Raw genomic sequence first — 71,323 nt, 5'->3', positions numbered from 1 at the left:
CAACAAAAGCTGCTGACTAACTGTAGTGGTGTGTGGCGAGGTGGGGACGCCCTGTCATTTGGGCTCTTGCCTGCACAGGGAGGCCTCCTTCTCGCCTAAACATGCCGCCTTTGTCTGGATAACGCAGGATCTTGGCTCTAAATGCAGTTCGACGTTCAGTTTTTAGAGTATTTAGGCTCTGCTACTGAGTAGTATCCTCCTTTGAAATAAGTAAGAAAAGTAACAATCTGATCAGTAAATATAATAAGTCAGGCCAGTCTGCCACAATAAAGGCTGATATTTATATGAGGCACAAGTTATAGTTCAGATTGTTTTAAGTGGGTTGTATAAAGCACTTAGTCAGCAGTTTGACCAGCATTTTTCAAGTTCTGCGAGGTTAAATTACCGTTTTTGTCAAAGGAGTCTGGTGGCTTCAAGACGAGCCTCGATAGCTGCTTCAGTCCTCCCTGGGTTTAACCCTTTATCAGGCGAAGAACTATATTTGGTAACTTCGGTGGATATCAAAATGGGGTCGAGAAAAAAGTTGCAAATTTACTAGATTAAAGTGGCAAATCTGAGTGAAAAAAGTCGCAGATTTATGAGATTTAAAATGGCAAATCTACAAGAAAAAAAGTCGCAGATTTAAGAGATTTAAAGTGGCAAATCTGCGTGAAAAAAGTCACAGATTTACAAGATTTAAAGTGGTGAATCTGCGAGAAAATAAGTTGCTTTTTTTTCCACTTCTTTCTCTTAAATCTGCGACTTTTTTTCTTGTAGATCTGCCACTTTAATCTAGTAAATTTGCAACTTTTTTCTCTAAATGTTTTTATTTTTTATTTTGGATATCCGCTGAAGTTACCAAATACGGTTCTTTGCCTGATAAAGGGTTAAATTAAACAGGGCTACTGTGCTGCTGCAAAGGTAAAGTGGAGAAAATATTTAAACACGTGTATCACACGCTTAAACTGATTTTTTTTTCAGGTGGCTAAAATAAATGTTGCAGTTGTCCCCACAGCAGCACATTGCTGAGCTTCTGTGTCAGTGAGCTGTGTGCTGACAACCACCTACTACTGGTACATCCTCTGACTATGGATAAGTTCCTCATATATAACTTCAATAAATCCAAACGAACCCTTCAAAAGGCACAAATGGTGAATGATGGTTATAATTTAGTAAATAGGAGGAAGTATAGAATGTATTTTATCTGTAAGATTTTAAATGCCTCAATGAAAATATGGAGAGTACATCTCAGCATGTAAAAATGTCCTTTTTTAAAGTTAGCCGTTTACCAGGCAAAGAGGGAGTAATGAAAGATGCTATCAAGATGCACTATGGGAATCGTAGGACCCAATGGAGCTTAGCCTATATTCTTAACTAAAAGTCAGGATTTTATCATCTCATGGAAGTGTACCTCTAAATCCCTGGAGTAGCTTCTTTAACACTCCACAGCACGTTCCATTTAAAAATAAAATATCAACACAAGGTGCATTTTATATTCAGCCAGTATACTGTCTGGGTGTAGTAACTGTTGTAGTTTTAATAGTCAGCAGTCAGTCTTGTTTTTTATTTATTTATTTGCAAAGTAATTGGTTCAGGCATAAAAATAATCATAATTAAAATAGTCAGAAAAGTTTTTAAAAATCGAAATTATAACAAATGAGTGATCCGTTTGTTCTCCTCTTTGAGTCCATGGACAGCCACGTCCTGGTTCTTGTGTCCGTTTGTTTTCTGTAAAGACACTCACTCTCCATTGACGACAGATTTGTTGTCCTCCTTGCCACACTTCTTGTTTTGTCCGCTGAAATACTTCTCTCTGAAGGCGTTGTGTCCCTGGTAGACGCTGAAGTGCGGGTCTGCTAGATGAGACAGACTGTCCAATTCCTGTAAAGAGAGAAATGTAGAAGTTATTGCTCTCAACTGACTAAAAGGGCAATAAGAAAAAACACAGAGAAGTTATAATATTTATTGTTATTAACCACATTATACGTAGTGGAATAACAACTTTGATACATGTATTTAATTATAATAGTACAAGACTTTATTCAGCTTCCTGTCACATCTTTTAATTTACAGCTTGTTCAGGAATGTTATGAGAAGAAAAAAAATTTAAATAAATACCGACAGCTACCGGTAATGCTTACGCCCCGAAAAGGAACACATATTTAGACAAAAAAAAAAAAAGATAAAACTATATTAATACACAGATAATTTGGATGTAAAAGGTTAAACAGCTCTTTTTTCCCCCAGTCAATAAAGCAACTCTCCCACTACATGTCAGAATAATATTGGCATTACAAGGCTTGCATACTTTTTCCATGTTTGCATCAAGGAACAGCGCTGTTCTCGTGTATATTAACAATGTATATGAACTGTTATGAATCCCTTCAGTTAAACAGTTTGTCTTGGCTGTAAGGTAGCCCCTGGTCAGCGGAGGGATGAGGGGAGCAAGAGAGATGCTGGGAAGAGGAATAATGAGGTGAGTCGAGTTTGAAGTGATGACTCCAACGCTGGGCCTGTAATTTGTCAGCAACACCTCTCTTTTGCTTGCTGATGCTGCCAGGCAACCTGGAAACAGTTTCCATGACCACTCAGAGGAAAAACTGCGGGTAACACGACTGACAACGTAACCATGACCCCAAATTAATAAGGACAGCGCGACTGCAAACGCTGGAAATAACCACATAGTCTTTATACAGGTGGATGTTACTTGTATTTACTGTTAATTTGGGTAAACAAGTCATTTATTGCCACCAAACACATTTTGTCACACCCTTTAAATGAGAAAATGTGAGGTTTCAGAGATGTTTTTCTGCACTAGTTTAACAGGAAACGTTTACAGCAATTAGGCTAGCCCCATTATTGTCAAAGCACAGAAACAGTGTGGATACATGCACATGTATCACAGGCATAGAAACACATTAAGGTGTTCACACACACACACACCTAGCTGTGAACCCTGACAAACGAGTGCAGATTGAGGCCTATTTGGAAAGGAAAAACTCCGCGACCTGAGATAGATAGCAGTCAGATAAGATCAAACAGCTGTGTGTTTGTGTGTGCGTGTCATACAGGGCTCTTTATGGGAGCAATTTGGGGTTTTGAAGTGGAATGGATGTCAGATCCAAAGATGGATTGTTTTCCATACGATGTGTGATTAAGCCATTTAGAGTTCCAGTATAAAAGAAATGAGCCAATCACAGCCAGATGGTGAGGATTTACCCCAGACAGACAGAGAGACACCATCACTTCCACTGGGATGACATGTAAAAAACATACACATGTGTACGTACTATATACATGTACATGACACATACTTAAGCGGTTACATATACAAACAGCACATAAAACACATGAAAGAACAGGCAGGCACCCACATGCTCTCATTTTCCATAAACCAAGTCATATCTGTGATGCTGTTCATGCTCACACATACAAAAACAGTAAACAAACTGTGCAGCACACACAGGTTGGTACTGTCCAGATATGTACTGAGGTTGCTACATCTTTTAAAACAATACATTGGAGATGTTTTGCTTCCAATCAAAGGACGGATAAAATTAGATTATATGGTCAAGTTTACACTCATAAACACAGAAAGAAAATGGATGTTTTAAATCCTGTAAAATAACTTGTTATTCCTGCACATTAACCAAACAGCACTGCATTTATACAGCTGTGCTACTGTGTGTACAGAACCATGACATAACAGTTATTTTAAAAAACAAAAAACCTAAGACAGAATTGAACGGTGTTTGTTAAAGAGACAGCTCACCCCCAAAATCCAAAATCCAGTCATAGAAAAAATTATTAGACCACCTTTTTTCTTCAATTTCTTGTTCATTTTAATGCCTGGTACAACTAAAGGTACATCACAATGGTTTTCTTGATGATAACCAAAATCATTATCAAGAAAACCATAGAAAATATATATCAATGTAGATTGTTTTGGGGTGAGTTGTGAGTGTTGGAGATATTAACCATAGAGACGTCAGCCTTCTAAAATTAAAAAAATTAAAAATTCCTACATGAACCTTAGTTTTTCAATTGTGAACAATTTTGACACATTTTGAGCACAACACATTGACCATTTAGTTCCATTTTTTCCCAGAGTAGACAGACATCTCTACAGCAGATATCTCCAACACTCACACAGATCAAAACAATCTAAAACTGATAAACAGCCCTAAAAGTGAGAGGAAAAATATGAATATTTTGATTTTGGGTTAAGATGTTTCATTAATGAAGCACCCAATATTGTATTTCTTTTTAAAATAAGCATGCATCTCCAGACATTCTAAAGCAAAGGCCTTCATAAAAACTAACAACTGGCAACTAACAATTATTTTATTATTTTATTACTTTCATTATTGATTATTCTGACAGATTTTTTTTTATTTTAAGTAGTCATTTTGTCTGTAATATTTTGGAAAATAGCAGTTTTATATTTCTAAGTCTAAGTCTTTCTAAAGTGACTTTTGTAAATTGTCTGTTTTATCCAACTGACGGAGCAAAACCAAGTCTGTTCTAAAGTATTCAGTTTAATAACATGACAAAGAAAAGCAACAAACTCTTATATGGGATAGAAACTGGGAACAGATAACGAGTGCCCTTTTTTCTTTTAAAAGTTGCCAATGAACTGACTAACATTTTCAGCTCTAATGCAACACATTCAACAGCATATGCACACACCTCGGGCTGCTTGATCTTCTCCATGGTGATCAGCCGCCGTGACGTGTGACTGGAGAGCGTCTGCTCACAGTTACTGATGAGCCGGAGACACGGGTGAAGAGGCACCATCTCCTCACAGTACCTGAGAAGGGGACACACTTACAGTTACACACAGCAGAAAGACAAAAAAACAGAGGTAGAGCAATTCCAGCTACACCTACAGAGCTAAATGAGAGGAATGTTTAAGGCCCTTGTGAAAACAATGCACTTCCTTTTCTGTCTCCAGGCCAATAAAAGTCTGCTGGGATACAGACAGACTAATCCTGTCAAAATTACTACCTAACTTTTGCCAACTCTCCCTGCCACCCATTCCACATACTTTCCCTTTCTCCCTCCACACTTCTTTTTGTTTCTCTCTCATTTACCGAATCACTAAACTTTGACCATTGCTCGGTGAAACTAAGGTAACTTGTTTTAAGAAGCTGAAGGTGGAAAAGGTGAGTGTGACCCGACAGGTCGACTGCTGCCTCTATCATCACCAGCAAGGCCAGGTTAGGGCCTATTAACCCTTTATCAGGTAAAGAACTATATTAGGTAACTTCAGGTAATATTTTGAGAAAAAAGTTGGAAATTTACTAGATTAAAGTGGCAAATCTACAAGAAAAAAAGTTGCAGATTTAAGAGATTTAAAGTAGCAAATCTGCGTGACAAAAGTCGCAGATTTAAGAGATTTAAAGTGGCAAATCTGCGCGAAAAAAGTCGCAGATTTACGAGAAAAAAGTGGGAAAAAAAGCAACTTTTTTCTCCCAGATTCACCACTTTAACCCTTAATAGGGCACTCATTGAAATACTTGCAAATTTAAAAATGTAAAAAAAAACATACGAAAATAATATTTTGAGAAAAAGTTGACGAGATTAAGGGGGCAAATCTACGAGAAAAAATGTGTAGATTTATGAGATTTAAAGTGGTGAATCTGCGAGAAAAAAGTTGTTTTTTTCCCCAATTTTTTCTCGTTAATCAGCTACTTTTTTTCGTGCAGATTTGCCACTTTAAGTTTCTTAAATCTGCAACTTTTTTTCTTGTAGATTTGCCACTTTAATCTAGTAAATTTGCAACCTTTTTCTCGAAATATTACCTGAAGTTACCAAATATAGTTCTTTGCCTGATAAAGGGTTAACAGCGGATGATGTATGTGTTTGCATATTTGTGTCAGTAGCACTTTCTCCTCACCGCCATCGCAGGAGCAACAGTCCCGACTCAACGCCAGATTTGCACATTACAGTTTGTCTGTGCTGTTGCCATGGCCACATGTAGGCCTGTTTGGGTGACTAAAGATGAATTCTCTCCTGCCAATCAGGAGTCATTAGTGGAGAACCCGACCTGTTGAACTAGTGTTCACATCTACGTGCAGGCAGAAGTTGTCTTTCTATGTCTAGTCTACTATGTTCAATGGTGGAATATTCAGATCCCTCCCTTAACCCATTTAGGCCTAAAACGCCTGTAAAAAATGCCTGTAAAACCTCTGGGCGAATTTAAAATAACCCCCTAAAACCTGAAGTTTTTCTGGAAATTCAACAGAAGTGTCAACGCTTCTACTAAATAATAGATTTTTCAGCCTCTGTAGCAGATAGAAATGAAATTCAAAAAGTATTTGAGAGCTTATACAAATACTACAAAACGACGTATCTGCTTTCCCGGCTTTAATGGGTTAAGTAAAAGTCCTGCATTCAAAACTTCCTTAGGTGGAGGTACAAAAGTATCAGCATCAAAATGTACTTAATAATAATTATAATCTTATTTATAGAGCACTTTTCAGAATACTCAAAGACACTTTACAAATTAGTAAGCACAATTTTATTTAAAAAAAAAAAAAAAAAGCCATTCTGAATAAGTGAGTTTTTGTGTTTTTTGAAGGTAGGCAGGTCAGTACAGTCACAGATGAGTTTAGGCAAGGACTTAAAAGTGTCAAAATTAAAATTACTCAGTATGCAGAACAACCCCATTTATTGTTATTTATATTCCAAAAATATATTTGGTTTACTATTATTGATGCATTTACGTCAGCAACATTTACATTTTTTTCATGACTAAATATACTGTTGAGGTTTAATCTAAAATAAAATAAAAAATGACATATCACTTTAAATTTATCAAGTTTTGTTAAATATCGACCTGAAAAGTAACTAAAGTTGGCAGCTAAATGTAGTGCAGTAAAAAGTACAATGAAGTATAAATTTACATAAATTGGAAATACCTAAGTAAAGTACAAGTACCTCAAAATTGTACTTAAGTATGGTACTTGAGAAAAAGTACTGGAAGTTACATTCCACCACTGACTACATTAAACTGAAAAAGACACTTTCACAAAGAAACACTGCTGCTCACAGACTTTACCTGTCAGACTACATTTCAATAAAGTTTAGACGCTGTGAAAAAATATTTTAAAAAACAGAATGCAAGTTGTGAATCCTTTGCTACCTACATTCAATTGAGCATCCCAACTTTTTTGGAATCCAGGTTGCAATTTAAAACATTTGTTTCCATTTTTGCCATTAGGATGCTTTTTATTCGGTTAAGAATTTAAGGTTGGAAAAGTTGGAAACATAAATATCTTTTCTTCTCCGATTATTACACAGGACACAAAATGTTGTGATGTAAACTGTATTGACACAAAATATGTGACTTAAAATTACTCAGACATTTTGAAATTGTATTGCACAGCCTCATTAAACTCAGTTCTGAACTACAGCATTTTACAGTCTGTAATTTCTGAATAACATACTGTTGCTATGGACACAGTTCTGATCAACCATATAATCTTTTTTTATAGAGAAGTATATTTTGGCACTTTTTTCAATATTTTGTGCCAAAGTATTGATTTCTTTAGTAGTTCTTAAGTAACCTTGTAATAATTTGGATAATTTAAAGTGAATGGGTCACTATTTGGCCATAATGACTTGCTCTCTGTACATTATTGCTTACATATTGTTTGTCCCATAGTATTTTTCAATCCATCTTAATTATGCTCTCACATTCACGGCATGTAAAATGTGATGCTGAAGCAGAGGAGGGTGGCCTCTCATAGATGAGCCTGTCACTAAATGACAGATTTGCCAAAATGTCTAGAAATTTACACTGAAGTTAAAAAATGATGCCCTGAAAATATAAACATAGCTCATTTATAGTCATTTTACACATATCCCATTACTTCTGACAACACAGCCACTTTTTATCTTCTCTTCACTTGTTTATGTTGTAATTAGGTCACTTTATGGCCGTGATGACTGATATTCCATCATCTGTCTTGATACTTTTTCGTCTTTCATTTATTTTTTAAGGAGGGAGAACGGGAAGAGAGTTTAAGGGGTCTGACCTGGTCTAGACGTCGTCTTTTGCTGACAGGACTTTGTGTCACCTGTCATCACACACACACACACACACACACACACACACACACACACAGACACACACACACACACACACACAGGCTCCCCATTCTCATGAATCAGACACACACAATCCCCAGTGTTTCTACCACAGACATGGATGCAGATACACACATATGTGGGGGTGACAGAAACACGATATCTCTCTGTAGAGCCCCAGATTAGGCCCAGGAGACAGGCTACGTCTGGGCTTACACACACAGACACACATATCCAAAAACACACGTGGTATTGTACACAGAAACACACACACATACACACAGGTCAGACTGCAGAGACAGATAGTTCACATATCTGACTCGCCTGACCTCAGACGTTTATTTTGGCATGGCGCTCTGACAGGCACAGAGTCAAGCAGCGCTAGATGAGGAGCAAAGACAAATGTGTGAACATGATGACACACGTGTATGCATGGGCTCAAACACTGGACCACACACATTAATGCGTCTGTACTGATGCACACACACACAGAGACAAACGCACTGGGATGCGAGCTGCTTATTTTTTTTCTTTTGCACACATTTACAGACACTTAAAAGCAAAAAGGATGCAAGGTTATCTCATCTCCTGGTTCCAGCCCTGCAGGGGGTTTCTTCCCCAAATGTGCATTTCTGCGGCTGTCTGTTGTGGTTCATACCTTTACAGTCAAACACCTGCACTTGGAGTCAGCACTTCACTTTCTGCTAGTGCACAGAAAAGTTAACAATGCACAACTTTGTTTCAGAGGAGCCGTCTTACAGAGCCGACGTATAAAAGGAGCTGACAGTTGTGGTTAACTGTGGCCCAGCTGTTAACCTCAACACACCTGTATACTACTCTGTATAAAGGCTGTCATTCACGCAAGTGGTTACACACACAGGGCCATGTTTTATAGGAGCGGGAATGGAATAGTGCTACAGGGAAATGCAGGAAAGTAGAAAATCCAAGTGGAAAAGTGTGGTGGAAAAGTCCTTTGTGTGCCAGTCGACTGGACGCAGACTGAAAGAGCTAAAAACACACCCCGGGGTTTTAAAGGCATTTAGCAGCCCATTAACTAATTTGTCATTAGTCAGCTGATTAATAAACAGACATTCACTACTGAATGTGTTACACTTCCACTTCCACACAATTCATTTACAAATTTCAAAGGCATACTATGAAGGACTTGTTGCTTAAATACTTTCTAGGAAAAGCCTGCATAGCAGAACTTTATTATATTTCATACAATAAAAAGTAATCATGTTTAGAATATAATTTTTTTTTACTTTATGTTGTTTGGCTATTCTTTAGTGCATATTTAAACGTAGGTTGTCATGACAAGCCTGTACTGTGCAGTTCTGGTGTCTGGTCTGATTCTGCCCCCTAGTGATAGAAAATTATTATTATTTGGAGCAAAGCAACAGCAAGAGGAGCTCCCAACTTAGCCTCTAAAGACAAAGTGCTCATCAAATGTTGTATCAAAATATAAATCTCTGTGCACAGAAACCTGTTTTTTTAACAACAACAATAAAATTTGGTCACTGACTGAATTTGACGGCTCAAATAACAAAAACCAGTGAGCTGTAAAGTGTTGGATGTGACTGTGAAAGGCTAAAGTTTATTGAATTAGTGATTATAGCCGCAGGCTCATTATTATTAAAAGACCTGAAACATATCAGATTTTCAATACATAACCATTGTGGCCAAAATAATTAACAATAACCATATTGTCGCAATATGTAAAGAAAATGTTTTAAATAATAATATTGCTGATTTCAATGTCGTTTATTGTACAATTTGTGGATTATTTTTGGCAAATTAATTACACTCTATTACAAGGATAGTAAGGTGGAAAGCCTGTAACCAGAACTTTACAAAAGAAAAATTCCATCTAATGGATAGTGAGAAAATGACTAGATGAACTGATGAACAAAAGGGAGGGAGAGGCCAGAGCGTACAGGACCAGAAAGGATTTAAGAGGTGCTGGATTATTTACATGATATTATCATATGTGTGTAATTTTTTTCAAATTTTTTTTTATTGTTGTTTGCACTTAAAAAGCATAAGGAAATAACACTACAAGAAACAGTAAAAGAAAATGCAGGAAAGATAAAAAAACCCAAAGGGCTTATACGTGACCCTCCCCCTTAAACCTGTAAGTAACTATACTTTACTTAAATTACATAGCTAAATGAAAAAAAAAATAAATAAACAAAACAAATACAAAAGTGTAGAACATCTATAGGGATTTTTTTTGAGCTTGGTCTTAAAGTATTTAAAGAGGAACATGATTCTGTTAGATTTTTTATGTCATTCCACAGCACTGCACCTTGATAAACAAATGAGAATTTGGCAACAGAGGTCCTACAGAAAGGAATATGTAAATCATTCTTTCTTCTTGTAAGATGTGCATGATAATGAGAATTAAACTCAAAGTAACTATGAAAAAAGTTAGGTAAAGATGCAGGAAGGCAAATTACTTTATACATAAGAACCCCTGTTTGATACTTATTGACCTCATAAATTGTAAGTAGTAGATAGTAAGTTTAAATAATGGTTTAGTTATTTAGATAATTAACATGACATCAATATATTTGTTTTATCACAATTATCATTAATACCAGTGTATCCCAACACCCTGGACAAAACGTCTGTGTACTCACTCTGGTCTGTAGACAGGCAGCCAGTAGACGAGCCTCCCGCCCAGCACCAGGTGGTGGGCTGAGAAGTTTAACAGATCTGTGAAGATGTCACTCAGGTGGTACGCCTGTGAAACGGGGACGTGAGACTCTACAAAGCTGAAAGAAGAATCAAATAAATACAAACAAATTTAGACCACAGCAACATACATAATATAAAACATAAAGAAAGAAAGATTTTAAATGATTTCCCCTAAAAAGAATTTCCATTTTTAGGCAGCAGTACTGAGAACAAATAACAAGAACCTGATGCCATATGCCATGGAACAAATTAAGGTGCATTTTATCATTTAGTCATAGAGTATCAGGTGAACTTACATGCCATCAGGGGGTTTAGTAATGTCTTTGTGGGAGCCCGTTTTCCTTGTGGACTCACGGATACCGTACGGAGCTGACATCCGAAGAAATCAGTAGAAACCACAAACAAGAAAAAAAGTTGATCCCATCATGAGAGAAACGCACAGACATAGCTGGAGCTAATGCTTACAGCAATACTGCCCTACAAAGCAAAAAGGCAGTAACTGCATTTTTGGTCAAAAATTAGTTATTATCATTTTCATGACATTCAAGGCATCCTTTGTTATGTGACAAAACATCTTATCTTAAATGAGTGCCGTTTTGGAGAAAAATGGTAGTCGTTTGTACAGTAACTGCAAAAAGCCCTCGTGAAGTACAGCTTAGCAATGTGAGACTTTAAGCAGCTGTTACAGCACCAGAACAGCTTCCAGGTGGAAAATATTGACCTAAAATGGTCAAATTAGTTTGGTTTTGGTATATCAAAGTTGTGGCAAAATAGTTTATGGAGAATCTACTGCCTTTTTCCTTGGTATGGTGCCACGTTTTTGGTAAGTAGTACAAAGCAAGAATACAGTAACTGCAAAATAGGGGTAAAATATAAGATGAAATATGAGCATTGATATGTACAAAGAATAAGCTAATATAAAGTAACAAAACAGCCACATGTCCAATAATCTACCTGCAACTTTAAAGTCATTTTTCTCAGTTCTGCACTCTGCGTAGTTACTGCCTTTTTGCTTTGTAGGGCAGAATACTGTATCACTGATTATTATTAAAAGTGATATTATCACAAGATTTCACACCCAGTGGTCTTTTAACAATAAAGTAAGAACCTACGATCAGTGATGATGGCATCAAAGAGAGCAGCTTCCCTCCACACAGGCTTGGCTGCATCAGACACCATCACATCCAGATACATGTCCTCTCTCCCATACTGCCGCAGGTTGGCTCGGATATTTTCATCAGGTCCTCGCCACTTCTGGTTTTTACGGCTCGATCGACCTGAGAGACAAATTCAGATAGCACCTGAAATTAAGAGCAGTCAGAGCGGGGTCCTGTCTGTTCTGAACACAGAAATGACCTGAACCAATATCTGCAAACTCAAATGAAAATATTTTATTATTTTATTTTACTCACTCTAGCCTTGTGTTTGCAATATCCAAGTTCTGCACCTCTATTGAAACAACACAATCATGGCTAGAAGTAGGGAGAACTCAAATATGGCTTTTTGCAGTGTAACACTGCTATAAAATCAAAATTGGATTTTTTTGATAATTTATTTTACAAAAATTGGGAAAAATCTAATCTTTATCTACTATCCTTATTCCCCCAAAATGTGACACTGCGTAAAATGTTTTTAAAAACCCCAAAATGCATCAAATTCAGAATTAAAAATGTATATTTACAAAAAACAAAAGTTTATCAGATTGAACATAACGTTTTACCTTTTTTCCCCCCAAGTGCCTAAAAGTGTTACCAATATTGGAAATAAACCTCTACTTAAAACATGTCTCGTCCTCTCCTCTCCGCCTCAAATTTTCACAGAATTTCTGTCATCTGACTGTTAGCTGCTGGCTGAATCATTCATGGCTTGCCAGTTGCACTAAGGAGCGCAGAACTGGACTAAGGAAATGTTTTTTATAGGATCTTGTTGGTGTAAACATTTTTGGCAACATTTTAAATGATACATTTTGAATAAAGTGATGAAGTCTGAGTAGACAAACTCAACTCAACTCAACTCAACTCAACTCAACTCAACTTTATTTGTAAAGCACTTTAAAACAACCACAGCCACAACAAAGTGCTGTACATAAACAAACAGAACAAGAGACAATAAAATAAATAAAACAGAAAAAAAAACACATTCATTGCTTTTTAAAAGACAATTTAAAAAATAAAAGCAAACCATAAAACACTAAAAACAAGAGCAGAGTCTCATGCGTGGTAAAAAGCCAAGGAATAAAAATAGGTTTTAAGATGAGTTTTAAAAATGGACAGACAAAACTTACCTCTGCCATGAATAGTGTTGTAATCAATATCTGTTCCACAGACGTAGGCTTTAAAATGAGAACATGCGACCAACAGGCTCCCTAAAACACATCAAGAGACAGAACTGAAACCATTTATTGACACAGTGACTGCTGATTGAGTGTGTGACTGTCTACAGATATGTATGCGAGTGCAAGTCAGCGACAGGATGATCTTACCTGTGCCGACAAACGGGTCAAAGACGAGGTCATGCTCTTTGACCTTCGCGTGGTTGGCCATAATGAAGGAGAGCCCAGCATCCATACTGGTGTTCCCTATGAAGTGTCTGTTCTTCACACTATGGGAGCGAATCAGTTCACGCTGTCCTTCCGCTATCTGGTGCACAAGCGTATAAAGATGAATGGTGTTAAGTTATAGATCACCTCTGATTAGTGAAATCTAAACAGTCAAATGAATCTCACCCATCGGCCGAAATAGATGTAGTCTGGATGCTCAGGAATGTTGTTGGGGTCTGTGCCGTAATCTTCCAGCAAGCAGAAGATGTGCTGAGGACTCTTCAGGCTCACTGTCCCTTCAAACGGAAGATATTCCATAGCCTGGTGTGAAGATATAAATGACATTCTGCAAATAAATACCAGTATTCAAGAGGTGCATACACAAGCTTAGATTTTATTACTTGAGCTTTATTCATTTACACACATGTAAATACTCACATCAATCCTTTTGATTCTGTCTGAAAACTCCAGAGTCTTGTTGAAAGTGTAGACATTGATTCTGTACGTTGAGTCTTTTTGCATGAATGGTGACTGCAGGGGAGGCAGAGCACAAACAGGAATTAAACATATTAGCTTAGACTTGAATGTTTCACATGAAAGTTTTTTTCTAAAATAACAGGTTTGGTCTATTCAACACAAGAAGACTTTAAGCCCCAGCATCACAAACCATGTTCTCAGATGGGAAATTCAAGAGGGATGTTCTGAGTTCACTGTGTGTTCGTCCGTGACCCCAGAGTTCAAAAGCAGACCTGCACAGATAAGACGACAAGAACAATTGCCAAAGCAACAAGGAATTGCAACATTCGCACCATGTTAACTTCATTCCACCACCTGCCTTTTCACAGAGCTAAAGCACTTACTTTGCACAAACAGATCTGGCCATGATGCCGCGGACATCCTCCTCAGACAAACCATCCAGACACCAGAAAGGAGACTAGAGAGAAGAGGCGAGAAGACGAGTGACTGTGTAGGAATGGGAGTCTTACAGGACAGAAACACTCTGTGGCAGCTGCCGAAGCATAAATCATCATAGCCGATCACTTTAGGAAATAAAGATTTATGCAAACCTTTTCGGTGAAGTTTGCACTCGGTTGGAAAGGTTTTCCTCTGAGAGCCAGCAAAGCCTTAATCTCCTGCAAGAAGGAACACATACATCACAAAAACTCAAATATGCAATAACAATTGATGACACCACATGAGCACAACTGAGTACATTTAAATTCTGATCATCCATGCCCATTACTGCAATTTAAGTCTAAAATGTAATAATAATAAATAATACACCTCTTGTCTAGGTGTGCTAACATGCATATACATAAGATTTAGAGATGGCTATACACTTATTATTACAAAGAGGCTATAGAGTGAACTACCAGCCTATCAGCATGTCGATAGAGATCACAGAAGGAGGTCCTTGTGGATAAATTCGGTTTGACTGTTTTATTAATGTGTTATTAATAAGTGATCATCGAGATGTTCTCACATGAAAACAAAACTTAAATCTAATCACACCGTTTCGACAGTTAGCAAGCAGCTAATGTAGCACAGATCACTGAGCATGGTCCGTCTGCCAAACCCTGCTCTTTGCAACATTTAAACTTTGACATTCACAATAAGAGTCGGACAGATACTGAGAGTAGTTGTGAAAATGTGGTTTACCGGTAATCTGAAGTCTAGATTATCTTGGGCAAGATGTAATACAAACTGGAGGCGTGATCGACTGGTGGAGATCGCCATATTTGTTGCCTATTCAAAATACGTCCGACTTGAAACCAAGCTCTGACACAAAGTACCGCTTGGGAGAACAAATCACCATAAATGGAGAAGAATGTGGTCTTCTGTTTCAGTTTAACATACTAAAATGCTGGAAATTCAACGGTGCAAGGTGTTTGTTTTTTAAGTACGCATTTGTATATTTACCTAAAGGCGTGTAAAGAGTGTTTTGTTTTTACCTGCTGTTAGCTGGAGATTTTTAACATGAGTTGGTGACTTTGTCAAACTGTAGATACTGTATTTATTTTTTGTTCGCATGTCACCTTCAAGCAACTTTTCGTCATCAATAACTCTTGCGTTTCTATCCGTGGATAAACTCCTGTCACCTCTTCAGGCTCTAATCTGCTTTGCTTTAGAGGCACCTTCTCGCCCCGCCCTCTCTGATCACTGATTGGCTGCTCGGATTGTCTCTAATAGGCCACTGGCGGCGACAGATGTCAATTACAGCGGTTTTGCCTTTGGACAGAAAAGCATCCGCACTCTTGCTACTGTCAGCAGCAGCGGTGCTGCAGTATTGTGAAGTTGTTGTGCATAGTTGCAGTGTAACCACATGGGTGTTTTGACCTTTGGTTGCAATGAATCATTATTGCAGGAGGAGTGAGGATCGAGTCAGTGAATGACATGTAAGTTTGATCATGTTTGATAATTGTTTACTCCAAATGTTTGAAAGGTTGTTAGACAGGTCACTTTACAAAGCAAGGTGTTCACTTATAGTGTTGATGATAACCTAATAGCCAAATGATTTATACAATAATATTTTACTTTTCTTTAGTTTTGTTGATCAGCTTGTGAGTTAGAACTGTCAACAGTTACCATAGATTCATATACAGCTGAATCATAAAAACACGCCAAATACATAACAGAAGCACAATAATGAGGTAAAATATAATGTTTATCTTGACATTAAATTAAATGGTCTGGGGTAGTTGTGGTTAAAATAATGAAGCAATCAAAACAACAAAGGACTGTTATTCATTGAGTAAAACACTGTATTCCTGTGTGTAGAAATGAACAAATAAAGCTACAGTCTTCTCTTCCACAGAGAGAGGCAGAGATGGGGACGAACAGCCAGAGCACCACCATCATGGAAACAGAAGATGACGTCCCAGACCCTGCTCAGTTTAGCGAAGACACTGCAGCGTGCATTGTTTCTGTGAAAGGATTAAAAGAGAACTGGCAGAAGTGGTCCGATGAGCAACGGGAGTACCAGAAGCACAATCCCTTCAGTCACGACACCAGGCCCAGTGTGGTGGTCCCTCAGAGGGGGCAGGACGACTACGGGAGACCCCTGCAGGGGTCCATGACTGAGCAGCGGGGGAAGGATGCTCACACACACATCAGCAGAGAGGTGGAGGAGCTGTGTGAGGTGATAAGGAACATTGGAAAACCTGTAGACGAAGATGGGGATAGAAAAGTGATCACTGTGGAGTTTGGGAAACTGTTTGAGCATTACGTGACCATCTCTAATAAACTGGTGGGGATTCTTCTGCGGGCGAGGAAGCAGAGGCTGGTTGGCTTTGAGGGGGAGATGCTGTGGCAGGGGAAGGATGACCATGCAGTTATCACTCTGCTGCAGTGATCACAAACCTGTTTTTATACCTTGATTTATGTTCCATGCAGGACATGCAGTGGCATGTAACAAGCTACTTCATGGCAGCACTCACTGTGGTATTCAGTTAGCAGAGGGATAGCACTAACTATACTTCAGTGGCTGATAAACCACACCACCTACTGAGGAGTGTACGTTAGGCATACGAGTGCAGCAAGCAGAAAAAGTCACGTAAAAACCTAAAAGAAATGGAATGAGACAGTTAAAATTAGAAACGTTGATACAAATTTGGGTCATACCAGGTGAACAGCACTGAAAAAGGCCCAAACAAACAGGTGAATGCTTTGCTGATTCTGCCCCCACTATCAGCCCCAACGACAAAATATAGTGTCAAAAAATAAAATTCTGAAAGAAGAAAACAACCCCCTTCTTACTTTTAACTACCTGATGTAGTACTAAAGGCAACACTATGAGATTGAATAGTGTTTCATAACCATTTAAAAAACTCCTTGTACTTTAACAACAGTGATATGGCAGATATACTATATTCAAGTTTAGAAATATACTAGATTTGATTGTGATGCTAAATCAGGTCTTAGCTGACCAATCCTGTTTTTATATTTATTAACTGTAGTGTGGGGGGAATGGAGGAGTAAGCCACTGGAATGAAGTCAGAGTGAGTCCGAACCGAAGCCAAAGAGAACATGAGGCTGCCTGTGACAGACAATATGGTGCTATAGGATGAACTTGATCCGACTTGGCCTGGGTGCTTCCGAGCTTGTGTTTATTACAAGTGTGCTTTGTAATTTTGGTAGCCTTGTTACAGTTTGAAACTTTGTACACTTGCACTGCACCACACTGAGATAGATGTGCAATAAGCTACAAATGCAGCTTTAATAAAACGAGAACTACACAGTAAACTATGCACTGACTGATTCACACCATTATATCTGCTGCTATTCTAATAATGGCCTTTTTTAATATAAGTCAGTGGCAGAGTGATCAATTAGCAAGTACTGCTTATGGTATTGCAATAAAGAAAGAAAAGTAATATCCTGTCTGTCACTGTGTTACTGTGGGTGCTTTATGAACTGTAAACATTGACTGATGTAGTTAAACTAATGACAGGGAGAGAGAGTGTAAACTGATATGTATGACTCACTGAATGAGGAACACACTGTGAGGCAGCAATGTATTATTTATTCGAAGTTAAATAAATTCTTAAAGTGCATACACTTTCATATGGTACATACAGCATGGTTTTCTTCACATTCGTTAGTATACAGTAGCATCTTTTGGCATAATATTCACTTAATTCACCAAGCAGTTAATTTATATGATTAACAATCCAAAGACAATGCATCAAATCAAATTGTAATACGAGCATGTATTTATGTGTACCTGACTGTATCAGTACTTGTAGAGTTCATCACATGTTCTGTACTTTACAGTGTCAGAGGATGACTTTAGCTTCCGCTGTAAAGGAGCTTTTTAAATACTTCATGATGTTACTCTGTGCTCCGACCCACATCCGCTGGGTCACAAAATGCCCATCGGTAAAGAGATAACTCAACAGAGCTGAGGAACTCATGGTAGACACAGCTGCTATATATTTATATGACTTACACAAATTATTGTTTCTTGATTATACTTTTTCTCAGTGATGCATGCACAAAATCAGATTTTCAAAGCATTGAGAATGTCAGGGAATCAAAAAACTTGTGAATTATATGATATGATATATACTCAGCTATACTTGGTCCAAAAAGTAAATATATTTTTATTACAGCAGATGAATGGGGATTGTAAAAAACCCATCATTGACATGTCTGAAGCAGCAAGAAACAAGATTTGGCTTCATCCAAGCCTTCATTTGGCCTCCATTGTGAAAAGTGGTGTGTTGTTACAAATATGTCACCAGTTTAAAATACTGTCATCAGCTCTCAGCAAACAGACAGCAACTTGGTGTTAGTGTGTATCATCCAACATGACCTCTGCAAGAAGATGGATGTTTCAGTCACTTCAGAGTCAAGTACTGTAAGAACCGGATCCAGCATGAGTCATCAGTTAGTCTCTCCTTTAGTGTTGAGAAGCTCAATCAACTGGTCTGCCTGCAAAACATTAAAAAAACATAAAGAATGGAAATTGGCTGATCTGCTTGACCATAAAAGTCTCTCTGCATAAACTAAAGTACTGTGGCTACACAGAGTCTGTGTCACTGAGAGAATTACTGACCTAAATATGAGATTCATGTGTTGACTATGCAGATCAGTTAAGTCTATAATACCAGCTTTTACACTGTGAATCCTTTATGCAACAGGGAGTAGAGCCTCATTTTGAATAACGGGCTAGCCAATAAAAACACCACTATATTCTTGTATACAGTCATGAATACTTGAATTTAATATAGAGAAACTATATTTTCTACTGCATTGATTTTAGAATGAGAAAACTACTTTGAGATGCAAGAACAGTAAAAACAATTGGACTGGTGCTTCATTATACACTAAATTACTGGGTCAACATACCTTACACACTTAAACCACAGTGCCTGCAAGAGACTGACTCTTTATTTTCATGGGATAAGATGACAGTTGACCTATTTTGCTTACATGTAGCCTGATGGTGCACAATTATGGGACTGAGATGCAAATATTTTATCTTTACTTATCTTTAAATGACAGAGAATAAAATTTTAGCACTGAGGCACAGAACAAATAACAAAGAGGAGGCTTACTGTGATAAACCAATAGGAGTTGATTCTGTAAAAGAGGCGGGACATGAAGCTCATTTGACTGGCAGGTGCCAGGACATGAAGGTGTAGGTGTGTGACAGAGCAGAAAGGGGGCCAGTGAAAACCGAACCTGCAGACAAGGGACAAGTTGCCTATGATCAATCAGTTTAAGTGCCGCTGGCTCAACTATTACATCAAAGAAGCAACAGATAATCAGTCAGCAACACTTATACAGCAAGCTAAAACACTGTCAATGCAATTTCCATTAGATTAAATACAGCTTATGGTTGAAACTGTTACACTGCAGTTCCTAAGCCACTGAGGAGCTCACCTGACATCATTGAGGTCTGTTATATTGTTTTTCTGGAGGATTTCCTTCCCTTTCTCAACCATCTGCTTCACTGGATATGACAACGACAACACACACACACACACACACACACACACACACTTTTCATTTCACATTCTTAAATTGCTAATTGTAAGTCAACTGTATTTAATTAAGTTTCAGAGTAGTTAACACAAGACCCAAGTTTCACGTCACAGAATAAGTTAGCACTATATTGAACATTGTTAATGAAAGTTGGCAGGGACATGTAATGGTCTAAATATTTCAGTATAAACATTTCCCCAAGCATAAGTAATTATGTATGTAAATTAAACCTTACCCAAAGGCACATGTTCCTTGCTGAGTGATTTACAGTTCCCTACATGTTTGGTTGGGACGACCAGGTAATGGTGGGGAGCTCCAGGTTTAATGTCTCTGAAACATGAGATGTCCTCATCCTGCAGGGGAATTAATAACCAAGTCATTAAATACAAATTAATAAATCAGCTTTGAGACTGAAAGGGTATGGACTAGTCAAGTGCAACCTCTTTTGTTACCTTTATGTTGTATTATTCAAATCACCTAACTCAGCTCTTAGCCATCTCTCCTACAACTGTTGTGTCAAAACTGGACCCTTCAGTGAGAGAAGGTTTCTGGGGGGCTAAAATATGAGCTACACAAAACAGGACCAAGCTAGCACATGCCTGCACAGGGTGGACACAATATAACAATAACCCCACCGAAGATATGTGTCACACCCTACAATACAACACCTGCATAAACCTGTAGACTATTAAAAAAATAAAAAATGTGGAGGTTAAATTGCTGTACAACTTACACAGAAAATTAAACATTAGATCTACCTACATCTTCAAAAGGTCATTATTTGTTTCAGAGCTCATTCGGTTCCCTTTAAACTCAGCTGTTTACAAAGGCAACAGGCTAAAGCTAATGTTAGCTAGCCTGGCACTCAATGTTATTTAATCATCGATATTCTCACACTGTGAAGAAGCTCCGTGCCCATTTCATGGTTTACAATCTTGCAGAAAATACATTTCTTCTCATATCCTTCAGCCGGCACACTGCTGTTATTGGAAACATCAGCCTGGGCAGGTTGTGAAGTCTCGACTGCTGCCATTGTTGTTCGAGGAGGAGCTGTCAAAGTGAGACCTGCACAGTCGATCCCAGAGCTCATCGAGCTGCACAAGGGGAAACCAAAAGATCATCGATCCACATTGTATGAGCATAATACAGCCACCAGATGGCGCTGTGGTTCAAAACATTTATTAATTGTTTTAACCATAGACTGTATAAAACAGCTTTTCTAACTTTTATATCTTTTTTTGGGTTACTGGTCCTTCCTAGAGTATGTTAATAAATGTGCTTCATGAAAACATCAGTTGCAGCCATTATTTTGTAAATTAAATGCTTAGAACTACTTTTTCCTTTATTTTAATTGATAATCTGGTCACAAATGTGAGTGTTGTTGACTCAGTGAATTGGACATTTAACTTATTGCAAAATAACTCACGTTTGAACCATTCTACAACAGAGACTTTTGGACTTAAAGATCAAATAGTAATTCATGTGACCAGTACAAAGGGGACACTGAGGCCTCATTTGGCAAAAGCAGAGTGAGAGAGAGCCCTTAAACCAATATGTGAACAGTAGTGGCCATAAAGATACTGAGGCCTGAAGCCAACAGCATTAGAAATGGAAAATAATAAGTGGCTTTAAAATTATTTCTTCTTCTTCTTCTTCTTTAGACTTTATTTATATGTTGTTTTTTTTTACAATGTAATGTTTTTGGTCCTTTGTGGACTTCAATGGAACGTGCTGTGTGTTTTCCACGGGCATGGTACGGAACAGTTGGTCCCTGGGTACTGGCATAAAAAGCCCCCTCCCATCTACCAGGGCACCCACACCACTGCGTCATTTGTTGTGGTCTCGCACCTTTTCCATTATACTTTCCAGGGTAACCACTGATCTATGAAAGTTCTTTTCACTTGTTTTCATTCTCGCTGGAGATAAAAAGAGTCTAAATTCTAAAGTTATTTAGGACTGTTCTGCTGTCAAACATACATCTTAATTGCTCTACTAGTTTAAATGTGGTCTTTCTATGGCCTTCATTGCCCATGGACACAACTATTTTAGAAAATTAATATCTGATCAGATTTGGTATGGTGGCCCCGGCAGCTCAACACACACAGCAAATAGCCAAAACAAAAGTAAATTAAGAAAACATCTTAACCAATTTGAAAAGACAATGCACATGGTGTAGAGCATTTAGGGGGAAACAAATGCTGCAAATAGAGAAGACACAAACAAATCAAAAAAGGCATAGGTTGTGGTGATGTGATCGTATGATTCAGATATTATTGCAGATATCTGCTGTGAGCCTTGTGCTTATTAGTTGCCTGTTAAGCAAAATAATCATTTTAAAATGCACTTTTTAGTTGACACTGGGAGCATTTCCCTTATCCTCTATGCGGTAGAGCGCCTATGTTCCTTCAGCTCTACATTCGAGAAAGAACCCTATCCCCTAACCCAGTGCTTCAAAAAGGGGCCAGCTCTGACACTGAAGAAACATGGGACTGATGTCTATGAGCTACTTGCAGTGGGTTTCTGTGTTTGGTGGTGTTTTATATATACGCAGCATTTTTCTAAACGCTGCAGATTTTATCCAATTTGTGAATATGTTTTCTCCTTGTGTTTTGTCTATAAGCATGTGTTCTCTTAACCTGCGGTGAGTTGAGTTCTCAGGCACACTGTACGGGGGCCTTTAGCTCCTTCAGTAAGACTGGCAGCCTGTCCAGAGTCCACTCTGCCTTTCACTGAGTGCATGCTGTTATGGATGAATGAATAGTGACATGTTATGCAGAACTCCCCCTAATTGTTTCTTCTGATTTGCTTTGTCTTAATATATTAGTTCAGGACACTTGGTGCTCAATATTAAGTGAACAGGACCATGTATGGTGTCCTGCAAACTACACTGCCTTTGATGGATGTGGAGCCCCCTCTCAGCTGGTGCAACAACCCTTTGTCTATGTGTCTGCAAGTTTACATGATCACACTTTTCCTATTAATGTCTGCTCTATTGTTTCATCTTTTTATGGGAAAAATTAATAGGAAACTGTATTTTATGTTTGTTCTTTCTATTCTCATATGTGCATGTGTTTCTTTGTCTGTGACATATGACTATTCTGTTATTTATACCATGAAAAAACAGATGTTGTTGTCAATGTTGTTTTAAGGGTTTATTAAGATGTCTTTCCCCAGGAAAGACAAAGTTTTACTGTGGTTTCACAAAGCACAGGCAGTGCCAGCACAGCCTGATATATTAACACACAATCACAAAGAAATATGAACCAAACAGGAACAAGAACTTTAAATATTTCGATTGTTAAGGATTTGAAACCTTTATATTGTCTATATATGCAAATAGATAGGCAAGTGTTTCACTTTCCAGAAACAGAAGTGTCAGTTAACCGTTGAGGTCACTTCCTCCACAAACCACATGCACCACAGATAATACAGTGTTTATAGTGCAACTATTTATTTTTTTAACCTGAGCGGATAGGTCATTTTCTGCAGCAGTTGTTTTCAAATGGAAAACATTAAAACCAGACCTTAATTTTTTAGAACAAACAAGTCAGTCACAATCATAGTCTAGAAAGGCCATTGTGTATCCTATCATGTCACAGTGTTTGTAACATAAAACAATTATTTCACAATTTTTTGGCTTAAAGTTTTATAGGCCCTTTATGTACCAAGTATGTTTCATAAACCTCGGGCCGCGAAAGCAAATAGAATATTCACACTCACACACAGAGAGATACATACTGTAGAAAATAGAAAAGTAATTTTCCTGAAATCCTGAATGTGCTTACAGTAGTTACAAACTCAGGCTGTGACCTTTGTATTATAATACTCCCAACAACAAAGGGAGGGCATGGAGGGCTTAAAGCGTCAGATGCCAGTTAATTACTGGTCTTAGAACTGATGTTTAGCCGGTTGTTTGAAGCAGCAGGACCCTGAATCGCAGGATTTCATCTGGCCACTTGTCTTTTATAGACACAGATCAAACCAGCATAAACAGAAAATCCAGCCTGAACAGGCCTCCGCTTCTGTATGTTGGCTAATCTGAGCCAGGTGCACCGAATATAGCAGCTGCTCTTACAGGTATTGTACATTTGTGGCTAAACCACACGTACTCCTTGAGGTCTGGAAGTGTTGTCATTCCAGACAGGACAGTGGATTGTACTTTGATTTTATCTGGTGTTTTCAGATGTTCTCTCTTCAGTTCTGCACAGTCCAGACTTCGAGGTCTTGTACGATAAAGTCCTCGTGTGTGGACAGAGATTCGTTGCGGAAGGTTGGACAGGAGAAGCTTGCGCCACGGTACAAATCTGCATCCAGCCACAGGCCAAATCCACCTCTACAGAACAAGAAAAAAATAGCACTTTAGAGTCAAATCTTTAAAAGCTGTTAATGTTATATGCACTTTAATGGTAATCTTTTAAAAGTTGTTAATGTTTTATGCTCTCATATACCAGGTGCTGTAATCTGACATATCTCACAGGTAGCGTTTAAGTTATTATTTTATGGTCTTTTTATTACTTTGTGACAGTGACAGAACTAATTGCTGCCATAGCTAAAGGTGAGCAAGTCTATATTTTATTGGGAAGATCAATGACCACATAACTTACCCTCCTCCACCAATCTGCAGAGATTCCACATTGCCGCTCACAAAGTACGAGTTTTCGCCGCTCCACTTGTATGCCTGGGAACATATCAAATGAAAGACATAAGACACTTGTACTCAAACTCAGTGCACTTTCAACAAAATATGTGAAATTTTAAATAAAAAAAATTCCTGAGATTGTCTTTAGTTTCTTAAATGATTTCAAACTCTACTTATAATAAATGCACCATTTCTCAGATTTGCTGGTAGATAAGATGTTATAACCACACTATAACCCACAAGGAAACCCCCCTCTTACCTGGAAGTCGGGGTTGAAGCTAAACAGGAAGGTTTCTCCGGTGCCGTAGCAGTATTTACTGACTTTGAATGGATCAGAAGAAAAAGCCCCAAACACCTAAAGAGATGAAGATATCAGTTTAATAAAGGAGCATCCACAGATATACTGTTAATCAAGGTTAGAGTTGCGTGATAAAGCCATAATCTTCTATCCTTATATAATCACTCCATATCTCGACAACAACATATATCACAATGTAGCATGTTTTCTGATTCAATAAAAGTCTAAAATTAATTAAAATCTAAAATTTAGTGCAAAATAACTATATAACAGTTTCAAGTGAAATTATAGAGAAGAAATAAAAACACACTTAAATCAAATTTATGTAGCATGATATACAGTCTTTAATTGAATGCCTGGTACAGCCATTTTCCATGGTTTTCTTGATAATAACCAAATCATTTTCGAGAAAACCATGGAAAATGTCAAGATATCAGCTCTTAAATTAAACTCTTATGAGATGTTTTTGTTGTTATCATGATATTTGTCCAAACAAATGTACCTTTGTTGTACCAGGCATTAAAATGAACAAGAAATTGAAGAAAACAAGGGTGGTCTAATAATATTTTCCATGACTGTATCTCAATATATATGATTTAAATTACATGATATTGACAGATGATAAATTATCATTTTGAATGATTGCCTCGCCTTATTGAGGACATGATTTTCAAACTGCCTACTGAGGAGCCTCAGAGACTTAAGATAAAGATGCAAACCTTTTTGTGCATGTCTTTGATGACCAGCAGCACAGGACTGTCCAGGGAGGCCATATTCCTGTACAGAGTCTTCAGGCTGCTCCCATGGACGGCTGAGCTGTAGACCAGGTGCCATGGATATTCCTGGGTCCTTGCTGGCATGTGGGAAGCAAGCTGTCAGAAAAAGAAATGTTAATCAAAAGATGTCACACTAAAAATAATTATCACAAAAGCGTGTTGATGGCTGTAATCATTATAAAACTTACTCTCTCCAGGTGGTGGTCCTCCAGCAGCAGGCTGTGGTTGCTCAGGACAGGAAGAGCATAATCTCCTTCCTCCTGGTACTCGGGCTCCTCTGCCTCAGAGTCCTCCGAGCTGCACAGACTCAGACGCCGCTTGGAGTCCTTTACTGTGATAATCTGGAGGAAACAAAATGAAAATTTTGAGAAACAGTGCACATGTGAAATCTGAAGGGTAGAGATGTTATTGCAGCAGTACTGTAGCTGCGGGGACAAGTTTAACACAGCTTCATCAACAGTGAATTCACAACTGGAATGGTTGATGATGGAGCTGGCAAGGATGAATGGAAAACACATTTCAAGCCCTCCGGTAATGATATTTTACCCTATAAATGCAGTACATCTCTGAACACAAATACATAGCAGTCTTACCTCAACGTACGGCTCCAAATGGTCGCTCGCAAAATAAAGCACCTTGAAATTATCTGTCAGCACCTTCATACTTCCTGACTTCACTGTCAAGCTCTGTACTCTAGAGCACCACATGTCTGCTATAACAAAACCGCCCAGCATCCATCACTTTTGTTCCCTGTGGGCTGGACTTTCACTTTCTGCCTCTGAAATGCTATTGGCTTGGAACTTAAGTGTAGGGGCTTCTTATTGGTTGGATCTGATACGGAGCAGTTTCTTTTCTCTGTAACAGGAAAGTAACGGGCGAGCCTGGGATAATGGGAGGGAAGTAGAGATAGGATGTCCATATATAGAGACTGGGATTTCCCACAACCTCTGGGATAACTGCCAAGCACTTTGGTGCCTCAGTTACTGTAAGTGAGGGATACTGGATGATTTTTATGGTATTGTGTTTGCAAATATTTAAACTTTTGAGTGTTTGCTGTCTTGCCCCGATGTTATCCTGCAGTTAAAGAACCATGGAGGGTTTTTATTTAATCTTAAATCATATGTGTGTATATGCAAACCTTACCTCCCAGTTTTTAGCAGTGGGGTCGACAGGATTACTGAGGAGTTTGTTGATGGCAGACGCCTTGTTTTTCTCCACTACCACATATCGGTTCTGATGTTTCTCTCTGATGAGGTAGCGGGACTTGCGGGGCTTCTTGTTGCCCTTGGTGTAGTTTTTTGGTGACCACTGAACAAAGAAGGTGTAGAGGTGGTCGACCCTGGAGAAGCCAAAGGAAAAAATGCATCTTTTATGAATAGATAATCATCATATATTACAGTGATTCTCAACCAGGGTTAAAGAAAACAGCCACATACGAGTATTATCACTGTAATGCCTGAACACTGTGTTGCAGTTAACTAGTGAGCAAGTTAAAAGTAATGACTGTTCAAGTGATTAGCCTAAGTAATGGATCAATGGTTGAAATAGTTAAAGGTAACGTATAAATGGTTTTAGTACTGCACTAAAAGACTATTTACCTTAATGTAGCCTAATAGAAAAATGTTGTAAATAGTTAGCTAAATGTAAAATTAATTGTTAAACAGTTGAAATAGCCATCTAAAAGTATTGGAAAAACTATTGAAAGTGAAAAATTAATAAAATGTTTGTTAAACTAAACATATGAAACAATGCATAAAGGGTTGAAGTTGTTCGCCTAAAAAACTTAATTAAATTAAATAGCCTAATAGAGAAATTATCTAAATATTTAGCCAAAAAGTTTGGGATAAAAAGCTAAGCTAAAGCAAATTAATAAGTGGTCAAAATTGTTAGAAAGGGGGCGTCCCAGTGGCTCACTGATAGAGCGCATACCACTAAAGCTGAGTCCTTGCTGCGGCGGTCCATTTGCCGCACGTCTCCCCTTTCCATTCTCCCCCAAAAAATTATCTGAATAAAAAAAAAAAAAAGTTAGCTAAAAGTAATGCATAACTGTTTGAAACAAGCTTCACACCATGTAGTAGTAGTAGCTTACCTGCTGACCAAACCAACCTAAACAGTTCAATTGTATGAAAAAAAAAATATATAATAAATAATGTTATCGATTTGGAACAAACAAATGGTGGTAAATGATAAAGGGGTGCATGTGTAATCTGATAGAGCTGTGGGGGGACCTCACTCCAAAAAGGTTGGGAACCACTAGTAATTGTGCCTGAACAGATAAAGTGTATATTCATGTGGCCTGCCATGGCTGAAATTAATATTTTCATATGAAAAGCAAATGATCAAATAGGTTACAATGCCATAATATTATCAAAAGAGGAATTCAACCGAACTACCACATAACTAAAGCAGATTTCCTGTGTGTTACGTCACTTAAACCGCAAAACAGATGTTAGACTTTTTCTGCACATGTAATACTGCTGCAGCTTTAAAGCATGATGACAGTTAGCCAAACCTCTTTTTTCCAATGAAGGAGAAAACAAATGAAAAGTTCAGCAACTGCCATATACTCTATTATCTTCTGCGTCATGTCTGGGCATGAACAGCTAGAAATTGAAGCATGCTTTGAATGTTTAAAGCAGTAATCATGCTGGGGTGAGGATATCCGAGGGCACGAGGGAAAAAAATAGGAAGCCCTTGTTTGGAGTTAGGCTGTTTATGTTGGATTCTGCCCCGTTCTACAGACTTCCAAAAGAGACCCACTTCTAGGTAATTTATGGCTTAAATCCTGGAAGTCTATTTACCATTCAAAAGCAGTTACAGTATGCAGCAATTTATAGTAAAAACCCACTTTGACACAATCAAGCCTTTCTTTCCCTAATGCTCATTCTTCCTGTTGCACACACATAATCTCTTACTCATCAGCACTTCAACTACTCCTTTCTACCATGGACTGACTAAAAAAACTCCCCCATGCTTTTTTCGTAAAAAAGAAATGTAGAAATAATTGCATCACCAAGAACACTAATCACTAGAAATTTTAAGAAGACTTGTAGGCTACCCTATGCATGATTTGACCTCAAATAATGTCCAATGACTGCATTTAAAAACTTCTCACCATTAAATGTCTCTGCATTTCCAAGCTCACATTGTCTAAATTTGTTGAAACAAGCAAACTGAAATACCGTCTGATTGAATTCCAGATAACACCACCATTCAGGACCCAGCATAAAAATGTTCACAGCTGTCTTGATGACTCGTTTCACTTACTCTCCAACGCTGTAGGCGACTCCCATGGCTGATTGAAGATGGTGGTAAACTGTAGAGCAGGAGAAGGAGAGAGTGAATGGTTTGGAGGCTCAGTGCTGAAGCAGCTAGTCCACGCTGAGTCTCTGCTACCGGCAGCATTTTATACCTCGGGATCAATGGCTGAGTTAAGCCCCTTTGATCATAAACCCTCCCTTTCTCCCCTTGACAGCTTTACATGACCAGCACGTATGCACAGGAGGATTTCACAATGGGGCCTGAAATTAAAAGTTGGTGACACATTAACTCGACCTGCTCAGGGTCTCTGTCCTTAAATCTGTCTGGAGTTCAAACCGTTACTGTGTCAAGGTAGTGGCATAGTGACTGAATGAGCTGGCTCAACAGAAAGTTACAGGCCTGCCTGTCTGTTGGTTTCATTGCTTTTTCAATGTGCCTTCTTGTCTGTGTTTCCGTCTCGCAGTTTCTCTCAGATGCCTGGCCCAACTCCAGTCTCATCAGAGGTGAATAGTAAACTAATTATATTTCCATTAAAGTTAATTCCGACATGTACTTGACTTGAGCATATCTGACTCCACTACCCTTCAGGGGCATTTTTAACTCCCCTATTCATCCTTCTGCTACAGTTACTGAATGTATTCTAGATTAAGATTTTAAAAACTGTCATAAGCTAATCAGAAATGAAATGCATTGTTATGTAGTTCATGAAAGTAATGATATATGTAAAGTAGTTCAAAGTAGCTCCATCTCAACCAGATACAACATTATAATGCTGCAACATTAGAAACATTCAAATAATAAACTATAAGCAGCAGGCTCTGTTCAAAATTTGTGAAGATACGGGTATCATATGGCATCATCATTATAGCTTTTCAGCAAGGGAGCTAAATAATGCTCCAAAGTTAGGCTTACATTTTGTCAAGGGAAAAACTGACCTCTGACCTCAAGGTATGAGCAGTGTCAATGCAATTTTTTGCATGCAGTATAAATTTGAAATTAACACATTTGTAAATGAATATTTCTGCACACTGGAGTGATTACAGAATGTAATTGTATTGGGACCATTTTTTAACCAGACCTATCTACAGAAAATTACCTGTTGTGGCATTCAGAGCATGTACAGCTTTCCTCAGTATATCAACAATAAAAGGGTTTGTTTTTTCCAGAACAGAAGTGCTCGCCATCTAACCTCTGAAAAATGCAAATTCTAACAGGTCTCTCCAAAATTCCAAAACTTTTTGATACCAAACCACAGCATGGTTTCTCTGTGGTGTTCCTCATGGCATTGGTGTATCAATGTGTATTGTTTTGTGGTTGTTTTTAAGGAATTGTTGACTATTCTTGAGTGGTCAAAAATGATTTGGTTTGCACGAAATCTTTGTAATAAATGGTAACAACACAAAAACTACTGCAACTACTGTGACATAAAGTTGACACAGATTGCTGTGTTGAATCTCAAAATAATCTTCTTGTTTCCATCTTTAAAAAAATGTACAACACTTCTTTGTGGCATAAACTGTCGACCTTCTATCTACTCCTAAGTATCCCCAGTCTATACAAATTGTGAGCCTTAGCTGTGCCGGTGTGTGCTTACCTTTGGACAGATACCTCTTGTGCTGTTTCCAGGCTTTGAGCTGACCTAACTGGCTGCTGGCTTTCCATTCATATTTATAGCACTGCCAGGAGGATGGTATTGATTGTTTCATCTAAGTGAAGAAAGTGAATATGCATGTTTCCCCAAACTTCTTAAAACATGAATTTGAATGCAACACATTTAATTGTCACTGGGTGTTTTACAGACCGTTATATTGGTACTTATAATTTGGGCGCTTTGTCCTTTAAGGCACCTCATCACATTCATCTCTCTCTCACTTTCTCTTTTCGTCTGTTTTTGCCACTCTGCGTCTCTCTCGTGTTACCTTTTAACAATACAAAAGGGAAGTGATTAACGGTTTGTTGGGCTGTCAGTTTTTGAAAAACGAAACATTAAATAGGCTGTCCTCAGAGCATGCAGTCATTTGAAACTTTTTGGGATTATGCAACAAGAGGAATCTGATGATACATTGATGATAAATGGTTTAATGGCTTGTGGGGGCATGATTTAATAGCAGCTGTTCATGTTTGTAGTGTGTGTGTGTGTGTGTGTGTGTGTGTGTGTGTGTTTTGTAACAAAAAAAGTTCATCTGTCTCCTTGTAGCTATCACTGATACCTTTATTTTAACAGGCTCCACTCTATCAGGATTATGCAAATGCTCAAGTCTTCAAAGCAAGATTTAATCAGGGCAGCAAACCTTGATTGCAGTGTTGACCATTCATAAATGATCAATGTTCAATACAACCTATCAGACCTAATCAATTTCATTTCTTGGCTATTGTCTCTCTGCAATAATGCTCAAACAGAATCACAGAGTTGTCTGTTTCTTCTATCTGTGGTCATTAGGATTAACTGGGTGAAGACAAATAAACTCAATGGGCCACATCATCTGAACTTGCTAAACTATTTAGGCAGTAATCCTACTTGTGGGAGCTGCTTTGTTGGTGTTATTTCCAGATATCTTCACTTTTAGGACTAGATCTTTCTAAAACATTCTCAGTGCTATATCAGATATTTACAGCAAAGGGACAATATATCCTTCAAGCTGCACAAATTACAATGGCAGGACTGTGTTTTGTAAAATTACAAAATAACAGTGGTTCCAGTTCACAGGTTTGTTCATGTTCAGATATCAGCTCAGGAGATTACAAAAGGGACACCCTGGGGTCAGCATGGTGAAGTAGGATGGAGGAGATCAATTTGAGACGATGTCCTGTCAAACACAGAAACAAGATCGATACGTAAACTAGCAGGCGAACAGATATGCACGCTGAAAAAGGCTGACATATAAATGCATACATGCAGACATGCATGTGCCTACACTCATACATACTCACCTGATGCATGCATATGTGCAATTGCTAAACATGAGCACATGGTCATGCTGAAGAACTCTGCACAACAGCACAAGTCTGTTTGGTTCCCACTAAAAAACATCGAAACTGCACCACCTGCATAGTCTGCAGTATTTCCTGCCATCAAAGCAAGAAAGAAAGTGTTTTGCAGCTGAAACCTCCAACTGAACTTAAAGAAGATTAAAACTATTGTAAACAGTCATAAAATTATAATATCTTCAAAGGTAACATACTCAGTGTATCTTCTTTTCTAATTGGTCATAATATAGTGCACAGTCTTGCATTTTTATCTTTAAATAATGGAGGGAAATATATGATAAATTGACATAACTATGCAAGCCATTTTTCCATTTGATTTAGGATTGTTTTATTGTTCCCTTGTTGAGGCTCTATAGTGAGACAAAGTGACTTCGAGATTAGGTATTAGTCATTTTGATAAATGTGGAAAAATTCCTTTCACTTTAACCGTAAACAACTGAAGAGGTTACTGTAATGTCGTCACGTTCCGGGGGCTCTGGGTCTCTGGGAAATTACATGTAAACACACACACACACACACACACACACACACACACACACACACACAGTTAAGTGAGTCGCGGGGGCAATACATGGACTTACATTCATTTCCTGGAGACATTGCCTTTATTTCTAGTTAAACATATATTTCTACTGTAATTTTTTATTGTTTTTTTTAATTATGTATTAACTAATATATCAACCGAAATCCCAACATAAAGAGCACTTACCAGACAAAACACACACCCCCAGTATTGTACCCATTTAAAGTTTCCTTTTGGCATTTCCTGGGCCCACACACTCCTTCTTAGCAGAAACTTTGTGACCACACTCTATACAGTCTATATCTGTAGGCAGTGCAACCAAATCTAATTAGGAATCCTGAACTCAAACCCTAACCCAAATCTTAATCACTGATCTAAAAATGTTGCTCTTTTCCAACAAGCCATCTGAAATTAATAGGCCTTTAGTCTGAAATGTGTCCCTCCCTGCTGCCAGGAACACACACATACACAAAATACATCTTTGTCATTTTCTTGGCAGTATGTTGTGGCATCAGTTGTTGCCGAGCCGTTATTGCTTCACCTCTCCTCCAATTCCTGTAAATCCTCTCTGGCCCTGCAGGCTTCCAAAGAGACATGGGAACAACCACTTATGAGCCAACATGCTTGTTTCTCTGGGTTCAGTGCACACACACAAACAGAGAGACACAAACACAGTAATGGGGCGTGCAGGCACACATACACAAACAAGCATCATTTCTGGATTTCTGCTTTTTTGCTCCTGTATGCATTTGGAGGTTGGAATGTAAATGCGTTTGATAGTTTGTCGAGTTGCAGGTTGCATGCTGGTTCCCTCTGTAGCCTAGAGCTGCATGTTAGTGTGCTTCAACACTGTGCACCAGTTGTGCATGAGCAAGCTGAAGGAGTATGTTGACTTTTCATAAATCTATAGAGATCTATAATCTATATATAGATCTGATGCCATTGATTTGTTTGACTGCAATTTCACCATCTTATGCATCCACACATGCTTTTGCAAGATCATCTATTTACCACAAACATTTAACATAAATGTTGTTTTGGTATAAACAAGATGAAACCTATTTACAAGATATCCATTGACATTTGATGAGAGGGAAGACTTTTTTCTCACACTGGCAACCTATTCAATAGAAACAGGCCCAGCGGTGCAATGGAATCTATCAAGCTGGTACTTGTTTGATTCTGGTAATTATAGACAATGACACAGTGGCAAAATCACATCAAACAAAAAGCCCAAAGTGGAATGTATTAGCCTTCTAACCTACTCTCTGTTCTATCCTAAAATGTATGTTACCAGCATGTAGCTTTATTACTTTTTTTCAAACTTATATCAGTAACTTTGATCAGTCTGTTCACAACAGTTGGATGGGTCATCTGTGCACAACATCTTATTAAAGCCCACATTCACATTTGTTATTAGGTAGGTAAGACAAAATCTTTCAAAAGGGAATCACAACACATATTGTTATTCTCTAAGCTATTAGATGGATGGGACCTCTGTTCATGTCCTGTGTGAAACCAAATGTCAACATTGAGCTATAAATTGTTAATTTAACCCACCCACACTATGATGCTTTCCAAAACTTAACTAAGTAGTTCTGCTTCACAACGTGAAGTTTAATACTGTGACGATCTCTAAATAGTCTTCTATACTTAAACTGTGCCTGATGCTGCCAGTAACGGTTTACAGGATGCTGGTTTGCACACAAAATGATTTGTCTCTAATGCGACCCGCAGGAGAGTTTCCTGAATTAGCGCCGGACAGAGATCAACACTCATACATAAGCCTGATTTGATAATTTGATAATTCTTTGTGACATACCCTCAGTGGCCACTTTATTAGCTAGTGAGGTGTACCCAAAAACGTGACAGTGTGGTCTTTTGCTGCTGTAACCCATCTGATTACATTTTTTTTTTTTTTGGTTAGTTAGTTAGTAACTGTTGCCTTTCTATCACCTCCAAGCAGTCTGGCCATTCTGCTCTGACCTTTGACATCAACACGGCATTTTGGCTCACTGGATATTTTATCTTTTTCAGACCATTCTCTGTAAACCCTAGAGATAGTTGAGCGTGGAAATCCCAGTAGATCAGCAGTTTCTGAAATACTTACCAACAACCATGGCACATCCAAAGTCACTTAAATCACCTTTCTTCCCCATGCTGATGCTCAGAATAAACCAGCAGGTTGTCTGCACCATGTCTACATGTCTAAATGCATTGAGTTTCTGTCATGTGATTGACTAATTCAATATTTGTGTTAAAGAGCAGTTGAACAGGCGTACCTTATAAAGTGGCCGGTGAGTGTATAGTGAAATAAAAACTATACAAAGACAGTATATCTAATGTCTGTTTTTATGTTTCACACAGCATCCCAACTTTTTTGGTATCAGGGTTGCAGTTACATTAGTGAGTAAATGTTTACATTGGGGAAAAAACAGCATTCTGAGCCAGAGATGAAAAATGTCATCATTTTTAAAAATATATAATAAAAAAAAACAATAACAACCTAATTTTGGCAGTCCGTGGCCTAGAGGTTAGGAATCGGGCTTTTAACTGGAGAGTCGCCCTGAAGTGGACTGAAGTGCCCTTGAGCAAGGCACCTAACCCCCCTCCACAGCTCCCCGGGTGCAGTAATGTGCTGCCCACTGCTCCTTGTATGGTGTGTTCACTTGTGTGTAAGAAAAGGATGGGTTAAATGCAGAGGTTGAATGTCCCCATTGTGGGATTAATAAAGTAATTCATCTATTCTAATTCATATTTAGCTTTGTGTTTTTATATGGTGTCTGCGGGAAGCTAAATGTCAGAGGTCATTTGAAGTTACATGACCACAAGTTGAACCCCATGGAGGAATTGATTTCTACCTATCCACAAGTCTGCTCGGGTTACTGCTCACGATGCGTATGCATGTGCACAGGTTTATGCTATCGCACGTGTGTGTGTGTGTGTGTGTGTGTGTGTTGCTCAGGTACGTCTGCTTAGATTTGATTTGTTAATGAATATGTATTTATGCGGAAGTCATCCTCAACTGTTGATGTGTGGGTGTGCAGTGCATGCAAGTCAACAGTGTACGTGTCTAGGTTAGGAGATAAAACGGGACAGGATCAATTGAGAGAGCATGGCTGCAGCAGAGTTCACACAGAGGTTAGAGGTTTGTGTCTTGCTGGATCACTATTATGAATTGTAATAATACATAACTGTATTATACAAACCTGTAATCTAACATTACTTTTTAAACTGTCACGGCTCAACATCTAAAACAAAACTTGGCATGTCACCTTTCTTAGATCTTAAATCAGTCTCATCCTTAAGGCCCCCTTCACTAAATAAGGAGTATTTTCTTGTGTTTATGCCCCCTAAAATGACCTTGACTAGACTGACTAGCTTCTGTGCAAAGTTTGATATAAGAAAGGTTTGTCACAGTCCTCTAGTGAATGCAGAGACGCCTGTGCACTTCACTACAGTCTGAGATTCAAACGTGAACCAGGCAAGCTAGATTAGGTACCTCACTACTTTGAAGAATCAATCAAAAGCAATACAAATCTGGAAGGTTCACCACGGGGCAGACTTGCCATTGCAGAGGGAGAAAACACACAAACATCATCACAACCACCAGCACGGTGTCAGCCACTGCAACTTACAAGCTATAAAATAACTAAAAGATCCTAACTACACTGAACATTTTGATACCTCAGCTTGCTGGTTTTGGTGCACAACAGACTCCTCATGTGAAGTCAGACCCGAAGCCTTTTCACTGGTCGTCTTAGCACCCCAGCAGTGGTGGTGCAAGGCCAGATCCAGAATTCCTCAATGAGGGAGATAAGATTTGCTTCCAGCCCTTCTCAAAGTTTTTTATTACCTTTTTATGCAGGAGGGCCAGGACTTGCACCATTCAGAGTAAATATGTGTGTAAATACAAACTTAATAATATAGTAAATATAGTAATATTCCACTTACTCCACTTGTTGAAGTGAAGTATGTTGAAGTCATTATTTCATTCACTCCCTTTCATTACCATTTGCCAAGTTTGCTAGTGCACAGAAAGAGACTTTGCTCATGGCTGCTCATTGTGAAGTATTAGTGCTCCGAACCAGGTTAATGCAATCATGCTTTCATTGGGGTTATTTTCTGCATGCTGAGAAGCCAAATCTCAGAGCTAAAAGAAACTGGTTTGGACTGGATAAGGCACTGCTTTTGTACTCCGTGCGTGTGTGCGTGCATGCATGCATGCGTGCGTACGTGTGTGTGTTTGTGTGTTTGTTTCTGTCGTAGGCTACATTTCAGGATGAAAAAGAAAAAGCCCTAGTAATATAAAGCATACAGTTTATGCAACCTCAGGATTGTTAACCTACATGACGATATTGCATCCATCTTTCTCTCTCATTATGTTTTATGCCCTTTTCCTTGTCTCTCACCCACTTCCAACAACCCAGAGGAAAACTGCTTACCAGGCACTTTGTTCACATTTAACTTTAAATGCCTCTTAGTGACACTGTGATGCAACGTATGTAGTAAAGCACATAGTTTTAGCCCTGATGACGGTGTAATAGCTCTTACTCTGCTGTGTCAGCCAGGGTTAATCAGTGATATTTTTGAAAGAGAATGTTTCACAGTGACCCACTTTCAGAAAAAAATGCAGCGTGCGACACTGAGGTTAAGAAAGACCACAGGGGAGCAACTCTTGAGATCATGATCAACTTCCTCTGCAAACAGGGCGTGATTCAAGGGAAATTCGTGGGGTATGAGATGAAAGCACTGTTTTGATTTCTTACTGCATCCGCTGTACATTCCACTCATCAAGTTTCCAAATTTTACTGAAATGGAAAGATGGACAACTTAACCTGGCATTCTTTACTTTCTTAAATAAAATAAAATAAAATAAAATAAAATAAAATAAAATAAAATAAAATAAAATAAAATAAAATAAAATAAAATAAAATAAAATAAAATAAAATAAAATAAAAAATGAAATGAAATAAAATCAGGGGCTCCACAAAGTATGTCAGAATGAGCCACGTTTGCCTGATACAGCTCTCTCTAATAGGTTTTGTTGTATTTTTCATTTTGGAATCTTGCCGTTTAATTTTTTATTTGGGATTTGTTTTTTATTTCTATGTTTTTTTTTCTTTTTCATTATTATCATTTATGTTCAGTTCTGAGTTTTTTGTCTTTTTAATGTCATTATATATATATATATATAATAAAAGTTTATGGTGCCAAGATGATGAATTTTAACAACTTGGGTGATCCCTCAACCTCCAGTGCTACCATCGGGGAAAAACCTTAATTGTCTTAATTTATCAAAATAATTTTTATAAATATATGTAAAAAAATAACAATAACAACCTTACTTCGGCAGTCCATGGCCTAGAGGTTAGGAATCGGGCTTGTAACTGGAGAGTCGCCCTGAAGTGGACTGAAGTGCCCTTGAGCAAGGCACCTAACCCCCCTCCACAGCTCCCCGGGTGCAGTAATGTGCTGCCCACTGCTCCTTGCATGGTGTGTTCACTTGTGTGTAAAGAAAGTATGGGTTAAATGCAGAGGTTGAATGTCCCCATTGTGGGATTAATAAAGTAATTAATCTAAATCTAATCATTATTTAGCTTTGTGTTTTTTTTATGGGGTCTGCGGGAAGCTAAACGTCGGAGGTCATTTGAAGTTACATGACCACAAGTTGAACCCCATGGAGGAATTGATTTCTACCTATCCACAAGTCTGCTCAGGTTACTGCTCAAGATGCGTATGCATGTGCACAGGTTTAGGATGTATGTCATCGCACGTGTTTGTGTCTGTGTGTGTGTGTGTGTGTGTGTGTGTGTGTGTTGCTCAGGTACGTTTGCTTAGATTTGATCTGTTAATGAATATGTATTTAAGCGTAAGTCATCCTCATCTGTTGATGTGTCGGTTCACGTAAGCTTTTTCAGCTAACATTGCAGCTTTTTTCCCCTCACTGTAAGTAGTTTTGTTGCCGAAACCTAACCAAACTGCAACCATTTCACATTTCAGTAACAAAGTGTTTTAAATGGCGACGGCGATGTATAAGGACGTGTTGGTCTCCTGCCAGCGGTAGGGTGTTTTATTTTGAAAACACTCCTGTGAGTCATAAACAACCTATGTGTAGTACGTGTTGGTACCTCACATATTTGGTTGCAGTGTGTGCCTTAAGCACATAAATCCTGATTGTATATGGAAGTACAAAAGTTATAGTTGTAGACTCACTGAACTATTAGAAATGTATAGAGAACCTTTACTGTCTCACCTTTGACCTCATAATTCTGACTGTATTTGTTGCCTGTATTAAATTAGATCTAAAAAAAAAAAAAAAGAAAGTATGTCAAGATGCCAAATGAATCATTTCTGGTGGGCCTGCCAAAACCACCATGACTCTCAGTAACCTGAACAACCACCACCTCTGCACTTTAGACCAGATTCTTCTTCACACACAGCCAAGGCCAACGTGACGCTCCAGTCTTTTATGGACTGCCATAAAATCAGATGGATCTTTCTATGAAAAAATGACCCAGTTTGTAACAATTTACATTGTTTTAATGAATGTGTCGACAAATATACATAAAACATTTTCACATAAAGGTACAAAGAAACCCTCTTTGTCTGCCAAAGTTTTTCACTAAATGAAGTAGAAGCTGAGTTACAGCAATCAGTACAATTAAAAAAAAAAAGAAAGTGGAGTATTTTTTAAATTTTGGTAGGAGTAAAGTTGGTGTTGTTATTTGGAAAAAGTGTAGGAGAGTAACATCCGCCAAGCCTCCACCTGAAAAAGCAGATAAGAAAGTTTTTAACCCTGACTCATACTAGAAACTTTGTAAATGAATCATTCTTTTTCATTTTCATTTTATCTCTTCATCTCATGATAGTCTTGTTGTAATGTACTTTGTGATGCACTTCTCGTATGAAAGGTGCTATGCAAATACAGCTATACAAAATAGGTTATTGGTTATTTATCCAGTCCAATTTATCCAGTCCGATATGTGAAAAACATGTCCCAAACCAAGTTCAATCATCTGAGTTAGATTTCACACTTGAGGTTAAAAGTCAGTGTATTCAGTGTTCTGCCAATTCTGCTGCCTCAAATGCGTGGCACTGACCTGTTTCTGCACAAAGACCATGCTTAATTTAGCAAAGGTTGCATGGCATGAATTCAGGTGGCTCAGTTAAAACTCATAAAGGTTTATGAGATGTATAGAATGCAGCTTGTCAGTATTCACATCATTGCTGATCTATACAGAAATCCTTGTGCATTGTAAAGTTCTACCTGGGCCATGTCTGCTCCAGTTTCATATATATGTGTATATATATATATATATATCTACCATAAACACAGCAATACCCATGCTTTCTAATAAGGTATACCTGACATAACTTACATAAGATTAACAAATCGGATTGCAAGTTATGCAAGACTACAGATGTCTCTACATGCAGCATTGATAGACTAAAACTGATTTGTTAATATTCTACCAAACACAGCAGAGTTTGAGAAGATGAGCTGACGTGGCACTCAGTGCTTTGCAGGAGTTTTGGGAACACTGTTTTCGACCCAGAATGCACAAACACGATAAGAAAAATAATGGTGGGTTTGTTATTTAATTCAAATAAACTCTCATTAAGCAGAAACTCCAGAAATTTTACAAAATCAGGTCATGAGAGTTCATCAGCCTGTGAAAACCACCATGTGACATCCTGTGTGGCTGAGAAGTCTGAGAAGTGACGTAAATTGTGTTGCCTCTGTGTAGCCTGAAGAAATATGCTACTTAAATAAACTTACCCTGCCCTACTTTTCTCCTTATTTGGCATGATGTTTTACTCTTTAGAATTGTTAAATCACCTGCTTTATATATTTGCATTGTCTTTACAGATATATCATATAAATAAAGATATATTATAAGTAACAGTTACTGCATGATTGCATTACTAAACATGTCTATGAACACATTTGGTAATGTGATTACTAGGCAACTACACCACTATTAAGGCCAATTAAAGTGCTGCATGGAAATGAGTAAACAAACAAGTAAATAAAATGCACAGAAATGTTTTAATAAACAACATAAAAAACTATATTTAAAGATATAGATTTTCCAAATATCCCAAAACTATTTAATGGTTGATAGTTTTAAGAAATGTCACACTTGAGGATATTAGGTCTTTCTGAGCTTATATATATATATAGAGAGAGAGAGAGAGAGAGAGGGCACGGCTTAAAATCAACAATGAAGGATGACAAGAAGAGAGTACAATCAAACACTCCAAGTTTCCAACAATACTAAATTGCAAGACTGATTTATGAGGATTTGTAGACATTATGAATTATCAAATATGATGGTTGATGCAGCCATTATAAAATAGGTACAAACCTTCCCAAAAAGTTGAGTCGATGTGTAAAAAGAAAATATTGCATCAAATTCAGAATTTAGAAAAGTTGTATTTTAGAAGTTATACTGAAGTTAACACAAACACAGACACAGACACAGACACACACACACACACACACACACACACACACACTTCCATTCATTCTCTTTTTATTAACCCTAACCTTGATTCTACTCTTAACCTAACTTTAACTACTGACCCAAAATCAGCTTATGTACAACAGAGAACATGTATTTTGTACTCAGGTGGACGGGCAATTGCAATTTAGCTGGTCTTTAGTCTGAAATACGACTAACCCTACCCGTAACCATAATTGACATTGCCAAATCCTAACCCTCCCTGAACCTCACCTCACCCTCATCTTAAACCAAGCCTTCATTCTCAAATGTTATGTTATGCTACACACACACACACACACACACACACACACACACACACCCTTGTTTCAAGTGCTACCTTGCTTTTTAAGCCTGCTAAGCTTTTTTCTCCCCATTATGAACATTACATGTTACACTCAGATGCTAGCGCAGACACGACAGGAGGTGAAAATTTTTAATTCAGAAATGACAAACTGCACCTCCCATCTCCACCTTGCTACCTGCCATGAAGGAAAAGAGTATGTGAAGTCTATAAAACCCAGCTCCTGTAGAGCTCTTGTATTTCATACCTTAATTAAGATAAAGTGCAATCTAATAGTTCCTGTTACTTTAACCATTAATTATTGATAAAGAATAAGATTATGAAATATTATTGGACAATCTTTAAATAAGATTCATGCTTACTGAGTAGAAGTTCACTGATAGATCAGCAGCTCCATGTGCAGCTCTGTTGATCTTCAGCAGCTCAATGATGACATCTAGTGGAGAGAGGAGGACACTACAGGACACCATGACTGAAGGACAAACTGACGGCAAATCTGAAAAAAATAAATTCTTGGTGTAAAGCTATTGTTATTCACTTTCAATTGGTGCTTTGGTAACACTTTACAATAACCATCATTTATAAATGGTAAACAGATAGTTTATTAATGTTAAATCATCATTTATAAACCGTATATAGGCCATTTAGAATGATTAATACATACTTTATTAATGTTTAACTAACTAAATCATTTATAAATGGCAAATAGATGGAATATTAATGTACGTTTATAGTTACTTTACCATAAACAAACAATTCAATTATAATCAATAGTTTATTAATAGTTTTAGTTGCGCTCATTTTAACATTTTTAACACCATATTAAGTATGTTAATGATTTTTAAATTATTCATATACCTTTAAGAAATTGGTTGAAAACATTTAAAGATTAAATATGTATAGCACTTTGTAAATGGTTAATAATTGGTTTATAAACCATTTATAATTATTATTTAGTTGGTTATTGTAAAGTGTTACCGGTGCTTTTTGTTTGATTCTTCTGTGGTTTTCAACTGTTTTCAACCATCATAAGACAAATGTTATCTCATAGAAACCTGCATTCAATCCACAATTGATTCAAAGGTCTGTAAACTGAATGAGAAGCTGAGCAAATGCATGGGTCTGAAATAAACTTTTATGTAAACCAGCTAATGTGGTCGCACCTGGGAATGAGCCTCAACAATCAGCTGTCTTTCTCTAAAAAAAACTCCACTAGATGGTAGTAAAATTCAATATTTTACTGATGTTGTATGTGTGACCAGAGTTTCTGTGGGTGTGATAGATGTTCTTCATGTGTGTGTTAATACAGTTTGATCTGTTGTTTTATCATTTTATATATATATGGGTGATTTCAGAATTGCGGGTACATTTCGCGTCTCCCAGAAAAACCTTTGATTATTTCCCCCTAAAAAAGTATTTACTGGATCTGTTTTAAATAATATTGCTAATTATATTGAATGTTCACCAATAATAATGTTTGGTGTGTATTTTAGGCACAATTTATATGTAAAATATTCATTAAATGATTCCCACCCGCCAATTATTGGCTGTCTTCATCTTGTGATTCACATGTTCATATTGAATTAACATAAAATAATTCATTAAAATTAGCAGTTTTTTTGTGCTAATTCTATAAATACTTATACTTACAGTTGCACAGAGTATTTATTTTCTGTAATACATGGGATTTCAACATTAAAAATATATATAATCGACTCCCTCCCCAATGCAGACAGTTTTTACACCCCTAATGAGTTGGTCCTCCACTACAACAACAGTCTCCATAATCTCCTGGACTATCTCGCCCCACTCAAAACCAGATCTGTCACCTTCACCTGCTCCTCACCGTGGTTCACGCCCGCTCTCAGACAACTCAAATCCATAGGACGCCGCCTGGAACGCCTCTATAATAAGACTGGTCTAACTGTTCACAAGGAAATCTATCATAACCACATACTCCACTACAAGAACTGCATTACCAAGGCCAAATCCACATACTACGCAGATCTAATCAGTTCCAACTATGGCATTCAAGAGCCCTCTTTTCACTCGTCCGCAACACCACTCAACCTCCGGACTCACTACCACCACAGATGTACTCTACCGCCTCCTGCAACACTATTCTATCCTCTTTCACTGCTAAAATCCACAACATCCACCAGCAACTTGCTCCCAGTGCCTCTCATAGTTCATCTCCGCTATTTCCATCTGTGCCCCCCTCCCACACTCTCTCAGCATTTACCCTCCCCCCACTCTCTGTAATTACTGATACCATCAAGAAATCAAAATCATCAACCTGCCGCTTAGACCCCCTTCCAACTACTCTTGTCAAAGCCACCATTCCCTCTCTGGCCCCCCTCATCACACACATAATCCACTCCTCACCCCAATACTAAAAAAACCTGGTGCAAATCCCAACGACCCCAACAACCTCCGTCCCATCTCCAATCTGCCATTTCTGTCAAAGATTCTGGAAAAAACTGTTGCCACTCAACTCCATTCCCACCTTTCCACTGGGGTGCCCCAAGGCTCTGTCCTGGGACCCCTCTTATTCATCATCTACCTACTCCCCCTTGGTTACATTTTCCGGAAACATCACATCAACTTCCACTGCTATGCGGATGACACCCAGCTCCACATTTCCACTGAACCTGAGTCCACCTTCCCTCCCTCCCTCCTCACTGACTGCCTCCTCGAAATACAGTCCTGGTTTTCATCCAATTTCCTGAAACTGAATAGCAACAAAACAGAAATTCTACTCATTGGCACAAAAACCACCCTATCCAAATCTCCCAGTTTCACAATATCCATAGACAATTCCAACATCTCTCCATCCCCCAAGGTAAAGAGTCTGGGTGTCATCCTTGACAGCACACTCTCATACACCTCACACATCAGTCACATAACCCGCTCAGCCTACCTCCATCTCCGTAACATCAACCGCCTCCGCCCCTCTCTTACACCCCACACAGCTGCCATCCTGGTCCACAGTCTCGTCACCTCCCGTCTTGACTACTGCAACTCTCTCCTGTTTGGACTTCCGCAAAAAACTCTTCACAAACTACAACTGGTACAGAACTCAGCAGCCCGCATCATCACAAGGACCCCATCCAGTCACCACATCACACCAATCCTCCAGCAACTCCACTGGCTCCCAATCACACACCGCATCCAGTACAAGACTCTACTGCTCACCTTCAAGGCCATTCACCACCTCGCCCCTCCATACCTCTCTGACGTCCTCCACATTGCCACACCCGCTCGCCCACTCAGATCTTCTTCCTCCACCCACCTCTCTGTCCCCCCTGCCCGTCTGGTTACCATGGGGAGCAGAGCTTTCAGTCGCTCTGCTCCCTTGCTCTGGAATTCCCTTCCCCCTTCCCTTCGCAACATCACATCTCTCAATCAATTCAAATCACAACTAAAGACTTACCTGTTCAGACTCGCTCACTCCATTTGATCCTCCACACAAACTCCCCTCTTTAATTGTAATGTATTTGTAAATATTCTGATTTGTTTAGATTGTATGATATGTATGATGTTCTGCTTGTTTTTTTGTTTTTTCCATGTTGTAAGGCGACCTTGAGTGCCTTGAAAGGCGCCCTATTAAATAAAATGAATTATTATTATTAAATTATATTTTATCTGTCCCTATGATCCGGTCAACTCTGTTATCTCTGTTATAAAACCACATAAAAAACCCTACAGCATTCAAATAAAAACATGTGACCTGCACCCAGTGATGTCACTTCCTCTTGGAGAAAAGATTTGGAGGGAACTATGGAATGTTAAACTTTCTCTCTCATTAATTTGTACAAAATGTTCAGAATACACCAACAGTAGATTAATTGTATGTCAAATCTGTTACTATGACATTCTAGTGAATCTGTCAGTCATTTTTTAAAAAACAATTATATGATGAAAATTCATAAAAGTATGGTTTTATTCATGACATGTGGTATCTGGTTTTAAGCTAGCACGTGGAGTTAAAGCACAAAATGGTGGAAAATGTCAACTCTGTTATCATCAACTCTGTTACATGTGTCAAAATTTTAATGATAACAGAGTTACTGTTTTTGGCCTTTTACACATAGTTTGTCAACTCTGTTATTCATGTCAACTCTGTTCACATAGGCGTCAACTCTGTTTCACACAGTTTTGTTTAAAAAAAATCTAATTAAATATGTTTTATTGTTGACAAATTAACCAGAAGCTGTGTCATAATTAACATTCTCACTATCCATGAAATTTCAAAGCATTTCATTCATTTTTGGAGCAATAATTAGAGAAAATCCAAACTGTCTTGACAACTTTCCAATTAAATATGTCAATGTTTTTACTCCTGAAAAAAAAATCTTTATCTTAGAAAATTTAAAGTTGAATTAGTGGATGTAAAGACAAAACTTCTCTTAGGAAAGACATGGTTTTAAAATGTATGACATCCAAGTACATATTTACCCTAATTTATCTGCAACAGAGTTGACTGATTGTACTGTTACTACGATGATTTTCAGATTAAATATTTAAAATCTTACATGTTTAAGCTTGGCAAATGCTGGAAGTGTTAAATTTAAAGTATTCTCTATGGGAATGAAAAAGATTTTATGGAAAAAAATAAAATAAAATTCTTATTTTTTCTGAACTTCAAATGTACCCGCAATTCTGAAATGGGCCATATATAGTTCTATTTGTATGGAATTGCACTTTTTTTCTGGTTTCTACACTGCATCAATTACTACAATTATTCCATTCAGCTTCGAACTGTGCTTGCGAGCTGAAAAATAAAACAGAAACTATCATTGTCACACAATGGGGATTTCTACACTGTAAAAAACACATTATGCAGTTCCACCTGTATAACTGCACTGTTAACTTGAGAGTGAAACATAGACTAAAAACCAAATATATAATCTAATAATAATAAAATAACAATATTAATCATAAATATTAATAATACCATTACTGTCATGATCAAAACACATGGGGTTATAACGTTGAAATAAGTGTGTTATGGTGGTTACAGTGAATATCTTCTCAAGATATTCAAAGAGGCTACTCCAAACCTGACAAGACATCTGTTCTGATACAGCTACTATCCGGCAGTGGGTAGAGGATTGAGACGCAGCCAGGTCTGAGGGCAGTGTCTCAAAAGATGTCTTAGTTTTACTTTTACCTCTTCAGACAGCTCTTTCAGCTTTTGTAAGCTAGGGTGGCAACATGTACGGAGGCCCTCAGCAGCATGAGAAAAATAAATGTTGATTCATTTTCAAGTCTGATCTAAATCTTAAGATTATGCTGCCAAAACCTTTTTTTAGCCTGTTGTTCAGTAATAAAAGAGAAAACCATTTAGAATGTGTTTTTCATACTTCAGTTCAAATGCAAGCAAAGAAATACTGATCATTAAAAACAGCTACGTGCAGGTGATATTAATAGCCTTCTCATGCACACACACACATTTACCATCAGTGACTCTGTGACAGACATGGCAGCCAATTATGTGCCTTGCTCAAACAACAGGTTTTTCAAGATTTTTGCCCTGTAGTATGATGCCAAGTAAAACTAATAAGTCAGGGCGTTCCTGGTGGCAGACCTGGTAGAGGGCATACCACAGAGGCCCAGTTCTCGTAAAGCGGGCGGCCCGGTTTCGAATCCGGCTCGGAGCCCTTTCCTGCATGTCTTCCCCTCTGTCAATAAAAAAGCTACAAAATGCCCAAAAAAACTATTAAGTCATAACCCATATGCAGACAGATGGGATACATTGGTCAAAACACAAAATGATTTCCTACTCACACGGATCATCAAACTTTAGCCTTCTATTTGGACATTTTCTAATATGACCTTTGAACTTTTTTTCCCCTCTTAAGCTCTGTAAACTCCCATTGGTGAGGAGCTGGTAAGGCACCAGTGTTGGACATCCCCGGGGTGTGGTGATTTCTTGGAACCTTACCTACAATAATTCCGCGTTCTCTCATGTCTGAGATCAGACGTGTTTCCAATCAGGAACCATTTCCTTTTGTTATACAAAACAAATGAATAAGACTTTGTTTACTTCCTGGTGATGTTTTGTAGATGTATTTACTATCTGATGCTCTTAGAAGAAAATATAAATTTCTTTTTTTTTTTCAACAAACAACATCATGATCCAGGCCAGTTTTTAACATAGTAATACAGTTTTTTTTTTGGTGTATGAATATTTTCTAATTTGGAGACCTTGAATGCATCACATCCTTATTTGCACTTTGCACAGTCGTGTATGTGTGTGTGTGTGTGTGTGTGTGTGTGTGTCTACATACTCGTGGCGAAATTCTGAAAGCATGACGTCTTGTTGTCTAGAAGCGTTTGGCGTACAAAGTTTTGTACCAGTAGAACCAGTTAAAACAATGCCCTGGCACTTCCCTCTACTGGAATAACATCAGGTGTTCAGTGCACTGCATCAACTCAGAAGGAAGTATTTCACTCTTTCTTTGGCATAGAAAGAGTTGGGCAAATATCTAAATAACAGTACATTTTCAATGTTTTAAGATCGCATTGAAAATCAGATTTTTATCAATTGTCAAAGTCAGGATTTTTTGTTAGGGGAAAACACTCACATTGTGTTTATTACATACCTTCTGCATGATTTTTTTTAATTTTTTTTACATATTTTTTGATATTCAACTTTCACATGTACTGAATACTTGATTGTGCTCCTTTTAGTTTCTGAGAAAAAGGCTATTTTCTATTGTCTTTGGGCACATGGGGCTCCTGTTTTTCTCCTCCAAAACTATAATGAAATATATAGCAAAATGTTCCCAAAGACAAGATATAGTATGTCAAGAAAAACTTGTCATCTGACTGGTTCCACTGTTTTGATAATTTCTTAAGAATAGTACTTACAGAGCAGAGACTAAAGGAAATTAAACATTTCAGTTGTAGGCACCAATTCTTTTCTCAGCACACAAGTAGTCATTGCACAGAAAAATCCCACATTTTGACTTTTCAACCTTTGACCTTATTTTATTGGCTTTCGGCACTATGGAAAAAGATTTTTCTTCTTTCTGACACAACTTTGGTTTCAATTGCACAAAAAATGTTTGTTTTTCTTATTCATATTTTTTTTGTTTAAAAAATATAGAGTCTGTGTACTTAAGGGACCTCTTGTCTATTCTGTCTCCAAGGTCAGGAATGAACTTTGAAACTCAGATTTAAAAAAAAAAATCTCCCTCAAGTGCTCAGAAGTTATTAAAATTTTAACATCTACATTTCACATCAACCGGGTAAAATCTGTTCTGTTAATGAAGATCATGTGATTAGATCAAGTGCTCCGGAACAACTACTATCAGAAATGTTACAGCTCAGACTCAAGAGATGATGTTTATCAATCAAGGTAAGTACAATAGATACGATGGCCTTTCCTGCAAGTGTCGTGCAAATGATGGAAATGTCCTGGCTCAGTTTCAAAGTCTAAGATACCTTACGCCTGCTATTGTTCAGAGGCTGTAGGAATGTTAGGTGTGTGTGTGTGTGTGTATGGTGTGGGAGGGAGGAAGGTAGGTAGATATGGTAGGTAGGTACATATATAAGCGACAATTTCACAGTTTCATCTCATCCTTTGCTCTGGACTCAAGCTGGTTTCAGGAGATCTAAACTGCAGGTGAGTTTGAACATCTGCAGGTTTAAACCAAGTCGGACGTCAGGTACACTCGATCAGCTGTACTAGCATTTTACTGATGCACTGGTTATTTTTTAAGGGTTCAGTTCATGTCATCAGTGCTATTTGTCAGTCTAAATAATTGTTGTAAAGTGTTGGAGATATGGGCTGTAGTGACGTCTTCCTTCTCTCAATGTGATGGAACTTAAAGGCAGAGTTGCTCAAATTGATTTCAAGTCTCAAAAAATGTAAATATCTGTTGATAATCATTTTGATGAATTGTTTTCTGATTGTTTACAGTGTTGCGGCCGCCTTCACACACCAGAATGTTTACCTTCTTGTTTTTGGCTGCATTCTGTGCCAGCTGCCTGGCTGGTAAGATGCGTTTAACTGTTATATGTTTAGTCTTATTTTTTATACTTCCTCCTCCCACCAGTCCAAAGCTCTGGTGTTTGCAATGTAAACAGCAGTTAGCCATTATAGTGAGCTAAAATTATTATGTAAAGCTGCTTTAAGTCAAGTTAAATCAAGAAGCAATAGCTTGTTCTTATCCATTGCATAAATACATTTTTTATTACTTTTCCAGCTCCCAGCTCATATTTCTACTCTCCTGCTGTTGGGCCTGGTGCTGGTAGCTCCTTCTCCACACAAGGAGATGGAGGAATCACAGGGCTCAGGGTCTGGGAAAGAAACAACGCTTACATCACTGGGTCAGTCTGTTCTCTTTCTTGTCCAGATGTGTACAGAGATTATTTAGGGTTCAAAAAGGGAAAATGTTCATGTGTTTTTGTGTTAGCCGGAGGACAATGGTCTGACATTTTTAAAAGAGCATGAATTGGTCTATTTTCTCTTTTCCTAAGATTTACATTTTATTTTAACTGCACAGAGCCTGTAACCAGTGCATGTAGTCACTGATAATGACATTTTGGGTGTGGACTTATACAGCTTATGGATTGGACTTGTTTTTTTAAAAAGTGAACCATGAGGTTCAGCCACCCTTCACTGCCAATAATTTGCTTTCTATGCATGAGCTCTGCTGTACTGCCTAGCTTTCTTGTTCTTGCACATGCAATATCCAGCTAAATTATGACAGTATATATGTTTCTATATGATCATTCTCCTTTTATTAAGTGCCCCTATATCTTCCTGTATTTATCACAGTTGATGTTTAACTGCATGTTTCCTCTCTGCTGTGACTGTCCTTGCAGTATTCAGGTGAGCAATGGCAACATTTGGGGTCCGGTCTTTGGTCGTTCTACAGGACACATTCTCCATGAGATAGAACTATTTGATGGAGAGACCATTACCCAGGTTAGAGATTTTATTATTACTAAAAATGTGATTGGTATTGTTTTTGTGTAATGTAATATTTATTGACATTTCTTTTTTTATTGTCCATATATCTGTGTTAATGTTCTCACATGGTTATGTTTCAGGTTTCAGGCAAACACACAACCAGCTACATCTATCAAGTGATATTTCTGACCTCCAGAGGACGCGCTTTGATTGCCGGCCAGCCCACAACGGTAATTACCTTCTATCTTTAGTGTTTGTTACAATTATTCAGTAGTGGAAGAAGAATACAGATCCTTCAATACCTTACTATAACACTATTATCTTATGGGTAGAGGTCCTATGTTTTAAATATTAATCAAATAAAGGTAGGTATCATCAACAAAAGGTAAACGTACCTAATTCAGAAAAATGTTTTATCATATTATTGTTAGACATGCAGGATTTAAAAAAAAAAAAAAAATCAAATAAGATTGTTAATCAAAAAGAAAAGAAGCAAATTTTCACATTTGTGATGCAGGCACCATGACATGTTTTTACATGAAAAATGATCAAAAAAAGTTACCTTGTTTCGTGGGAAAAATTATTAAATAAATTACAAATACCTCACATTTTAAGTTCAGAACCAGAATACTCATGGCCCTGTATCATCTTTTGATGCTGTGTTACAGACCTCCTTCAACCTTTACGGCAACAAACCAGATCAAGTGCTCATGATGCTGAGTGGCCGACATAATACCGCGGGGATCACGTCACTGGGAGCTCACTGGGGTGTCAGCAACACCACCGACCATTAATGAACAACTGAGAAACTGATGAATAACATCAAATGCGAATTATCAATCTATTTGTCTCCATTATTAAGTCTGTAGTCACCATGCTATTCCACTTTATGTATCAATACCTCTGGAAAACTGTGTCAATAAAACAATAGTTTACTACCAAAACGAAAAACAACACAATTATTGGTGGCTGTTAAAACACAAAAAAAGTGTGTGAGCCTGTGTAACACAGTTAAACACACAGGATCTACTTTTCTAACGTTTTAAAACTTTTTACAAAATGATTTTTCATATATCAAATGAAGGGGCTTTAATTATTTGCATTTTGCACATCTGCAACATTGAAGGAAAGAACGCAGTGATTTATTACGCATAATCAAAACCACATATATTTTGAAGAATTGTCATTGTAAGATTTTGTTTCTTTGTGAGCCTTATTAAATTCTGTTGCATGCAATATAATTTGTATTTCATTTAAGGTATGATTTTGCCTTTTACATGCCTACTTACTTAGTAAGTAGTACTTGCAACTTGATGCAAGTAGCAACTTGTTGATAATGATAATGAAGAAACACATTTGATAAACATCTAAGGCATATCATTTTCAAGGCAGAATCAAGTCTTCTATCACAGAAAGTATTTACTCTTGTTCTTATCCGTGTGTCCTGTTTTCATTGTTTTTTCCACACCCTGGTTGGAATTCACTCAATAAACATGAAATAAAACATTAGTGGGTGAGTCAGCGGCCTGCTTATTAATGTGTGTGATGCTCAGTACATATAACTGTAAACATACTGAAAATATATGTTGTTGTTCTACCAATAAACTCAGATTCTATTGTCTTTTGGACTGACTAATGTCCTCATTTATTTCAACTCTATTACTGTTAAGTTACAAAGGCCACAAAGCTTTTTTGAGTGCAAAAGTGTCCCCCCTTGTTTTTTTTGTCTTTCTGGTATTAACATGATATGGCAACAAAGGTCAAGTCTTTTACAGTTTCTCTACAAGTTTGAATTTGACTGAAGCCTCTTCCTGCTCTGAGGCTTGATCTCTATTGGACACACTGTAAAAAAAGATAAACAATAGCTACTCAATAAAATTGAGGCAACAGATTGCACGCAATATTATTTATTAAATCTAACTACGTTACAAGTTGAGTTAATAATAACTTAACAGGAAGTGCCTGTCAATTAAAAACAGACTAATTCTATTGTGTTGGATTCATTCAAAATTATCTTGATTTAGAATTACATACACATAAAGATTACATTTAATGTGATCAAAATAAGTAGATTCTATCTCAAACATTTGTATATGAAAGTTATTTAAACAACTGCCTCAAAATCAAGGACGCATTTATATTTAATACATTTTATCAAATATATTAAGTAAAATGAAATGACTACAGAATAATTTATTTCAGTGCACGGTCCTCAAGAAGGTCTTAACGTTGTTGCTTTCAAACAGCATGTCTATTGTCCTTCTTCTGTGGTTTTCCAGTCACAGTAGCTCAGGTAACTGCTTCCTGTATAGCACATCGTGGTCAGAAATGCAAAGAACTGAAAAGAAAAAGGAAAAGGACACTAAGACAATGAGGTGTAAACTTTGTGTGTCCACATGACACGCAGCTATTACAGTGTAGCTTCCTCTAAAACATGTTGGTCATGACTTTATATCTCACTTGCAAATTATGTTGTAGCAAAATGCATATCTGGCATCTTATGTGTGAAACGTTGAGTTGCTGTAATTTTCATTCATTAATTGTCTTTAACCACTTATGTGAATTGGTATCATGGGAGGCTGGAGCCAATCCCAGCTGACAATGCATAAAAAGTACACTCTGGACAGGTTGGACTATCATAGAGACAGACAACCATCTTGCACAATCTCATTCACCTACAGGCCATTTTTAGAGTCACCAATCAACCCTAAGCTGCATGTTTGTGGTCTGTGGAAGGAAGCCAGAGGACCCGGACAGAAACCAAGCTGACATGGGGAAAACATTTGACTTCACACAGAAGAGCTGCAAGTCAGATTTGAACCTGCTACCCTCTTACTGTGAGGCAAAAGTGCTAACCACTACACCATCATGTCTTTTTCCTTTATTTAATTGGTTTAAATTATTATCAAGTGTTTTTGGACACACCACACTGAATTGTACAGATATTGCCACACATTTTCATCTGTGGTTCTTTAATGACATTGATCTTATTATATACAAACTGTGAGGAATGCATATTTCACACACTGGGGAAACAAGAATATGGCGCAAACTCATCGATTCTATCATACAAGTATCTATTTTTGCACTAATCCTAGATTACACTGCACATGTGGTTGTTTTATATTGCTCAATCTTTTTTCTTTCTTTTTTTTGAGAACTTATGGAAGCAGCCAGCACTTTAGTGTTTTTTTCTGACCTGTGTGGACATAAAATATTCAGTGATTTTTTTTTTTATAAAGATGCATATGTATAATAACAAAAACTTTCTTTTTGAATAAACTTTTCTCTCAACAGATCATACTGACAGGTGTGCTCTTACTGCAGATGCTGCCCAGCAGTTGTAGTTGTGTCGCCCCCTAATGGCCTGGTTGACTGAGAGAGCATCTACTACTGCTGTCACCAGATACAGAACTGCAGCACTACAGTTCAAACAAAGTGACTAGAAGGAAAAAAAGCACAGAGCATGAAACTAATAAACACCACCATTCTCTACAAACACAAAGCCAATGCAGTAAACTGTGTGTGAATCTGTGTGTGTGTGTGTGTGTGTGTGTGTGTGTGTGTGTGTGTGTGTGTGTTTACTTGTTCTTCCTACATAGTGAGGACCGGAACACGTTTTTAACCAACACAGTGAGAGCATTTTTGCAAAGTGAGGACATTTCGGCCGGTCCTCACAAAACTAACTAAAATCATAGTGAAAATATCCTTTGTTTTCGGCTTTGTCAACTTTTTTCATACATAATGAAGATTGATAAACCAAAGGACATAAAGGCAAATTTTACTCTGACCTCTTTTAATCTCCCACCCAACAAATAACCCATTACAAAAAAAAATAAAACTAACTACTAAACTAAAACTATAGCATTTCAAAAAAATAAATACTAAACTAAAACTAACAAACTCACTCGATAACCCATTAAAACTAACTGAATTTGAAAACAAAAAAATCCCAACGAAATTAAAACTAAAACTAATGAATAATTAAAAAACTATTATAACCTTGCAAGGGAATTCACTATTCCAATGAGGGCCCTCACAAAGATAGAAGTACAAGAATGTGTGTGTGTGTGTGTGTGTGTGTGTGTGTGTTACCAGTGTAGTCCAGGGGATCTGTGGTATCCTGTTGTGGGCTCCAGTGAGGTAAATTATAAACAGGCAAACAGTCAGAACCCAGCACGAGATGGCAACAAACATCACCCAGCACAGACCAGACAGACGAAAATACTCCGTACCCCCGACCAGAATCCACACCAACATACCACACAGCTGGAAGAGAGGAGAGGAGACCTTAACATACTTCTTGATTTACCTTAAATTGACATAAGGGAATAATAATGATGTGAAAGATAAAACTAGAAACAAACTAACAAACCATAAGAAACAGTTTATAGTTTATAAAAGTTTTAGTTTTCATGTCACTTTTTTTGCTAAGACAACCCTACTGTGATTTTATTTTTTTGTTCCTTGAGTCATTTCTAAATCCTGAGCAGCCAGCATGGTCAATTTCCACTCAGTCAAAGTTCAGAGGTGAATAACTAAATCTCGTTCCTCCCAATATTCTCCCGCCCTTCCTGTTTCACAACAAAAGATTCCTGCTGGATGTTTCGATATCACAGGAAGAAAACGTTTTCTGCCGTGAAACATGACTTTAAGCCGAGTTGGTTTCTTTGATAAATAAATAAAAAAACATATATATGTACCCAAAAGCAGAATTTGCAGTCAAATTCAGTGTTTCTGTATTTTTTTCATGTTTTATCTGCATCTAATGTATCTATGCTTGTCAGTTATGCTCATATAATAACACAATCTGTTATATAATTTCCAAAACAAACAGCTTTAGAGTGTGTCTGCCATTAGATTCAACTTTTTTTTAAAAAGTTGTTTCAATCAGATTAGACCAACTAGTGCATTGCCTGCCCAGCCTCAGCATGGCAGCCAGCCAGACTGTATTTACAGAAAGGCTGTCCTGTCTCTTTCCCTCAGAGGAAAGAGACACAATGAGGGAAAAAAGGGTGGAAGAATTGATTTGCTTTTGGTTAACTTCCTATTTTCGCTGAATTTTTTTTATTTTTATTTTGTTTTTACAGTTTAGGGAATACCACATACATCTATTTATGCTTCTGTGAATTTTCGATCTATTTTATAAAAGAGAAAGTATAAAAAAAAATGTTTTTGCAGCACAAAGCCTAACTTCAATGTGTACTACTGTAGACTAGAGATAACGCAAAAAGAGATCCAATGCTCTCTAGCTGAAACTTACTTTCCTTCTCTTTTAATGCCTCAAACATCATAATTGTTGACACTTCCTGACAATGACTACACAATATACAAATTATAATCAATTGTTTTCATTGTAACTTCTTGATCACCAGCTCTGTAGTGATGGTAAGACTCCTAATGATATAGTATGCAAACAATGTCTTAAAATCCATATTAACACTTACTATCTCAGCCAGGAGGAGTGTTCCTTTGGCAGTAGTGGTGAAGTGTTGGTCGAAGGCTAAGGTGGAGGTTGAGATGTTGCATTCTGGTACTGAGGGACTCCTGCGAGCTGACACCACAGCGACTCTCTCCATGGTGCACTGAGGCAGACAGTCTCTGTGCACTGAGTCAAGTTGTCCTGTTGCAGAGGAAGTTGTGTTCCTGTCCCGGAATCCAACAAGGACACCCCTCTATCAACGGATAAATACGATACCAGCTCCCATATTAACAACAATTGCAAAGGCAAACATTTGGGTTGTGCCTTCTCTCTCTCACTCTAAATTTTAAAATCACTGGCCGCAGAGAAAATGGACCTTTTTCTCTATTGGGTATTCAAAAAGTTCATAAATTTACAATTTACAATTTTTTTGGGAATCCCAGTGACTCACTTGGACCACGAAGGCTGAATGGCAACGACTCAGCCTTGTTTGAATCCAGTCTGAGGTCCCTTAGCCGAATGTTTTCCTCTCTGTTTACCCCGTCCATTTTCTCTGTCACGGTCTAATAAAGCTGAAAAATGCCCAAAAATGATTTACATTTTAGAGCCAATTTGGTGGTAAAAAAAAAGAAAAGAAAGATGAAATCTGTGTGAAATCTGTGATTGTTCTGTCCCTGGTTTTTTTTTTGGCGTGGTGAAGTAATAAACACTATGAAGGAGCCCTCATTCAACTGGCAGAGAGGTGACAACAAATAGGAGGGAAATTGACATGACTCCCTTCAGCGCTGTGTGAAATCTTCTTCAGTACACATAATGACACTTCTGCTACTGATGATAAATGATGCAAGAGGAAGAGGAGGTGTGTGTGTGTGTGTGTGTGTGTGTGTGTGTGTGTGTGCAACTCATTTTTTTTTTGCATGTTTAAGCCCCTAAACAACAATCATTGATTATTGAGGTTGATGTGCTGCATCCCAGACTATCATTGATTTCTGCAATACCATGAAAGTCAATCTGCAGAGATGCAGTCTTGCTTGAGTTGTGCATCAAAATGAACAATTTAAAAATTGTTTTGTGTATTTAAGGAAGCTTCAATATCTAATAGATAGAGGGCTGCAAATAGAGTGGCATCATAAGACAGAAAACACCCAGAGGGCAATGTAAATGCTATTTCTATACTGTTCTCACTGTAAAAAGAAAAAAAGTATGTTTTTTTTTATCTACCTTTTTGTGTCATTTAAAAAAAACAGTTATTTTTCTGTTACATGATAAGTATTATTTAACGCCTTGGCTTTCTGACAGCCAAGTATTGTAGGCTACTTTATTAAGGGAGTAAATACTAGTTCAGAAACGTCCAGATCAATTGTCTTAGAGAGGAAAAAACTGCTTAATTCACAGTTTCAGCAGAGGTGAAGCTGCTGGTGTGATTGTTCACCCAAGGTTAATGGGCCTAAAATAAAAATATTTTGGATTTGCATTTTTTTCCTTTTTAATTCCATCCGTCATATGCTAACTAAAATTGTCTGAATAAAAAACAAACATTCAGAATTACTTTCTGAAAAAATGTGGAGTCTTTCTCAGAGGCCCCTCCCACCCCTACTAAATGCGCAAAATGGTTTAATCTGCCATGCCTCAGTTGACTGGATGGATAGTCAGTCGTCAGTCAGAGCTGAGTGAGTCTGCAGCACTATGTCTGTGCCCCCCGAAAAATTAAGGCTGGTTTAATGGTTTAACTAGCCAGTGGTTTTTAAACTTGCTAGCCAAAATCACAATGCACATTTATGGTAAGAATCCTAACCACCATTACATGTGATTAAGCTCATTAAGGTAAGGTCAATTAAGTTTAATCAAATAGTATCCAAATAAACAACTTTCAGCTAAAGTTAATTGGATCTTAATTCAACTGGTTTTCCTCAAATGAACATGCATTAACGGTAAACATTATGGAGATTAACGGTAACACTGGCCACAGTACTGCAAGTCTCAACAAAATCCAGTATTTCAAATGACCAAAATGTTATATTAAAATCATGTTGAAGCTGGTTTTAGTTTATCTTACCTTGAGTAATGTCATGTAAGCTGTGACACCAACCAACTGGAACAACGCCGCTTCTTAGCCTCCGCTAAGTCAGCTTTGCCAAGATGCCAATTGTGGAGCCGCCCACAAGGCTTCATTTATATTGACGGAAAAGGACAGGTCAACTAAAAAGAATTGGATGATGAATGCAGAGTGAATCTTGCACACCCCGTCCTGTCCTCTCTTAGAAGAAAAAAAATACATAAAAAATGTCTGCATGAAAATGATGGTTAGTGATCCTGTCCAAACTTGTTAGTGGTAAATGTCTGCACTGCAAAAAAAGAAAAGTTGGGTGAACTCAAAATTTCAAGGCAACAAACTTCGGTAAAATTTTAAGTTGGACAATTAAACTAAATATTTTAAGTTTTGTTTTGAGTTTGCTCAACTCTGAATTCAGATTTTTGTCAATTCAACTGTAAGTTGTACTAACTTATAATTTTACATTGTAATAACTTTTAATCCTTACTTCTGCTAACTTCTGCAATGTGCTGAATTGGCCAATTGTAACGCCGCTATGAAATGTTAGCTAATGTTGCAACCACAATTTTGAGCTAGCATTGATACGCTAATGGCTACTCTTGTAGCTGTAACAAGCAGTGCCGCTAGCATCAGTTAGCCGCTAGCATCAGTTAGCCGCTAGCTTTCGCTAATGAATTTCACCGCTTTCCCGCATTTCACAACAAAGAAATAAGAGTTAGCAGAACTATTGTCCCTTGTTGTGAACCCCAACTTAAAGATATAAGTAACAACAACTCACAAACTTGTTTTTGAGCAGACAACTGGCTTCCTTTGTTGTGCTAACTTACATTTTTGCCCTAAATGTCAATAATTTATATTTCCAAGTTTTACCAACTTAAATCACTGTTTTAGGCCAAAAAATACAAGTTGGCTTTTTTGCAGTGTGGGCTGGCCATCTCCTCTCTCTCTCTCTGTTTTCTGTTCTTCATGTATGCAGCTTGAGATCGGAGCACTAACCCATACACCTGTTCCATCCTTTCTCCAGGCTACCAGAGGATGCAGATTCCACTAAGATGAGAGAGTATACCAGATTCTAACTCAAGTGTTAAAGTGGAATGGGAACAACAATGAACAAAAAATAGGTTTTCAAATGTTTGACATTTTATCACCCAAAAATCAAGTTATATGTAATTTTAACACTTGTAAATGAAGATATTTGTATTTATTAGATTTTTTTTTAGAACAACAGTTACAGTGCAGTGTGGAAGAGCAGAGAAAATCAGTATCAAAATTCACAATGAAGTACGAGTCTGAGCTTTCCAGAATAAAAGAAGAGCGTGACAGGAGGCAGGCAGAGTGTTTGAAGAGAAACTGAGTTGAAAACACTTAGAGCTAAGCTGCTTAGTGTTGTAGAGAAAAGAGAAACTTCAAACTGCAAAAGATTGCAGAGTTCAAGGATGTTTTTTTCTTATTCAACAAGGATGGTGATGCCACCGTCAGCACAAAACAAGCTCGGCTCGGTCATGAGGTCACTGGGCCTGAACCGCAGGATATGATCAGTGAGATGGACGCTGAAGGTAAAAGAGCCATCGACTTCCCGGAGTTCCTGACCATGATATGGAATATCATGTTTACAACATTACAAACACGTCGTAAAGTGGTCAAAAGTCCGTAAGAATGCGTCTATGGGGATTGACTCACTCAGCCTCAAGTGGCCATTTGCGGAACTGCAGTTTTTGGTACACGCGCATTGGACTTCATTTACACCCTGGAGGTTGCTGCTTGTTTTTGAGATATGAAAATGGTTTGCCTTGAATAACAATTTGTGTCTGATATGATATTCTTGTTAAAAGACTTAAAATTACATCTAGTCCTTCTTCTTCATCAAAGTATGCAGACTATATGAGTAGGGTTTGCAGATATTGTTCATTTCCAGTGATATCTCACACACAACACCCCTCCTCCGCTCCCTCCACTGGCTACCGGTGGCTGCGCGGATACGCTTCAAGACTCTAGCTCTGGCGTACTCTGCTGCTAACGGTTCAGGTCCTACTTACATCCAGGACCTTGTCAAACTCTACACCTCTGCCCGTCCTCTCCGCTCTGCATCAGCCAAACAGCTGGCGACTCCCACCCTGCGTGGATCAACTCGCCTCAAAACCTCCTCCAGACTTTTCTCTGTCTTGGCTCCCAAATGGTGGAACGAGCTCCCAACAGACATCAGGACCTCAGACAGCCTGTACATCTTCCGCCGCAGGCTGAAGACCTATCTCTTCCAACAATACCTCGGTTAAGTCATGGTCACCTAACAGATATATTTAAAAAAAAAAAAAAAAAAAAAGCTCTTATTCTTTTTTCTTCTTTTCTTCCTTAACATATAGCACTCCTTTAGCGATGACAGTTAGCTCTTAAAGTTATGTACTTACTTGATTCCTATGGTCTATGTCTAGTACCATCAGGTTGAATGCACTTATTGTAAGTCGCTTTGGACAAAAGCATCTGCTAAATGACATGTAATGTAATGTAATGTAAAAAGTCCATTCTCTGTATGTGCAGACAAGTTGTTGACAAGTTTCCAGACACTTGTTTCAGTTGCATATTGGACCACAATTGGGTCCAAACTAGTTGTGATGTCAAAATCCCACTAATGTGTACATGTGTGTTAAACTGAGATTCAAGGTAAACAAAGAGGAACTTTCCATTTAGTAGATGAATGTGAACACAGCTTTCTAATCAATACACAGTGAAGCTCAAAGTTCCAAATAAGGCAACAAAACATGTAATTTGGAGGTAAAGGAGTGAGACTTTTGGAGGAAATCATGCTGAGATCTTGTTTCTGCATGAAGTCATCTTCTGACCATCAAGTGAGAAGATTGATTTTAGGCCTGATCAAAATCCTCTATCTTATCAAGTGAGTACCTGCCCTGTGCTGCAGTGCAGCTCTGGAGGCACTGAGTAGCTTTGGCCACTAGGGGGCAGTAGTTCCACATGGACAAAAAGATAACCTCGCGTCAGAGAAAACAGTGGAGTGCATGGACAAAAGACGCAAGGTTGAGGCCAACACGACACACTGGTCGGGTTAACTGGCTCCACTGTGGGCATGTAAATTGTTGTTTGCACACATTCCTTTATTTTTATTGCTAATAAGGAGAAGGCAACACTATGGTCACTATAACATGGCAGATTCAACTGATTACCTGATTTTTACTCCCCACAGAAGCAGGTGTGCATTAGGCCTGCAGTAAACTTGGATGGCTGAATGTTTTATTCTGCTGTGATCACTGCATGGACATTAATAACTGTGAATGTGCTGATGGTTGTCTTTTTCCTCCTATCAGAATGGAGTAGAAACAATTATAAAAGAGGAAACAAAGGTATACAGTTTTTTCACTAAAATTAACCTTATAATAAATGTGATTTAAAATGTATTTGTATTTGGGAGCAGTTCTAGCTGTACCTCTGTTTGGATGAGGTGACAAATGATTATGAAGTCAGACTTAAATATCTAAATGAAGCCAAGAAGCTTTTGATTCACAAACAAATAGACGAATAACCTTCACATTATACTTTGTGTTGTTGTGCTGCAATCAATGGCCAGAGCCATGCATTATCTGACTGGGTGTTTTACATACTTTATCTTGTGCTACTTGATAGACTATTCTGCCCTGCTGAGCACATTCTGCTCTGTACAGCAATATATCCACTGCAGCAATCTATACTCTGCATTACTCTTACTCTCCATTTACTCAACCACCAGGCCAGTTTTTCTTGTCTTCCATGTGCTGGCCTTTGGCTACATGTAGCCTGTACAATAAAAAAGGCAATTTCTGTATATGGGATTGGCAGCTTGTACTCAGAGACATTAGTCTTTCTTTGAGACCAATAGATTTTCTATATGAGGCGTCTAACAGCTAATTATCACAGCAGGACTGGGGTCATTTAACTTTCATTCTATTAATTAAAAATGGTAACACAATCTCAATGTCATTTACTAATGTCAGAGCACATTCTTAATTATTTTTTGACAGATTGAACGTGACCACCTTCACAAAGTTTTATGTTTTACCCATTTAAGAATTGCCTTTGTCAGACGGTGTACGTTGCAGTCAGTGTTATGTGTGTTTGTTTGTGTGGAGGGTTGATTGTATTCTTAATGGAAAAGAAAAAAAAATGTGGTTTCTATAAAATTCTTCCTTTTCCATACATTTTATGTGTAATATTCCAGTGGAAATTATTAGTTGCTTTCAGGATTTTCAATTTAATTTAATTTTTTATTCCAATATTTAGCATTGCAATCTTCAGTATATAGTAAATTACAATAAATTAACATTAATACCAGGGGCCTCATTATATTAATGCAGAAATCCTATTTTGTCTCAATTTAAGAACAATTAGTAATTTTGGTAATACAGATATATTTTTCCTAACTGCATTCAGGGAGAAAAAAAAATCATATGTTATCTTAGTAGAGTTATGCTATCATAGAAACATCCTAAATGTTAGGAACCCTAAGGTGGGATGGCATTGACCCTGCCCCTGTCCTATATATATATGTATATATATATATATATATATATATATATATATATGTATATATATATATATATATATATATATATATATATATATATATATATATATATATCACAAATGAACTTTGTTTTTGTTTTTTTGCTCTCGCAGACTGACCTCTTTCCCACTGACATGATAAGTGCAGTGGCACATCAAGACGTTTTTGGCCCAAGTGAGGCACTGACTTACGTAGGAGTAGTGTGAGGTATGTGCGAGTGCACATGCATTGATTTTTAATTTCCATCTCCATTAAGCGTATCTACTTTAGTTACTGACATTGCTTACAGTCTTAAAATGTGTAACTCATCAAGCAGTTGTTTCAAACTAATGCCTTTCCTTGATTGGGCAGACGACCAATCAGAGTGTAGGATAATGATGTGACACCTACGATGGCCAATCAGATATCAGGGGTGGCTTGTACCCTTGGCCGCTGCTCGGACATGCCCCTGGATAAGAACCCCAACTCCTTGTGCCTAAAGATAAAAGCTAAAATATAAAAAACTTCTTTTTTGTCCATGGTAGCCAGCCAGTGACCAATACAAGCTATTGATATTACGGATTGTACATTCTAATCACATACATATGACAGTATGACTGTTTTTTGCAACTGAATTCAACAGTTGAAGTTAAGACTAGTGGCTTGACATAGTTTCTTTGAGACTTAAGTTAAGACAGGACAAGCAGTTATCCTTCTGTAATGAGGCCCATGGATGTATCTGTGTTTCGACTCGTTTTCGACATTTGTTATGGGTGTCCAATAAGGTGCACTTACAGTCCTGCACTTTCTTATCTTAGCAAGCTTTTTAACTTTGGTGTGCTCTGCAAAATGTGCTGCCAACACAGTATCTGCACTGACTCTATGAATAATGAAAGCCCCTGTGGATGTGCTCACATTAGAGTGGACTCTCTTCAGCCGCACACATGGGAAAACCTTGATAGATGACACGGTCAATTGGAGTTGCACTGAAGTTATTTAAGAGCATTCTTGTTCATTGAATACATCTCCATCTTCCTCTGCTACAAAGGTCCTTTCTTTGAGCTCCACCTACTATAAAACTTTACAACTCTTCTTTTTACATCTCTAATCTGATAATTTGTCCCCACAGTAGCCTCATAACAGCAGAATGAGATTTAAGGGAACATGTAGAGTATCAAATAAATGCTATTCATTGGAGGAAAATCTTCTTAATATCATAAAATCCTCTCATTGCATGAACATGCAGGTATTAGTGGGATGGATCCAATCAATTAATATGAGATGGACATATCCAGCATGATCTTGCATAGTCCTTAACTTAATTAGTAGTAATACAGCAGGCTTTTCCACTCATCAATAACCAATAGCCTCCTGTAGTAGCTGCTTTCTCGGATTCTCCAAAGTAATTATTATGCTCTATTGTCTCGGCAGTTCAATTAAATTGGGTTTCTCATTTAATTCCCTGAAATACCACAAAGGCTTATAAGCACACAGGTGATTAATAGTAATTTCCTTGATTTAAAAAATATTTTCTGTGTATGTTAGCACACACACATGCTCATCCCATTGGCCTTGAATGCAATTTAACTGATGATAATAATAAAAATTGACAAATATTTTACTTTTGTTATTATTAAGTATAGAACTTTGTGTCATTAGACTTTAATCAACACTATCATGACTTAAGAGTAAGATCAATTTAGTGCCAACCATAACCAAACTACAGAATCATAGGGTCATTCTTACAGGAAAGTTATCATAAGACTATGTGAAATAACAGAAAATAACAAAACTGAATATTCCATTGAGTCTTGTCAGGGGAAAAAACAAATTCATGACAATATCTGGAGATATTTTAGAATATAGTTCACGTTCTGTGTTGATTTAATTAATTTGAATTAATTATAATTAAAGTGAACCCAGACCATCAGTGGCTCACAGTCATTCAGCTATTTAGTCAGCCAAGTAATCATCATCTCTGAGTAATTTAATTGAAAAAGAGAAAATAAAATGGTTCTCCACACACTCTGGAGGGAATTATGCAATAGCCCTAAAATGTGCAGTTATACCTTTTGTTGCTGGGCTTGTACTTTCAGTCTACACCTTCTTTTCTGAGTGTGGAGAGGAAAAAAGAGTGATACCACATCTGTGCTGGAAATGCTTTTATCTAGCTTTCTCCACTGCCCTCCCTTCCTTAATGCATCCTTTCCATTCTCACCATTGTCTTCATTGCTACACTGTATTTACTCTTCTTTTCTTCTCTATCATTTTCTCCCCTGTTCTGTCTTCTTCTTCATGGTGAGTGTTTAGACTGTGCTGCTGTGACACAAAGCCTCACCACTCTCTCTCTCTCTCTCTCTCTCACACACACACACACACACACACACACACAATGCACCATTTACTGAAACTCTACATGCTCGGATGTAAATAACCTGAACTCCGCCTGAACCTCCCATCCCCTTTCACACACACACACACACACACACACACACACACACACACACACACACACACACACACACACACACACACACACGCACACACACACACACTCACACACACACACACACACACACACACTAATAAATGTGTGCAAGCCCAGATGCTGCACTGTAATTGGCCACTGTGGCTTCCTGCTGTGGAGAAGATATTTTTAATACACACACTTAAAGACACACACACAAACACACACACACACACACACACACACACACACACACACACACACTAATCCTTGCCTCTGCAACATCTGCCACATCCCCCAACACATGTGCTGGTTAAACGCAACCACACACACACACACACATGCGCGTCATGCACATACCCAGTGTAACCAAGCAGGCGGCCCCTCCCTGTTTAACCACCAGCCCTGACATCAGTTCTAAATAAAATGATGCGGTTGTTCACCGAGAGGCACAACCTCGCCCTCTGAGACTTCAGCTGCTGTGCAGTGTTTCCCTTGGATTGTTGCCTATGCAGTGTGGAAAGGCCTCTGGAACAGTGTTTGGATCATGTGACACCAAACATTTCCACTTTAACTTGTAGTGAGTGAATAAAAAATAAAAAAGTACATTTGTCTTACGTCACCTACATCTATCAGTAATTACTGAAATCTGCAAGTTGTGTGCCGCCAAATATTCTGTTTTTAGGCTGTGTCAGATGTCTTTACATGGCTCTCTATGCCCTGTTACCTGCCTTTTCTCTCCCATACTCACCTTCTTTTGTCCTTAACTTTAATTTCTGTTTATCTTGAGTGTGCTAAAGTAAAACATGCTTTTAAAGTAACTCTTAAATAAATAACTGAGATGTGGTGTTTAACTTGCTTTGAGCTATTTGAGGTTGGAGCTCCGTACAAAATAATAAAAGCATGCCCCTGATGAGGGAATAATTGAGGAGAAGCTGTGGCTGCGTTCACCTTGTTGACTCTGAGTTAATGACTACTGTGAGTGCAGAGAGTGAGCTCATATTGTTTAAAACACACAATACACATATTGTATATTCAGTAAAATCATAAATAAATATATTGTTTTAATCTGCTAATATTATTAATGCATCTTATGTTATTTTGAAATGCCACCTGAAATGACAGGATTTTTTTGTTTATTTATTATAGGTTATTATATTCTTTTTTAAATGTATTTAAAATAGTATTAAACTGACTAGTAAAAGTGCTTTTTACTGATATTTGTGTCCAAAACTTTTTAATGACTTTCATTCATTATAAACACTCCCCAAGCCACTGACTCCATCCTATGTCGACTTGACTAAATACATGATATAAACAATATTGGTATATATTACAAAAAGGTATGCTCAGCTTAACTTTCTGTATATTGGGATCGCAAATGTTATTATAAAACAAATTTCTATCTACTGAAAAAGTTATAATGGATGAAATAACAAGATCATAAGAAAAAAAAAATCATATAAAATCCAGTATTATCACACAACAGTCCTCCTCCGAAATGTTCAGTAAACACTAAGAAATATTAATAAGTGATACCCAGCATTATATAATATATCTTTTACATACAGTCAGTGGTCTAAATGTTGGTTATTTTGGGATTTATTTTTTCTCTGAGACATTAACCTACATGCAGGGGAGATACGTGTGCAATAGCTTTGATTTCTGAAATATTTGTTGTGTTTTTGGTCAGATTCTGAAGCAGGAGAAGGTCCTATTTTTAAGTCCGAAAGGCAATACCGCTTTGTCCGAGTTGTGGGAGAGATCGGCCCTCCATTTCTCGATGAGCATTTACTATCTACTAACCTTACTAGTTAAGAGAGACAGAGGGAGGGAGGGAGGGAAGGAGGGAGGGAGGGAGGGCAGAGGGAGCGAGCAAAGAGAGAGAGAGAGAGAGAGAGAGAGAGAGAGCGATGGATGTATCAAACAGCAGCCCCCTGCTGAGCGGGGAATGGAAAAGCTGCTGGCACCAACATGAATATTTCAGCAGATAGCTACAGCTCTCTGTACCACTCTCTCTCTCTTTCTCTCTCTCTCTCTCTCTCTCTCTCTCTCTCTCTCTCTCTCTCTCTCTCTCTCTCACCTTTCCTTCTTGCCACTTCCCTCCCTCTTAACCCTCCACCACCACCACCCACCCCCCTGCTCCTCTCCCTGCACTCTCTTGTGGAGTGGACAGTGATAATGAAGAGAGTGATAGAGATGGAGAGAGTGAGACAGAAAGACAGAGAGAGAGAGAGAGAGAGAGAGAGAGAGAGAGAGAGAGAGAGAGAGAGAGAGAGAGAGAGAGAGAGAGAGAGAGAGAGAGAGAGACCTGTTCGGACTGAGTTCTGGGTAGCCAAATCAGAAAATGGCTCCTGAATATAAATCTGGGAAAGCAGCAGCAGCAGCAGCAGGAGCAGCAGCAGAGTGTTGCCTCAACTTGGCTGCTTCCCCAACCCCCCCTGCTAGACACTTGTGATGGTTTGGCCTGGGGTAGTTAGACAATAAAAACACAACAAATGGAACAAAACAAATATCAGCAGGCAGGGAGTTTCTCTTGAGACCCAAATAGATTTTTAACTGCTATTTTTTTCCAATAATTTACCAACCCCTTTCCTTATCGGCTCTTTATTTTAAGCAATCTTGTTGTGTGTAATTTGTGTGTATTTGCATGTGAGTGTGTGTGAACTGGTCTGTGTATTGGGGTGATTATAAAGTCTAATGATTGATCAATATAAATCCCTTGATCAGTAATAACTAATGTTTGTAATGATTGCAAATAGCTTCGGTATGAAATCTGGATGCTGAACACACCATAAAGGTGAGCTGTTGCCTGGAGGAGCAGTCTATGTGATGTCAACTTGTTTTTCTTTTCGCAACAATAAAAATAAAGTGCTGTTGTAAATTTGTCTAGAAAGTGTATGTTTTAAGTTTGAGTAAAACAAGTCACTTGAGATTGTGAAATTCATTTGAATAATATTCAGACTTGATTTGTGTAGCTGTGTCTAGCTCGTATTTTTGGCATCATACCCAAAATAAACAAAACCCATGGGTTGCCATGAGTTTGTCATTAGAAACTTTTGGGGAATAGGGGATTTAATGTGTCTCATGCTTCCTATTTAAAAAGCTTCTGCCACCGATTCATTCAGTTCAATGAGTTCACCCAAAAAAAGTAGCAATACAATTGTTTCTTAAGGATATCTTCCTGATTAACTGGTTAGAAAGCAGAACTGATGATTGTATTTTTCCATTCAGGACTTTGTGATGTGAAAATTATTTAAATTTACAATCTCCATTTATTTCATTTTAAAGTACCAAGTTGGATAAAATGTGACACCTACTGTTGAACCTATAATGGAAAGTGGAGAACCACTTACATAATGGTTTATTATCATAATGGATCTCATGTGAGCTCATTCAGTCTGTTTCTGTTGGGAGTGTCACAGAGGTGTAGCTGATAGTGCCAATACACAGTCAGCAGCCAGCCAAAGAGACCCCAGCCTACATATTCTGTACACATACAGCCTCATTATGTATTTATTTTTCTCCATCAGTGTTTTTACTACTTATTTGGAATGATGGGGTCATACTACACTTCCCATGATGCAAATAATGACACCTTTTCCCACCATGAGGATCCCTGTCCTTCAAACTTCACGCCCCCACAGCTGTAGTCTACATGCTGAAGCTAAGACCACCCTAATGATGTCATCTATTCCCAGATTTAAAAAAACCCAATCAGGCAAATTAGGAGCCCCTTTATATATAAACATTATTATTAGATCAAATCTAGTGTGTGGCTGAATGTGTTACACTGAATAAAGCATGATGAAACATTCCGTTTTTGTTTCTTTTTAATAATACAAAAGCTTTTTAATCCAGTGCTGTTACTGATCCTCAAACCTCAGATTTTGGCAGGGCTGTAGTCTCATGTCTGTTCTTGAGGCATCCTTTCTGCCGTCTTATTGGACTTGGAATTGTCTTGGTCTTGATTTTGGCTATTGGTCAAGTTGTTCCTGTTTTGGGATCAGATGTACAGAAAGTTCCTGATTGGCATCCATCCCACTAATTCATCACGTTGGTGCAAACCATCATGGCAGTAAAATCTTGTCCTTTTTTTTCATTAAACGTCAGAAGGATGATCAATATCAAATTCATAGCACTGACTTCATAAAACAGGATAAAACTAAATTGTCATTAACAGGGTATTCACATCGCTTAAACATCTGGCCCCAGATGTGATGTGAAGAGAAAGCCTCATTTGCAGTTTGATTGGTTGTTCTTTTTATTTAATCTATTCAGAGAACAGTGTTGTACAATGTGTTGATTTTGAATGGTTTTTTATTTTATAGAGTACTAATTATGCACAATGTGGCCTCATTTTCTTCGCTGTTTCCTCATTTTGAGATATAAATGTAACAATTGTGAATGCTAAACCATGGTTTTATGTGGGAATTGATCATTTTGTTGAAATTTAAAAGCATTAAACAGCTGTAACATTGTGCGGGTACTGAAATAAATAAATATGTAAGTTAATAAAATATTTAATTTTATTTTTAAAAAATAATTACAGGGTGGGGAGCCCTTTTCTTTTCTTTTCTTTTCTTTTTTTTTGCTTGAACACCCGCCCCCCAAAATGTCTGCAGATGACTGAATGTAAAGTTACGTGGAGTGGTTATATATATAACTAGGTTTATCAATTATTGTTTGACATTCACTGTCTGAAAATCGGTAAAAACTATTTGGAATTCTGCTTGAATCTGAACTATTCTTTGGCTTTCTGACAGAACTCGTTGTTGATGAAATTATTTAATTATAAACCAGGGTTTTTTTTTTACACATTTACATGCTTTCGCCCAGCACAATATCTGCCTATTTTTCACGTACACCTACATACAGTCAGAATTACTTCAGATTTTAGCAGCATAGAAATCTTTTTGTGGCCGCGCTGGCTTTGTTTTTGTTCCAATCATGTGCCAGTTTTAATGAATATCGTTCAGAGTGTTCTTGCTTGTGTTCCCAGTGCTGTTCTCTGATTCATAGTTAATAACCAGTTGAGTTTGCATCATGCAAAATGAAAAGGCCCACATTGCTTCTCGCATTAATACTGAACAAAAACACTCAAAGGAATCTGCAGATGTGCTGCACAACTTGCGCTCAGTTTAAATAATTTGTGCAAAGGCAATAATTAACTTTTGATAGAAACTAATCCAAAATTAAGAAGAAATGACAGCAAAGGGTGGAAATCATTTGAATTTGGGAATAAATGGATGAACGTATTGCTCTGTAAGTATCATTATATCCGTAGTATCGTTATTCTGGGGCTGGACACTGGCTCCAGCTCCACAGCGTCCGCAGTTGACCCTCCTCCTGACCTGCCGGTTGAAGGGTGTGAGCTAAAAGACAGCTTCTTCACAGATCCATCATTGGGTCCCAACTCAGTATGAGCAAAGTGTGTGTTTGAGTGTGTGCTGTGTGAGGCTGAGCGCTGGAGGTCTGGCTGGTTAGTTTTCCATCTGCAGATACGCCTGACATCATACAGGCCCGAGTGCTTGCCCCGGGCCAAGACATGGACCAATGGTGACCTCTGATAACGCCGCTGCTAAATATGTGTGTGTGCATGCATGTGTGTGTTGTGTGTAGCATAACAGATAAGAGTGAAGTGTGTGTGAGTGTGTCTGTGTGTGTGCGTGCGTATGCTTGCATGCGTGTGTGTGTGTGTGTGTGTGTGTGGGTGCGCGCGTGTGTGTGTGTTTAATAGTCTGCTTAGTGTTTCATGGTGGTAAATCGTTCGTTCTGTCTCATCTCACACACCGCTGGACAGCACAGTCTGCACTACCCTGATAACACACACATGTGCGCACACATTGCATACACACAAACTCACACACACACAATTTCACATAGAAGCAGTAACTTTCTCTCTCACATACAGACATGCATAAGCAAACACACACATGAACCAAGGCCATGCACAACCTTCCTCTCCCACCTTGACGTTACAGACCAGTAAATACTGCAGCCTGTAGATCATCAGCCTGTCTGTCTGTCTGTCTGTCTGTCTGTCTGTCTGTCTGTCCCCGGCTGCAGGGCCAGTATTTTATTGAAAGCTTGTGTGAAGCTATGTGCTGCAGTGAGGCTGGGGTTACATAAATATAATCCAAAGGCTAAAACTTTGGCTTACCAGCTTTAACCTAGCAAAGGCTGTTATTTTCTTTGCTTTGCATTCTGTACATGACAAAATATCACACACATACATAAATATGACTTAGCTGACATTTCTTAGTCGAAAGAAAAATATCAATTTATTTCTAGAGCACTTCTTAAAACCACTTTTACAAAGTTCGGCACACAAAACAATAAGATATCTGAAGAGCCTTATTTACCCCATTTGTATATCAGTTGCTGACCCCATGTTACCTCGGATTCCTGAAGAAAACATTTTTCTTGCATGCCTCTATTGTAGGGTGGGCAATATGATAACTTTTAACCAGATATCGCCACCCCAGCAACCGGTGATCGACAATATATTTGCGCAGGTGTATGAGTACCCTGAGCTGTTTTCCCCGCTTCCTCTCTCTGCTGTCGCTGGCCTTGTTGTACCATGTTAGCTCGCTGAATCAGTCTGTAGTCTCACATAGCCGGACCTATTTCCACCATAGACTGTCTGTGTATATACTGTCTATGATCTTCACACTTAATTCAAGCACTGCGGCGCTGTGCCTATCTGCCCGAAGAGCAGCGAGCCCATCGTGCGTTGCATTCAGAAGCGACGCAGCCGCCGGAGCGCCCATCAAAACAACTCATGCAGTATAATCCAAGTGTCATTTATCCATCTGTATGTTCATTAC

At 38.0% G+C, this 71,323-nt stretch overlaps 6 protein-coding genes across 8 annotated transcripts; 2 read left to right on the top strand and 4 right to left on the bottom strand.

Moving 5' to 3' along the window:
* Positions 1-1,535: 1,535 nt before the first annotated feature.
* On the bottom strand, positions 1,536-15,416 carry trmt11 (tRNA methyltransferase 11 homolog). Of its 2 annotated transcripts, none has more exons than XM_059339168.1 (13): positions 15,349-15,416; positions 14,380-14,445; positions 14,173-14,246; positions 13,980-14,061; positions 13,751-13,843; positions 13,499-13,633; positions 13,256-13,412; positions 13,058-13,138; positions 11,886-12,050; positions 11,070-11,142; positions 10,716-10,850; positions 4,669-4,789; positions 1,536-1,860 (listed from the first exon to the last, which is right to left on the bottom strand). In XM_059339168.1, the coding sequence occupies exons 1-13, from the start codon at positions 15,367-15,369 to the stop codon at positions 1,720-1,722; spliced, it is 1,344 nt and encodes a 447-aa protein (XP_059195151.1). In that variant the 5' UTR covers positions 15,370-15,416; the 3' UTR covers positions 1,536-1,719. The 2 variants fall into 2 exon arrangements, with proteins under 2 accessions (XP_059195151.1, XP_059195150.1); XM_059339167.1 differs by lacking the exon at positions 15,349-15,416 and adding an exon at positions 14,972-15,165.
* si:dkey-29b11.3 (actin-binding Rho-activating protein-like) lies at positions 15,105-17,554 on the top strand. 2 transcript variants are annotated; one of them, XM_059339170.1, is made up of 2 exons: positions 15,105-15,197; positions 16,128-17,554. In XM_059339170.1, exons 1-2 carry the CDS (start codon positions 15,174-15,176, stop codon positions 16,662-16,664), a joined length of 561 nt encoding a protein of 186 aa, XP_059195153.1. In that variant the 5' UTR covers positions 15,105-15,173; the 3' UTR covers positions 16,665-17,554. The 2 variants fall into 2 exon arrangements, with proteins under 2 accessions (XP_059195153.1, XP_059195154.1); XM_059339171.1 differs by lacking the exon at positions 15,105-15,197 and adding an exon at positions 15,555-15,708.
* Positions 17,555-17,847: 293 nt separating this feature from the next.
* hint3 (histidine triad nucleotide binding protein 3) lies at positions 17,848-20,862 on the bottom strand. The gene is made up of 5 exons (XM_059339172.1): positions 20,697-20,862; positions 20,037-20,154; positions 19,700-19,769; positions 19,372-19,498; positions 17,848-18,745 (listed from the first exon to the last, which is right to left on the bottom strand). The coding sequence occupies exons 1-5, from the start codon at positions 20,832-20,834 to the stop codon at positions 18,698-18,700; spliced, it is 501 nt and encodes a 166-aa protein (XP_059195155.1). The 5' UTR covers positions 20,835-20,862; the 3' UTR covers positions 17,848-18,697.
* Positions 20,863-22,940: 2,078 nt separating this feature from the next.
* LOC131976238 (nuclear receptor coactivator 7) lies at positions 22,941-28,922 on the bottom strand. Its single transcript, XM_059339169.1, has 7 exons — positions 28,782-28,922; positions 26,658-26,853; positions 25,703-25,855; positions 25,458-25,610; positions 24,700-24,795; positions 24,406-24,479; positions 22,941-24,134 (listed from the first exon to the last, which is right to left on the bottom strand). Exons 1-7 carry the CDS (start codon positions 28,805-28,807, stop codon positions 23,996-23,998), a joined length of 837 nt encoding a protein of 278 aa, XP_059195152.1. The 5' UTR covers positions 28,808-28,922; the 3' UTR covers positions 22,941-23,995.
* Positions 28,923-48,692: 19,770 nt separating this feature from the next.
* On the top strand, positions 48,693-50,817 carry LOC131976752 (zymogen granule membrane protein 16-like). The gene is made up of 6 exons (XM_059339906.1): positions 48,693-48,730; positions 49,028-49,102; positions 49,314-49,437; positions 49,936-50,038; positions 50,164-50,253; positions 50,692-50,817. Exons 2-6 carry the CDS (start codon positions 49,054-49,056, stop codon positions 50,815-50,817), a joined length of 492 nt encoding a protein of 163 aa, XP_059195889.1. The 5' UTR covers positions 48,693-48,730; positions 49,028-49,053.
* A 1,368-nt stretch (positions 50,818-52,185) lies between these two features.
* On the bottom strand, positions 52,186-56,011 carry cmtm8b (CKLF-like MARVEL transmembrane domain containing 8b). The gene is made up of 5 exons (XM_059339774.1): positions 55,897-56,011; positions 55,471-55,669; positions 54,119-54,292; positions 53,346-53,465; positions 52,186-52,361 (listed from the first exon to the last, which is right to left on the bottom strand). Exons 2-5 carry the CDS (start codon positions 55,600-55,602, stop codon positions 52,275-52,277), a joined length of 513 nt encoding a protein of 170 aa, XP_059195757.1. The 5' UTR covers positions 55,603-55,669; positions 55,897-56,011; the 3' UTR covers positions 52,186-52,274.
* Positions 56,012-71,323: the final 15,312 nt, after the last annotated feature.

Source organism: Centropristis striata, chromosome 8 (assembly GCF_030273125.1).
Source record: "Centropristis striata isolate RG_2023a ecotype Rhode Island chromosome 8, C.striata_1.0, whole genome shotgun sequence".
NCBI classification, from domain to species: domain Eukaryota; kingdom Metazoa; phylum Chordata; class Actinopteri; order Perciformes; family Serranidae; genus Centropristis; species Centropristis striata.
Note: the sequence above shows the minus strand (reverse complement) of the source record. Positions and strands in the feature narration are given on the sequence as shown.

Coding starts and splice junctions, on each gene's coding strand:
- trmt11 (XM_059339167.1), bottom strand. CDS start 15,049: ATGGCGATCTCCACCAGTCGATCACGCCTCCAGTTTGTATTACATCTT. Junction 14,062..14,172: donor GCCAGATCTGTTTGTGCAAA/GTAAGTGCTTTA, acceptor TTATCTGTGCAG/GTCTGCTTTTGAACTCTGGG. Junction 4,790..10,715: donor CTGCCTGTCTACAGACCAGA/GTGAGTACACAG, acceptor TCCCCTTCTCAG/GTACTGTGAGGAGATGGTGC.
- si:dkey-29b11.3 (XM_059339170.1), top strand. CDS start 15,174: ATGCTGGAAATTCAACGGTGCAAG. Junction 15,198..16,127: donor TGGAAATTCAACGGTGCAAG/GTGTTTGTTTTT, acceptor TCTCTTCCACAG/AGAGAGGCAGAGATGGGGAC.
- hint3 (XM_059339172.1), bottom strand. CDS start 20,834: ATGGCAGCAGTCGAGACTTCACAACCTGCCCAGGCTGATGTTTCCAAT. Junction 20,155..20,696: donor GCACGGAGCTTCTTCACAGT/GTGAGAATATCG, acceptor ATTCCCCTGCAG/GATGAGGACATCTCATGTTT. Junction 18,746..19,371: donor ACTCCTATTGGTTTATCACA/GTAAGCCTCCTC, acceptor AATGTTTTGCAG/GCAGACCAGTTGATTGAGCT.
- LOC131976238 (XM_059339169.1), bottom strand. CDS start 28,807: ATGGGAGTCGCCTACAGCGTTGGAGA. Junction 26,854..28,781: donor GTCGCCTACAGCGTTGGAGA/GTAAGTGAAACG, acceptor TGGCTTCTCCAG/GGTCGACCACCTCTACACCT. Junction 24,135..24,405: donor CTGCAGATTGGTGGAGGAGG/GTAAGTTATGTG, acceptor CTTGTTCTGTAG/AGGTGGATTTGGCCTGTGGC.
- LOC131976752 (XM_059339906.1), top strand. CDS start 49,054: ATGTTTACCTTCTTGTTTTTGGCTGCATTCTGTGCCAGCTGCCTGGCT. Junction 49,103..49,313: donor CTGTGCCAGCTGCCTGGCTG/GTAAGATGCGTT, acceptor TTACTTTTCCAG/CTCCCAGCTCATATTTCTAC. Junction 49,438..49,935: donor AACAACGCTTACATCACTGG/GTCAGTCTGTTC, acceptor CTGTCCTTGCAG/TATTCAGGTGAGCAATGGCA.
- cmtm8b (XM_059339774.1), bottom strand. CDS start 55,602: ATGGAGAGAGTCGCTGTGGTGTCAGCTCGCAGGAGTCCCTCAGTACCA. Junction 54,293..55,470: donor CACTCCTCCTGGCTGAGATA/GTAAGTGTTAAT, acceptor CCTCTCTTCCAG/CTGTGTGGTATGTTGGTGTG. Junction 52,362..53,345: donor ACTGCTGGGCAGCATCTGCA/GTAAGAGCACAC, acceptor TTTTCTTTTCAG/TTCTTTGCATTTCTGACCAC.